We start from the raw sequence: 72,089 nt of genomic DNA on the forward strand, positions 1-72,089 counted from the left end.
TTTAAAGCCTCGTTCTGACACCACAAACGTGCAGCATCTTTCCAGAAAGAGTTTCAGGAGCACAAGATAATAATAATAAGAAGAAGAAAATGCCAAGCAAATGCTACTTATTCATCACATCATCAAATGTGATGTATTTTGCAATTACGCATAGACCACATTGGAATTGTGTACTGCATAACACTCTGGAAGTGGAAGTATTCAAATTTCACAACTTTTTATGCATTTCAGAAAACTTCAACCTGAGCCGCCCTCCACCTCATTTGCTAACTAACTAAAGTCATGTACAGGTGCTTGGCCACCGATATGTCAGAGCCTTGTTTCAACACCGTACGTACACAAAGTTCTTCCCAGAATTGACAGCCAGTTTCAGAAGTGACAAAAAATTTAATAAAAACTCTGAGTTTGTACTTACACATCGATTGTCCTCCAGTGACCATAAAGCTTGTGACGATTGGACGCACACTGCTTCACGGACTCTGTATGTTTGGATTTGAACTCTTCGAGCATTTTGTCTGTTTCTATCTTTCTTCATCTGTACATCTCTTTTCTTCTGACCTCCTGTTTGTCATCACTTACTTCTGCTCTTCTGAAACACGCTTTGGTCTCGTCCATGTCCTCAGATGTTGATTTGTTTTGTTGATGTGTCCCTCGGGCATCGAGACCCGATTCTGCCAATTCTGTTTTATGGCTGTCGTCTCCCATTTGTATCTTTCTCCAGATCTGATTTTCTGTACTCTTCCTTCACCATCATCATCAACATGTTGTTAATTATTCTGTCCAACTTTTCATCATCCTCATCTTGCCTCTCTGTCCTCTTTATCGCAGGCTGACTGTCCTTTTGGATTTTGGAGCCTGTTGCCATCGTTTCCGCCGATGTTTCTCCAAACTCCAGCTCCTGATTTTCCTCCTTCCTCTGCAAACTTTTAACATTTTGAACCGTTTCCACTTCTACATCTCCACCAGCATCTCTTCGCTCCTCCCTCTTGGTCTCAGCCGTCCATGGCTCCTCGTTGTCTCCGGCTTGGTCCAGCTCATCCTCGGTGGATGAGAACTGTGAGGCGCTGACCAGACTGGCCAGCTCTCGTACCTGAATGGCCTGGACTGTTTTCCTCCCGCTTGCAGTTTCCCAGCATTCATCATCGAGTCCCACTTTGTCCAACTCGTCTTCCGTGGACGTAGAACTGGGCAGCACTGATTTCATTTGCCAGTCTGCACACTTTGGCCGTCAGCTCTTCGGTCCTCCAGTCTTCATCCTCTCCGGTCTTCCTCTTTCCCTCAGCACTGGCACTCCTGTGCAGCTCGTCCTCTGTGGATGGGAACCGGTTCCACACCCTGATGGTTTTCTAGCCAATGGACCTCCATGGCTTCATCTCTGGTCTGTTCTCCATCACTCTGTCTCATGTTGTCTAACTCATCGTCAGTAGATGAGAAGTAGGAACGTCTGGACTGTTCAACCAGCCTGTAAAGTCTGCACTCCATCTCTTCATCATCTGTTTCATTCTCCTCCATCTCCTGCTCCATCTCAGATTCATCTCTTTCCTCACTTCGTTGTCTGCTTTCCTGCCTCTGTCCTTGATCCCTACCACAATCCCTCACTCCGTCACCTTCTGGAGTGGAGGAGTCGGAATTGCTTGTGTGGCGTGCTAACTGACATTTCACGTCCTGATCCTTCTGACTGGCTCTCCATCCGGCGATGTCACTCTCTACCTCAGAAGGTTCTGGGGTTGAATTGTCAGAGGTCACAGCATCAGAAGCATGAATGGATTTCTGGTCTTTTTTGTTGTAATTCTGTAAATAGAAGACAAAAATGGAGATTTAAACAAGTATTTTTATTTTATTTTACATGATTTACTTTTGCGTGGTGCATGAAATGTAATTTCTCTGGAAATACTTTAGTACATATCTAAGCAAGTTTTAATCAGTTTAATCAACGAGGCATTTACAAGGGGTGATTGAAACGTTTTGAGCCTGACCCAGCAAAAGTAGGGCGTGGTTCTCAATCTTTTGCATTCTGAGAAACCAACATTTTTCAAGAAAATGTGGAAGTTTTGACTCACTGGTGCAATGTTGAAAAATGTTAGTTTCACAGACCCTTCTTTTCTGGGCCAGGCTCAAAATGTTTCAGTTTCCCCTCATATTGCATCCAGGCACAGCACTCACACATGCAGCGGTATTATTTTGGTCCTGTGTGTCTGTCCTTGTGTGAACAAAATAACTCAAAGAGTTTGACCCAATTTGGATTAAATTTGGTAGAATGACTGAGAGTCAGTCAGGAACAAAAGGATTAATTTAGAGAGAAACTGGTTAAAAGGCAAAGTCACAGACCAAGGTCAAGCTTTTTGCTCATTATTCTGAGAAACTGGCTAAAGATACTTTAGTTTAGTTAATATTAAACACTTAAATTAAGTTATATATCAGCTTTCTATTGGTCATTTGACCTCTAACCTTCGGGACCTTGAAAGATCAAACTAGTTTTGAGAGGATATTTCAAGGAATTGTATAAAAATATTACCATGAATCATTCACATGCAGTCATACACCACATTTTTATGAGTCTCACGATCTTTTATTTTGGTGAACGTAAAAGGTGAAATTAATTTACAGTGGTTATTTTGAGAAACTTCTTAAAGCTGCAACTATAGTTATTTTGACAAACATGAACATCTTTGAAGGAGTTAGTCCTGCTGGACTAACTGTGGGACTCGTGTTTGTACATACAAAGACAGAAATGTGTGTGTACCTATTTTTATGCCAAAATGATAAAGCAAAAGAATGACAAAAGAGCAATAAAGTGTGTACGGATAGTAATAAGTCTCAATCATCAGGTCTGCTTCCTACTCCCATCTTTAGCCATGAAGGGATGTAGACAAACCCACCAAAGTGATCATTTGCATATAAAGCCTCTCTGCTTGCTGTTCCAAAGTCATCTCTGTTTAATCACAGAAGTCTTGGAGAACAACATGACAATGAAAAAACGTGCAAAGATGTGCAATTTCACCAAATTGCACATCTTTGCGCATTTTTTTGTGTTGCGTTAAGGAGTGTCATTTCTAGTGTCATAGAGTTTTCAGCTTTTCTATTCTTTTGTTATTGAGTGTAAAGCAAACTTTTGTTTATTATGTTATATCTTACCGGCAGAGAAGAAGCTGGATCATTTTGATTTCTTCTCTCTTTATGTGATCTCCCAAGTATCTCCATTTCTTCCTCTGCAGCCACACTGGTTCTTATCTGCCGAGCCTTCGGGGTTAAAGTTCACATCAATGATACTCGTCCGACGGGAACGACCGAAGGCCGCCTGATTTCAAGTCCCAATTACTCCTCAGTAGTGATTCTTGAGATGTATTATGGTACCAATACTCCTCTGGATCTGAAAGCAGATCTCCTCTGTCACCTTGATAACCCGTTAGCGGAGACAGCATCCCGGTTTGATGACTGCAGGTGTCGTCTGTGTCCTGGTGGTTGAAGTTAGCATCGGTCCACGTCCTTAAGACATCCCGCTGGATGGCACTCCACAAGCAATCAGGCTCGGCCTGTTTTCATTGTCAGAGCCCATGCCTTCATAAGGAGAGACAACTCCAGACTCGACCTCCAAAGCATTATAGACCAGACTCTTCCTTTTGGTCAACAGGTCCGGACGTGAAAGTGGGGTGCTCTGCAGAGCAATCCAGTTCCCATCTGAGCTCCTGAACACCGAGGAAGCACCTTCATGGGCAAACACAACAACACAGAAACTAGCAAATATGTTTCTGCTCTGGAACACACACAATAACCCGATTCATAAAAAAAACAATCCAGATTCATCATTTGATCCAGACCCTTTCATGTAGATTCAAAGGCGGCTCCAGAGTTTGTCATGATTCTTAGGGCTTGGTGATATATTTCATACTGGAGCAAAACAATTTACAGAGTTTGAAAGCCAAGCAGTGGTGACCTTGGAATGAAAGAAACTGGCAAACAAGCTCAGGTTGGGATGTGCGTCTCCACTCATTCTGAATACTGGACTGTCGTCCTCTCATTTCTTGTTTTTACCAGGTTCTGGTTCCTGGATGGAGTCTGTTTGGGGCAGTATGGTGGCTTTGTGGTTGGCACTGTTATCTCACAGGAAGAAGGTCCTGTGTTCACTTCCCACTTGGTCCTTTCTGTGTTACGTTTCTGTGTGGTGCATGCTGACTTCCATGCAGGTCAGGTGAAATGGTGACTCTAAATTGACCGTAGGTATGAGTCTAAATGTGTCTGTCTGTATGTGGTCCTGTGATAGACTGGTGTCCTGTCCAGAGTGTACCCCACCTCTCGCCCTATGACTGCTGGGACACACTCCTGTACCCCATGACCCTTAATTGGAATAAGCGGACATAGAAAATTAATGATAAACAATCCATTTATAATCATTTTAACAGAAAAACTAAAGAAATGAAGAAAACTAAATGCATTTTGCATTCACCTTCTTGTAGTGTATAAACAACAGATCATTGGTTATATGAGAATTAGGGGTTCTAGAGAACCGGATCAGTCAGGGTAGTAGTGGTGAGAAAGTGAGGCTGAACACATGATTTTGAAATGTAAATATCAGGTTTATGGTAGGGCTTAGGATTTTATTTTATTGTGTGTGTTGGAATTATAGCCCCAGACTAGAGCCGCCTATGTGCATTAGTGAGGAGACGTTCCCTGCTTTGTCTTACAGGATTAAAAAGCAGTAGTTAAAAAGAATTGTGGAATCCAGATTAGAGATGGGTATTGATAAGATTTATCGATATCGAAGCCATTATCGATCTGCTTACTGATCCGATTCCTTATCAATTCCCTTATCAATACCTCTTGTGAATTTTCTGTGTACTAAAAGTAGGCTTTACAGGTTTTCTATGTCAACAACATTTTATTGAGTCTTAAAGTAAATAAATATGATATTGGTCACTGGGTCCTTGATCTCTAGACATAAATAGAAATAAACAAAATCTGTAGTTTTTGTCAAAAGCATTTCAGACATTAATGGCATGAAAGTCTCTCCATACCTCTGAGCTGAGCTCAGCCAGCTGCTGCATGTCAGCGCAGGACATCTCATTTTGGGAGGGAAAAAACATTTTGATTGACTGCAGTTTATTGTTTGTATTATCCATCCATCCATCCATCCATCCATTTTCTTCCGCTTTATCCGGAGTCGGGTCACGGGGGCAGCAGCTCAAGCAAGGCCGCCCAGACCTCCCGATCCACACACACCTCCCCCAGCTCCTCTGGGGGAACCCCAAGGCGTTCCCAAGCCAGCCGAGAGATGTAGTCCCTCCAGCGTGTCCTGGGTCTTCCCCGGGGCCTCCTCCCAGTGGGACGTGCCAGGAACACCTCTCCAGCGAGGCGTCCAGGGGGCATCCGGAAAAGATGCCCGAGCCACCTTATAACGTTTGAAAAAAGGTGTAATTTGATTTAAACGGCCATTCGCTTTGAAGTTATCAATTCCGACCAGACTCTATCTTTCTAACTTGACTCGGCAGAGAGCCGCACAACGTTTGGAGCTGTGTGAACAGAACAGAGGACGAGTCTCGTTTCTTTCTCACAAGACAAGTGTCCCAGTTAGTGACTTTAATCCGCACAAAAGTGACTCACGATTGACATATTTTAATGGCTTTGAGAGGGGTTAAGAAGTGGAGTTGCTGCTTTGGAAAACCAACGAAGCAAAGAACCAACGAAGCAACGAGTCGGAGCACTGTTTCATTGCTTCAAGCTTCAAAGCAGAGCCACGCTGCAGAAATGGTAGAGAAATGATCATTTTCCTGACAAATACCCCCAAAAAACAACGGCCCCTCTGAAGGACCGATAAGGGAATCGTTAAGCAAAAAGGCTATTGATGTCGGTGGATCGAATCATTTCTTAACGATACCTGAAAATAACCAGTTCCCAATACCCAACCCTAATCCAGATTCAGCTCAAAACTTTAAGAACAAGAAAACATAGAAGAAATAATTAGGTTTTTTTCCTGTTGAGCGCCCCTCATGACTAAACTGATTGGGGCCTCATGTATCAATGTTGCGCACTTGTGGCGTAAATTTACGGCGTAAACTTGAAATACACCAAAGTCGCCGTGACATGTATCAAGCAGTGCGCACCTGCCCATTTCTGGCGTACGCCTGACGTGATCTTGATAAATGCGGCGGGTGGAAACGATCGTACTTATAATAAACACGGCCATAAATATTCAGACTCCGCTTCAGACACACCCTCATTTTACGACATGGAAGCCATGAAGACAGCAATGAAAAAGAACTCCACCAATCACGACGCGTGCCAATAGAGCATCGAAAGCGGCCGTCGTATCAATTGTTTTGTAGTATATAATCAATAAAGTGTTACAGTGGTCCCTCATTAATCGCTGGAGTTACATTCTAAAAAATAGCCCGAAATATGCGAAACCGCGACGTAGTCAGCGTTATTTTTTACAATTTTTATAGACGTTTCAAAGCTGTAAAACCCCTCACTACACAGTTTATACACTTTCTCAATCAGGCATGAACATTTTCTCACTTTTCTCTCGTGTGTAAACACTCTCAAAGTTCAAACCTTAGAAGGAAAATAATACCAAACTGTTTCAGGCCCAAACATTTGTTTGAGAAATAAAAATAGAATGTTTTCCTATAAATAATTATGATGGCATTTAGAACTAACGAATTAATTTTAACGATCAACGAACGAGGTCGGACACATAAGAAATTATTAATAGTGACTGACCAGTATTTCACAGATCGGGCCTCTGCGTCCTGACACTGCGCCTTTTCCCACTCACACCTCACAGCAGCAGGTGTTTGTTTCCGTGTGACAAACACAGTTATGAGTAGTTGTTGGCGCTCTTTTCTCTTCTGGGCAACAAGATTCTTATAAACAGATACGCAGAACACAGAACACTGTAAAAAAAAAGGCATGCAAAATTGGACTAAATACTCCGCGAGACTCCGAGGCCACGACAGGTGAACGGCGTTATAGCGAGGGACCACTGTATTCTCTTTTCACATGTCAATAATTCTTGACATGTGGATATTTGCTCGCTCAATTAATAAGACACGCCTAATCTGTCAGATTTCTTTATTTTTAAATGTATTTCTGTATTTCTTTTATTGTGACAACCGAATGGAGAAGACAAAAACCTGGTTGCAGCACAGGCGAATTAAGGGAATGACGAAACTACAGTTGTTATTATCAATTTCATTGTCTAAAACGATCACACCACATAAAGTTAAGCTCAGCGCTGCTCTGGCTCCAGGCTCGAAGTCTGGAGAAAAGGGCGTGTAGCGCTGTCTTTGCAGTCAGCACTGTAGCCACGGATCGTGCTCCATAACAATCCCGCAACAGCGGGATTTGTATTGATTATTATGTAGTATAATCAGGAAAGTGTTATGTAACATATGCACTGATTTGTATAATGGCACTGTTTATCATGTTGATCATCTTCATTTTTATGTGGATTCCAGCGCTGGTTCATTTTGGTGTATAATTTACGCCACCTCTCGACCTGGTGTATATTTTCAGCGCAGCGTACGCCAACGACCACATTGATAAATGCCAAGTAGCGCAGCCGTTTTGGCGTACATCCAATATACGCTCAAATATCGCCGTACGCAACGTTGATACATGAGGCCCATTGTGTGCATCCAAGATGGAGACAGACAGTGTCATCAAACAAGGAGTCACAAACCTTGTGGGGAATGGGCCCCCATAGGGACTTTGGGAATTTGGATTTGGATTATCCCTAAAATCCAATCACTTGCTCCTAAATTGTATCAAAACATACTGATACATCAAATTAAAAGTGTTAATGGTACTGTGTACTTACTGGGGTTGTCGAGCCACTCTAAACTTTTCCAAGTAGTCATTCCAGATCCAAGTCCTTCCTTCTTTGATGCCTCACGAGGGTGCTGGCTCAGAGGATGTTCTTCATTCAGCATGGAGAAGGCAGAGTGTGACCCCTTGCAAGATCCAAAAGACAAATGAAAAATTACTGAAATTTTTCATTTTAAAAACTCTGTTTATGTGTGTCAGACACCTCCTGAAATTATATCTTTGATCATCTGCAGGTTGCAGATTCAGCAGTTCAAAGGCTGGCCAGTAGAGGTCAGCACATGTCATTTTACAGATGAGAGAGCATTTATAGTACAGAAAATACTCTCACTAGCCACTTTATTAGGAACTCCTGTTTGACTGTAGAAACTTGGAGTCAGCTGAAATAGTATCAGAGTTTGGGGGAAAAAAGGGTGGGTGCTGTTGGTCTCTAGGGTCGACAGATAATGGTCTGAAAAAGAAGATACATCAAGTGAGCGGCACTTTCCTGGGAGAAAATATCCTCTTGATGGTCGACTTCAGAGAAGACAGGCCAGACTAGTTCAAGCTCTCAGAAAGGAACAAGTGACTAGAACATGTTAAACTCTGAAGCAGATCAGCCACAGCAGAAGAAAAAACTCACCGGGTGACACTCCTGTCAGTGAAGAACAGAGGCTACATTTCCATTTCCAGCAACTTGTTAACTATATCTCACTCAAAATTAAAGCAGTTTTGGTGGCAAAAATTCACCCTGGTGCTGGCACAGGTCAGGTCAGGTCAGGTCACATGCCATGTCACTGCATTCACCACACAACACAACTGCCTGGGGTCTTGGAGAGCATCCACGTATGCAAACATCTGATCCATCCCCATTTCTTGAAAGTAGCCATCTCTTTGCTGCAGCCTGGGCGCCCCTTGGTGTTCTCCATTTGCTCGAGTGCTCAACAGTAAGGCACATGCACGCTGGATCACTGCAATTGATGCAATTGATACATCTCACCTGTCTCCCTATGTAACCACTGGTTTCAAACAAAGTCACTCCAGAGGTACCCAAGGATCCTCCAAACAGACCTAGTATTAAAGACATCTAGTCATCTCCAAGATTATTGACACACAACCACAAAGTAAGACTGGAAGCTCCAGGACCGTGACAGACATGGTCCTTTGGCTTCCTGAAAAGATGTCAACATTGCTAACAACATAGTCGAGTGACCCAGATGTATCTCAATCTCAAAAGCTGAGGACCCACAGATGTGAATGTCACTGCCAAACAAGCACGTGTCCATGAGTTTGACACTTGCAACGCACACAGATACACTGGTGACGGCCAAGTCCAGGAAGTCATTAAAAGCATGGAGGTTATTCTGATGGGCATGGGCTCATCAAAACTGGTCAATGGAAGATTGGAAAACTGTTGCCTGGTCTAATTACCTTTGATTTCTACATTATGACTCGAACAGTGGTGTCGTGATGTGGTAACTACATGATGCTATCAGGTCAGTATGGACCAAAATCTCAGAGAACATCTCCCAGCACCTTGTTAATCTAACCCATTAAGAATTGAACTTCTGACCCAGTACTAGCAAAGTGCCCCTCATGAAGTAGCCAGTGAGTGTCTGTTCAGTACGTACACACATACTTAATTGGTTCTGGTGTGTTTTCTTACCACACAGTCCGTTTGGTGTTTAAAACTAGAGGTTTGGATGCAGACTGACTGAAGGTGTTCTTGGATCCAGTCCTGACTGTGATCCGGCTTCATCTCAGTCAAACTCTTCCTCCTGTTAACGATCTAAAATGAGACAGAGACAGACCGGATCAGGATCAGGATCCATCCTGTTTTCAGTCAAATCATTGTGTGCAGTTGTTAGGCACGTTGATCACGTACTGCTGTAGCCCCAACCCCCCCACCCACCCGACTGCATTTCAGTATTACCAAATAAATCCGCTTATTTACAGGCTACAAACATTAATTAACATCATTAATTACCAAACAGGTGTCGGGAGCTCAGACTGCAAAGTCCAGAATTGCAGCTTACTTTTTGCACAATGGTTTTGGCCACTGTTCAATAAGCTCTGCTCTGTGCTCCTGCAGGTACTGTGCTTCATCCAGCTGCTCCTGAAACAACAGCAGCAAACAGTAAAGCAGCTCCAAGGCTGTGATTGCTCCTCTAAAGACACTCTGACATCCTAAAGCCAAATCTGGAAGCACACGATCAGTGCATTATTATTTAACTTCTTCTTTCATATATTTTATGTCACTGACACTCATAAACTCATAGTTTTCCATCATCACAGTTAAGATTAAAAAAGTATAAAACCAGGTTAAAAATGAACACAAAAATAATTTTTTTAATGAAATAAATAAAATGAAGTGCAAAAAATGTACAAAATAGACAATATTCTATTGAAAACAGGTCACATCAGTTTCATCCCCAAAATGTAAAGAGCCATTTCAGTCAGCTCAGTACATGTCTTCTCAAAATATGAGTCAGGTCAAGCTCATAGGTCAAAGGTCAAGGACAAACCAGAGGTCACTGTCTGAAATAAATGCCAATTGTTTCAGAACACAAAGCACAATGTCCCACATTGGGCAGACTCAGTGGATGTTCCTCTCACAACATGGGTCATGTCAAATTCATAGGTCAAAGGTCAAGGGCAAATCAGATGTCAGATCAAAGGTCATTGTTTAAAATACATGGCGATATCTGAAAGCGCAAAGAGGAATTTCAATCAAACTTGATGGGTAAACTCAGTGGGTGGTCCTCTAACAATACAAGTTACCTCAGGTCAGAAGTGTTTATGATTTGACTTCCAAACTTTTGACCTTCAGGAAATATGTACTGTCATGCAACTGCTTAGGCTTCTTACACACGCCGTGCACATATCAGCTTAAACATCATGTCATGATAATATTAAACTGACTCGGTCCAATCAGTGTTCGTGTTTCATGTCACACTACATTGCTGCAGCAGCTGCCTGATTATAGGTGGTGACAGTGAGGCACTGCAGCCATCTAGTTATCTTGTTTGTCCAAAGAGAATGTTCCACACTGAAAACACTGTGCCACACACACTGAACTGTTCAGGTACTACTATTTGCAGAACAAGGTGACTGCAGTACACTCTTATGAATTATTAAGTAGTTTTTGTGACAAAAAGTACAAGGCGGTGTAGACAAATGGGGCGTCTATGAATAAATATTTTAAAGAGACTGTTGTTAATAACTGACCTGAGTGCCAACTTCAAAGTTGGCCTTGGAAATTGCCTCATCTATGGCCTCCTCTGCAACCCGCAAGGCCACACTGAACATCTCCTCCATGCTGTGCTCTAAACATAAGAGACACAATAAAACGCGTTATCCCAAAATCCGTACACCTTTCAGTCATGTTTGCAGTAACTGGGAAGATAAAGAGACATGAGGGCGGGGCAGAACAGCAAATGTATGCAATCGAACTGGCATCAGAGCTGAAAGATTACCACCAAGATGACTTCTCACATCCTAATCACTCTCCTCTGATTTATATCTCGGACATCTCTGAAGCAATGTGGACTTTTACCACAACCACGAGTATTATCACAGCTCCTGTATTTAGTTATTTAGGTGCATTTACTCAAACTGGATTTTCAAACAGACAATACAATCATAATGAAATAAACCTTTGTACCTTCACTTTGTCTGTAGAAGAACGAGTCACTGCCACAAATGCTGCCCTCATTGTAGACACTTTCCTCGTAGGTGCTGCCGTCTGCACACACAGACACACACACATACAGTAGACAGTGTGAGCTATAAAAACAAAAACAGCTCTGATCAAAAATATAGACTAAATAATAACTGTAAAAATATAGCACAATGCTAAAATACCCTCTGCTGTATGAGTATTGTTTACTTTATAATTTGCAGTTGTTTAATTTATATCCCATTGTAAAGTATGTACACACACACATATATATACAGTAGTGTTCAGAATAATAGTAGTGCTATGTGACTAAAAAGATTAATCCAGGTTTTGAGTATTTCTTATTGTTACATGGGAAACAAGGTACCAGTAGATTCAGTAGATTCTCACAAATCCAACAAGACCAAGCATTCATGATATGCACACTTAAGGCTATGAAATTGGTCTATTAGTAAAAAAAGTAGAAAAGGGGGTGTTCACAATAATAGTAGTGTGGCATTCAGTCAGTGAGTTAATTAATTTTGTGGAACAAACAGGTGTGAATCAGGTGTCCCCTCTTTAAGGATGAAGCCAGCACCTGTTGAACATGCTTTTCTCTTTGAAAGCCTGAGGAAAATGGAACGTTCAAGACATTGTTCAGAAGAACAGCGTAGTTTGATTAACAAGTTGATTGGAGAGTGGAAAACTTATACGCAGGTGCAAAAAATTATAGGCTGTTTATCTACAATGATCTCCAATGCTTTAAAATGGCCAAAAAAAAAAAAAAAAAAACAGACGCGTGGAAGAAAATGGAAAACAACCATCAAAATGGATAGAAGAATAACCAGAATGGCAAAGCTCACCCATTGATCAGCTCCAGGATGATCAAAGACAGTCTGGAGTTACCTGTAAGTGCTGTGACAGTTAGAAGACACCTGTGTGAAGCTAATTTATGTGCAAGAATCCCCCGTAAAGTCCCTCTGTTAAATAAAAGACGTGCAGAAGAGGTTACAATTTGCCAAAGAACACATCAACTGGCCTAAAGAGAAATGGAGGAACATTTTGTGGACTGATGAGAGTAAAACTGTTCTTTTTGGGTCCAAGGGCCGCAGACAGTTTGTGAGACGACCCCCAAATTCTGAATTCAAGCCACAGTTCACAGTGAAGACAGTGAAGCATGGTGGTGGAAGCATCATGATATGGGCATGTTTCTCCTACGATGGTGTTGGGCCTATATATCGCATACCAGGTATCATGGATCAGTTTGGATATGTCAAAATACTTGAAGAGGTCATGTTGCCTTATGCTGAAGAGGACATGCCCTTGAAATGGGTGTTTCAACAAGACGATGACCCCAAGCACACTAGTAAACGAGCAAAATCTTGGTTCCAAACCAACAAAATTAATGCCTCACAGATGTGAAGAAATCATGAAAAACTGTGGTTATACAACTAAATACTAGTTTAGTGATTCACTTGATTGCTAAAAAAGCAGTTTGAACATAATAGTTTTGAGTTTGTAGCATCAACAGCAGATGCTAGTATTATTGTGAACACCCCCTTTTCTACTTTTTTTTACTAATAACCCAATTTCATAGCCTTAAGAGTGTGCATATCATGAATGCTTGGTCTTGTTGGATTTGTGAGAATCTACTGAATGTACTGGTACCTTGTTTCCCATGTAACAATAAGAAATATACTCAAAACCTGGATTAATCTTTTTAGTCACATAGCAATTACAGCCTCAAGTCACATATACTTTAGTGATGCCAAAGGTGCATCACTAAAGTATTGAAGGATGTGAATACTTATGTACGTGTGGTTTCTTAATTTTTATTTTTAATAAATTTGCAAAAATTTAAAAAAAACTTATGTTGTCATGGGGTGTTGTGAGTAGACCTTTAAGGGGGGAAATGAATTTAATCCATTTTGGAATAAGGCTGTAACATAACAAAATGTGAAAAAGTGAAGTACAGTGAATACTTTCTGGATGCACTGTATATCTATCTATCTATCTATCTATAGAAAGATAGCTATAGATATATAGTGGAGTTCTCATATTTGTACAATAACTGCTTATAATTTACAAGAGCATAGACAAACAAATTCTATATCTGTGCACCAGACCTGCATGTAATTACTGAAAAGCTCTTGAGGTTCTGTCATTAACTGAACAGAATGAATTATATTAATTTAATATAAAATGACCTTTTTTCTATAGTTTTTATTAAATTAAACTATCACATCCAGAAACATTCATCAATTCCATATTACATTCCATAACTCAACATTAATTTAAAAAAATACAAACCTTTACCAAAATCACATACTGATAAAAACCAAAATTTTGTATGTCATTAAGATAGCATACTGTATGAATAGTAATGTATTTGTTATAAATAACAGTAGTTTCTTTCTCATGTGGCTGCTTTAAATATAATTTGGCATTTTTGTGTGTGTCTGAGGTTTATTCTGCAGATGGTCTGAGCCTTGAGCTCTTCTCCTGTCATGGAAATATTCACGCAACAATGCAGCTTTTTTGTGGTTATATAAGTGCATTAGAACAGCCTCGTGCGCGGTATTATGGAACAACACATATGCAGTGGAACAATGGGGTCCTTTCCAACCGTTTTAAATCCAGATGATTTGTAAATTATTTTTGACAATACAGAGATCCACTTTGATGATGACCCCACTGCTAAAACCCTCTCACACACACACACACACACACACACACACACACACACATACACACACACACACACACACGATGGGGCGTTCTTACATTCAGTGAGTCAGGAGAGATTTGTCTCTGTGGACAGGATAAAGAACATCCTGATCTACACAAACAGCTCACACAGTAGCTAAAGGTCATAGTGACACTAAAAGGCAGTGTGGGTGTGTGACCTGTAATGTGCAAAGGAAAATAATCCACATGGAATCCTAATGTGCAATCGTTTTGTGAATCTAAATATTTTCTGAGTTTGGAGTTTGTTTCTCCTCTCTGACTGTAAACTGAACATACTGTACATACGAGTATATATATATATATATATATATATATTATATATTACTTTCTGAAGCCAGATTTGACACCTCTGCATTGAGGATATCACCTGATGAAGCATTTCAGATGTTATTTTGTCCCATTCTTCCTGCAAAACATCTTCAAAGTGTGCAACAGTATGGGGCCATCAATGTTGTCATTTTTCTTTTTTTTAATTTTCCACACATTCTCTATTGGGTACAGGTCAGGACTACAGGCAGGCCATTCCCCTATCCATACCCTCTTCATCTGCAGCCATGCTTTTTCTATGTGTAGAATGTGATTTAGCATTGTCTTGTTGAAAAATGCATGGACAACCCTGGAAAAGATATCATCATGAAGGCAGCATATGCTGCTCTAACATCTCAATGCACTTTTCTGCATTATTGCTGCCATCACAGAAGTGTAAATTACCTTTACAAGGGGCACTGACACAACACCATACAACCACCCATGACTCTGGCTTTTGAATTTGTTGCTTGTACAGTCCAGATGATTCTTTTTATTCTTGGCCTGGAGTACCAAAGGGAATCTGGAGTACTGATTTGTTTGACCCCAGGACACATTTCTATTGTGTGACGGTCCAACCCAGATGGCTGTGAGCCCAGAGACATCTACGTCATTTCTGGACAAGGTTAATATGCAGTTGTTTTTTTTTTTGTTTGTTTGTTTTTTTTGTTTTTTTTTTGCACAATAAACATTTAAGTGGCTTTTGTGAATGCAATTCTGCACTGTATTGCCTGACAACGATTTCTCAAAGTAATCCATTGTTCATGTAGCTATATCAGCTATTGATGAGTTCTTGATGCAGTGCCATCTGATGGATCACAGATCATTAATGTGCAGCCTTGGCTTGTACTTTTTTGTACTTAAATTATTTAATAATATTATGCATTGTAAAGGGAAAAATATGTCAGTCCCTTTAAAACTTTCTTTGAAGAACACTGTTTTTAAACTTTTTAATAATTTTCTCCCACATGTGATAAATTGGATAGCCTCTGCCCATCGCTGTTCTTCAAAGTCTCCGCTTTTCAAGGATACTGCTTTTGTACTAAATCATGATTACAATCACCTGTTTGAAATAATGTAGTTATTTATTTATTTATTTATTTATTCATTCATTCATTTAACGTTTACCTCATTACTTGCCATAATTTGCCATCATCTCAGTTTTTTTTTTTTGGAATGTCTTCCTGGCTTGAAGTGCAGAAATGGATGTATATTAATAAATTTAATGAAGCTGATCACAAAAAAATTAAATATCTTGGGTTCATACTGTCTGCAAATAGATGTCAAAACAAATGTAAGAATCACTTTTGTTATTGTTGTTTAGTTTGTTTTATTTTCATTTTCCATAACATCCCAATTTTTTCTGATTTGGAGTTTTAAATGCACAAAAAATGCACATAATCATGCATGAGTTCAGGAGTATTTAGCAAAAACAGCAATACATTTGTCTCATCATATTGCAGCAAACATGCCCACATAATTATAAATTAATCTTGTTCTTTTCTATCAAACTGGATTAGCAGTTATTTTAATAAGTGCAAAAGCAGGCGTTTACCTGTCAATTCAGAAAGCGTGCTGTGCTCCACCAAGTGCTTCCTGTAAAACGTTTTCAGCACTTTGGCACTGCCGAACCTCTTAAAGCGCTTCTTCACATTATTGTAGAACCACTCCAACGACTGTGTCTTTAACAACCTGATGGACACACAGACACCTGCAATTTAACACCTACACATTTACACCTACTTCATATCCAAGCACATTGATTGGATTTAAATAACAGATTACAGTTGTTATTGAAGGATATTATATTATGATGCTGCAGGTTTGTACGGCTGTATCTGTATCAATCCACCTTTCCTTATTTTTTTTACTATAATAATAATGGGATATAAATGAAACAGGTGTGTCTAAATTTGGCCCGAGGGTGGTTAAGGTCTGCTATGAAGCATGTGGGGTGACTTCATCCTTTGAGGCATAAATATAGATGTGATGACATTATTATTTGTATGGATTTATTTATTTCAAAACATAACAAACCATGTTTTCCTCTTATATAAGCATGTTGTTTTACATGTATTATGTTCTAATAATTTTATCGTCCCAGTCTCATTGCTTAGAAAGTTTGTAATATTTGTGCCACAATGGTACACAACCTAAAAGTTCAACATATACACATAAGTATCTCATTGTATGATTTTAAATCTTTTATTGTATCATAAGATTAAGGCAAATGTCACCCACACAGTAAGGTTTGCAGTGTTAAATTGGCATGGTAGTGAGTGCATAAAGCTCCAAAGCAGTGTTAAATCAACGCTATCATAGTGTTAAAGTGCATGTGATCTCCTTTAGAACGGTGTTAATTCAGCTGCTGTGACTGTGTGATCACATCTCTTGTGGCTGGCTGCAGAGTGACAGGGTGAAGGCACTGCTGTGTTGACAGTTGGCGGTAGATAACTTAATTTTTCTGTCGTCTAAAATGGAAGAGAGCAAAAAAAAGATGCACTTTTGTGTCATTAAAAATCAAAAATGTCAGGATTACTCAAAAAGTTGTGTATGTGCTGAGGAATGTGTTTGGTTATATTAAATGTTATGCTGATAATATACTGTTCTCGTAACCAGTGTTTGTGATTATCAGGGCAGTTACCGTTCACTGGTGGTGCTGGTAATCGCCTCCTCAGGTGTCTAGATGAGTCCAGAGTGAATGGCTGCAAAATTAAATGTAACAAGTAAGGTTTTCTTTTATTTTGTCTGACCGTGTCACTGTTAGAGTATTAATAATGTACCATCACTGGTCTGATCCATCCTTTAGTCAAACGTGACTTTGGGTCCACGTTGAGCCCTGCACTCTTCAAAGCAGCGATTCTTGCAGAGATGTCACATATCTGAACAGCAGTAACAGAAAACTGTCTTTAAAGAAAAAAACATTATAAATGATGCAACAAAAATGATCTGCTTTAGTTTCAGCAAAAGTAGAGCCCCTGCAAAGTTTTTCTCTTTTTTAAAATACATTTAATCTATGTTTCTTTGTTGGGATAATCTGTCCATTATTTGTATGAGATCTAAATCAATTTCAGTTCATTATTATAATCACTAGTATTATTAGACGGTATTGCTTAAATTTTCATTGTTACGCAGATGATACCCAGCTTTATCTATCCATGAAGCCAGAGGACACACACCAATTAGCTAAACTGCAGGATTGTCTTACAGACATAAAGACATGGATGACCTCTAATTTCCTGCTTTTAAACTCAGATAAAACTGAAGTTATTGTACTTGGCCCCACAAATCTTAGAAACATGGTGTCTAACCAGATCCTTACTCTGGATGGCATTACCCTGACCTCTAGTAATACTGTGAGAAATCTTGGAGTTTTTGATCAGGATATGTCATTCAAAGCGCATATTAAACAAATATGTAGGACTGCTTTTTTGCATTTACGCAATATCTCTAAAATCAGAAAGGTCTTGTCTCAGAGTGATGCTGAAAAACTAATTCATGCATTTATTTCCTCTAGGCTGGACTATTGTAATTCATTATTATCAGGTTGTCCTAAAAGTTCCCTAAAAAGCCTTCAGTTAATTCAAAATGCTGCAGCTAGAGTACTGACGGGGACTAGAAGGAGAGAGCATATCACCCATATTGGCCTCTCTTCATTGGCTTCCTGTTAATTCTAGAATAGAATTTAAAATTCTTCTTCTTACTTATAAGGTTTTGAATAATCAGGTCCCGTCTTATCTTAGGGACCTCGTAGTACCATATCACCCCAATAGAGCGCTTCGCTCTCAGACTGCAGGCTTACTTGTAGTTCCTAGGGTTTGTAAGAGTAGAATGGGAGGCAGAGCCTTCAGCTTTCAGGCTCCTCTCCTGTGGAACCAGCTCCCAATTCAGATCAGGGAGACAGACACCCTCTCTACTTTTAAGATTAGGCTTAAAACTTTCCTTTTTGCTAAAGCTTATAGTTAGGGCTGGATCAGGTGACCCTGAACCATCCCTTAGTTATGCTGCTATAGACGTAGACTGCTGGGGGGTTCCCATGATGCACTGTTTCTTTCTCTTTTGCTCTGTATGCACCACTCTGCATTTAATCATTAGTGATTGATCTCTGCTCCCCTCCACAGCATGTTTTCTTGGTTCTCTCCCTCAGCCCCAACCAGTCCCAGCAGAAGACTGCCCCTCCCTGAGCCTGGTTCTGCTGGATGTTTCTTCCTGTTAAAAGGGAGTTTTTCCTTCCCACTGTAGCCAAGTGCTTGCTCACAGGGGGTCGTTTTGACCGTTGGGGATTTACATAATTATTGTATGGCCTTGCCTTACAAATAAAGCGCCTTGGGGCAACTGTTTGTTGTGATTTGGCGCTATATAAAAAAATTGATTGATTGATTGACTATTTCTGGATTATATTAGATTAGATAGAATTTAATTAATCCCTTGGGAAGACTCCCCCAGGGAAATTGAGGTTCCAGCAACATTGTATAGCAGCACACACGGTAAGAAGCACACAGAGTATCAAAAGCAGAAGTAAAAAACTATTTGCAAAATGTAAATACAAACATAAATACCAGAAATACTGCTCGCTACTGGTTTACTGGCTACTACTGTTCCTCTCCTTCCCGTCCCGTCTTCCTGTTACTCATCCTCCTTAACAACTCTTTTAAGACAACCAGTGGCATTTCTAAAATAATAAATAGATGGGTCACATTTATTTATTCAGTTTTTAGCAAAATTACACTAAACCTAATAAACCAATTTTAATGAAATTTTGTTGAAGGATGGGACACATACCAATGAATAATTCATTACATGTTGATGCAGATTCAGGTCAAGGAGCAGATCCTGACTTTGACCCTAATTGCTTTTATTTAAGATCAACAATCAGATCAAAGGTCAGGAACACAATGAAAGATGAGCAGCCAGGTTCAGGTTTGTGTTTAACTTGAAACCCAGGTGTCTGCAGGCCTTGGCAAAATATACACTCTAGTGAGTACTTTCTATTTATTAATCCAGCAGAGTACTTGTCCAAAATGTGAAGTCCTATCATTTGTCTGTTTATCCAAAGCCTGCGCTGTTATTGGCGATGTTAGTGAAATCATATTTGTTATTTACACTCCAGAGAATGTTTTCTATGACTTTTGATGACTGAATTTTATCTTGCACCAGCATCAGGTCAGTAATCTCTTCTGACCAACATCTTGGCCTCTGTACTTTAAGAGATGACATCTGGCATCAGAAACGTTTCCTATGGTGCCACCTATAGGCCAAAAATCCCCTTTCTGCACATGAAACATTCAAATTAGCTTTGCATCTTTATCTCTGCCCAATTCCAAATACAGTTAAATATTCAGCAAAATAAAAGCCAGCAGAGCTTCATCCCACCTGCAGCTCAGACTGCTGGACTTTTGCTGCTGCTGTTGCCACCTGTTCTTCCAGAAAATAAAGCTCCATGTCAGAAGTGTTGCTGCTGATTGCTCTGGCACACTCCTCCAGGTCACTCAGCTCCTCCTCCAGGCTGCACACTGTGCCAGCTGCAATATACACCTGCAGCACAATGGAGGAAATAACATGAGACACAAAAACAAGTCATCCCCTCCGAGGACACGCGTGTGCAGCGAAAAACACAGGAATTATCTAGAGTTCTGAGACTCTAACTACTGATCTAAGGACATAATGGTATCTCTGGTACTAGGTCACTGAGAATCCTTGGCTACTGCTGGAATGGGATTGTGTTAAAGGAATGGTTACTTAGGGAGACCCAAATGAGGACGATCGCTTGTATTGTGAAGTGAGGCAATGTAGCACACGTCCCTGACTGAGCAGGGTCCACGGTGCAGGTGCCTCAATTCTGATTACTGCAAGTGGAGAAGACCAAGGTGATGCCCGCCCATCACCTGGCCGTGGCACATAGATGGCTTCATTCAGAAGGTGGGACTAGACCACTCTACAGTGGGGTAAAAAAGTATTTACTCAGCCCTTGATTGTGCAAGTTCTCCTACTTAGAAAGATTAGAGAGGTCTAAATTTCAACATAGATACACTTCAATTGAGAGACAAAATGAGGGGAAAAAAAATCCAGGAAATCACACTGTAGGATTTTTAAAGAATTTCTTTGTAAATGATGGTGGAAAATAAGTATTTGGTCAATAACAAAAGTTCAACTCAATACTTTGTAACATAATCTTTTTTTGGCAATGACAGAGGTCAATCATTTCCTGTAAGTCTTCATCAGGTTTGCACACACTGTAGCTGCTATTTTGGCCCATTCCTCCATGCAGATCTCCTCTAGAGCAGTGATGTTTTGGGACTGTCGCTGGGCAACACGGACTTTCAACTCTGTTAACAAATTTTCTATGGGGTTGAGGTCTGGAGACTGGCTCGGCCACTCCAGGACCTTGAAATGCTTTTTACGGAGCCACTACTTCGTTGCCCGAGTGGTGTGTTTGGGATCATTGTCATGCTGGAAGACCCAGACACGTTGCATCTTCAATGCTCTCACTGAAGGAATGTTGGATTCAACTATTTCCAACAACAATAAATTGCCATTTGCACATGCTGACTGTATATATTCAAAATAAAATCACAATATACTCAACCCTTAACATCTTTTAATAGGCCTACATGCAGTAGTTTCAAAAGAGGAACACTTTCAAACATGCTGGTTGGAAACCATTAATACTAAATGTAATACACTTCACTCTAATTTGGCACATACACAAACAAAACATGATGAATACCATAAATAGCAAAGAAAATAAAATATGACAAAATGGAATTTGATATCAATATCATTTTAAATTGCCCAAATAGGTGCATTTTGATCCAAAAATTGTTTTTCAATAGGTCATTTTCAAGGATTCAAGGATTCAAAAGAAGTTTATTGTCATATGCACATAGGAACATGTTCCCTGCACAATGAAATGTTACTGCATTTTTACCCATCCTAATTGCCAGTTAGGAGCAGAGGTCGCCTTTTTTGGCGCCCGGGGACCCAGCTCCAGATGTATATCCCTGCCCTAGGTCACGAGCAGGGCTGAGCAAACCTTGACCGGCCTCATGACACACTTAACAAACAACAACACACATAAGCCGGTCCGGTACATGAACACATATAAAAGCACACACAAGGAAAGAATTGGGAAAAGAAAAACCTCCATTGCTGCTGCGTTGAACTCCCGCAGCACCACTGGAGAGCAAAAAAAACCCATAGCACAGAAAAACAGTCATAACAAAAACAAAAAAAACAATCACAACAGATGACAGACAACAGCCGAGACTTGGATGTGTCCAGTGTCCAGACAGACAGCCCGGAACGGCCGCCTTCCCAAGATGGTGGCCATCTTGGGAAATGGCCGCCATCTTGAATTTTCAAGGGGCCGATCCACCAGATATGCTAATTAATATCATGAGAATGACCATGCAAATGTGGTACTTGTAACACCAAATGCATGATTTTTACATAATCTGGTCCACTAATAGTGCTGTGGGTGGGGCAATATGCTTCCTATGCTTCCAAACTTTACCTTCTGCAAAACTGGTTTGGGCTCCATCATAATTCATTGAAGAAGAATACTAACTTAAGCCAAGGTCAAACTCAAGTAAAACCTAAATTACAGTCCAACAATACCCACTTTGCATGGTCTCTGTTGATATTTTCCTTTCTTTCAACCTAATCATTGAACTTTGATCCTGACTGAAAAGCTTTGAACCTGATCATACAACAACATAACGTTTCTTTGATTGTGTTTTCATTTATTAGCAGGATACCTCAAAAGATTACTGATCCTTTGATCCGCTCATCAACACTGTGATACTAAATCACGATCAAAGATCAAAGGCAAGATCACCCCAATGATCTGGATCAACACCAAAATTCTATTAACTCTGCCTTGACCCAAAGTACATCTCCTTTAAGTTTAATTGAAAGAGACGAGAAACAACAAAACATTACCTCCTTGATGGAAACAATAACAACCAAAATAAGTCAGTCATACATTTTCCTCGAGCCTGGAGAACGGCTGATCCAGCTTCCTGGGGTCAACGTTTGGTGGCAGAGAGATGGAGGGCAGTCTGGGTTCGTCTCCCGATTCTACAGCCTGCAGCATGTCTTCAGTGGCATTCAGCACTTTAAGCACCTCAGTGGTGATACTGCGCAAAGACTCAGCCGAGGACCTCTACAGTGCGCGCTCACACACACACACACACACACACAAACACACACACACACCATGATATCAAATCATATAATATTTTATACTGAATGTTTTGCAAATAATGTCTGATATTTGATTTTCTGCGACATAGTAATAAACAACTATTATTTGAACATTCAGCAGTACGAGAAACAAAGAAAAAAATAAATAAAGCAATGCTGAAATACCCTCAGCCGTATGAGCATGTACCTTTTAAAGGTTCTCTGCAGGATGGGCCGTGCTTGTGCACATACATGAGCTTTCTTTTGAAAAGACCAGAAATGACCTTTGACTGTGTATGATGTGTGTGCACGCTGACATCCACAAGATGTCCTACAATCACTCCAGAGGTATTATCAGGTTCCAAAAACAGCGCTTTCAGTTTTTAGAAGTGTTTATTTCTCATAATATATGAGAAACGTGTTATATTTACAGAGAAATGCAAGCCGTTTCGGGAATGAAGATGCGTTTTTAAAACTGCAAACTAACTATAGCTGCATTTTAAAGAAAAATCATGATCTCTTTTGGGGGCTTGGAATAATTTAATAACAAAATGAAAACTGAACATTCAGTGGTTCATAGGATGTGGCCTAATGCAGTCAGAACCCGCCCACTCACACGTGCACTAAGGTGCGTGGCACCTACATGATGATAAATGATAAATGCATATCTAAACTTCTCTGCATGGTGCCTCATTTACATGTTAATTATCTTCAGCACTTTCCACTAAACATGGTTTATTCTTTCATTGTGTGGCACAGAGAAGAAGAGAAAAAAATGAAAGAACGAGCATCGAGCAAAATACTCAGTCGTTCTGGTGAAGCGGTTGCTTCCACCACGGTGAACCGAACTCAGACTGGCTTAGAAACTGTGGCTCAGTGTTCAGCAACATCTTGTTAGTGTCTCACTTTGGCATGTGTCTGAGTTGTTCAAAGAATGTACACTGGCTTGCAAAAGTATTTAGCCCCTTGGTATTTCACACATTTTAATTTGTTTATGGCATTTCAAATACACTGAAAAAAGAGCATGTTTGAACCAACTTAAAAGTGTTACAATTTGTAAAAACCTGAATGAATTAAGTTGTTTGAACTTACGCTTGAAAGTTAAATCAACTCTAACTTACAAACTTAAGTTCAAACAGCTTAATTCATTCAGGTTTTTACAAATTGTAACACTTTTTAAGTTGGTTCAAACATGATCTTTTTTCAGTGTACAAAATGTAAATTAGGCTTCTCAATATAAAAATTCTAAATTATCTTCCTTAGACTCAAACTGAAAGTAAATCTCTACAATTTGATATAAATTAATTAAAAATGTAAAAGCCAAAATGATGGGTTGTATAAGTAATCAGCCCCTTTGGTATCATACCTGTAAATAATCAGTAAATAATCAGAGGAGGGTTTTCTTTCACCAAGACATTAAATCTAGGCTTGCATCTCAGATGTACCTTCTGGCAAATTGTAGCTGAACTTTCAGGTCTTCTTTTTAATAAAACCCTCCTCTGTACCACTTCATCATGAAGCTGTATAACTAGGGATACAAAATGCAAACGTGCTATGCACAATTTCTCCAGTCACAGCCACAGAAGCCTATAACTTCTTCTGGGTTGTCTGGGTGTCTTGGTGGCTTTCCTCATTCTTATCCTTCTTGCACAGTCACTCAGTTTTTGAGAACTGTCTACTCCACACAGATTTACCATAGAGTGCCACAGTGTTTTGTATTTCTTTAAACGTCATAGTGACTTGGAATGTATCCATTCATGTATCCATCCCCTGACTTGTCTGAAGAAAACTGGCAATTAATATTTATAGGTATTATACCAAAGGGGCTGATTACTTATGCAACCCATCATCTTGGCTTTAATATTTTTAATTAATTTATATAAGTTGTAGAGATTTACTTCAGTTTGAGCCTAAGGAAGATAATTTAGAAATTTATATTGAGAAGACTGATTTACTTTTTATATTTGAAAATGTCATACATAAATTAAAATGATGTGAAATACCAAGGGGTATGATACTTTTGCAAGCCATTGTATCATTGTGCAGTATGCAAATGTAAAATATTCCAGAAATTGACTTAATCCATATCAGGATGCTACTATTCAGGAAAATTCTGGAAGTGGAAGTAATTTCCAACCTTTTTTTGCATTTCAGAAAAATTAAACCCATTTGCAAGCTTGCTAAGCAACTGAGACATCAAATTTAGGGCTTCATTCTGACACCAGACGTGCGCAGCACGTAAATGTAAAATATTCTGTAATTACATATAGACCATATTGGAATTCTTGTACTGCTTAACAATTCTGGAAGAGGTCCAGAATTGGAAGTGTTGTTCAAATTTCAAACTTTTTATGCATTTCAGAAAAGTTAAAGACTAATCCTTACCATAACCCTCATTAAAGTAACTGGCAAAGTTCCGAGGCAGCAGAGACATCAATCAGATTTAAAGCCTCGTTCTGACACCACAAACGTGCAGCATCTTTCCAGAAAGAGTTTCAGGAGCACAAGATAATAATAATAAGAAGAAGAAAATGCCAAGCAAATGCTACTTATTCATCACATCATCAAATGTGATGTATTTTGCAATTACGCATAGACCACATTGGAATTGTGGTACTGCATAACACTTCTGGAAGTGGAAGTATTCAAATTTCACAACTTTTTATGCATTTCAGAAAACTTCAACCTGAGCCGCCCTCCACCTCATTGCTAACTAACTAAAGTCATGTACAAGGTTGCTTGGCCACCGATATGTCAGAGCCTTGTTTCAACACCGTACGTACACAAAGTTCTTCCAGAATTGACAGCCAGTTTCAGAAGTGACAAAAAATTAATAAAAACTCTGAGTTTGTACTTACACATCGATTGTCCTCCAGTGACCATAAAGCTTTGTGACGATTGGACGCACACTGCTTCACGGACTCTGTATGTTTGGATTTGAACTCTTCGAGCATTTTGTCTGTTTCTATCCTTTCTTCATCTGTACCATCTCTTTTTCTTCTGACCTCCTGTTTGTCATCACTTACTTCTGCTCTTCTGAAACACGCTTTGGTCTCGTCCATGTCCTCAGATGTTGATTTGTTTTGTTGATGTGTCCATCGGGCATCGAGACCCGATTCTGCCAATTCTGTTTTATGGCTTGTCGTCCCATTTGTATCTTTCTCCAGATCTGATTTTCTGTACTCTTCCTTCACCATCATCATCAACATGTTGTTAATTATTCTGTCCAACTTTTCATCATCCTCATCTTGCCTCTCTGTCCTCTTTATCGCAGGCTGACTGTCCTTTTGGATTTTGGAGCCTGTTGCCATCGTTTCCGCCGATGTTCTCCAAACTCCAGCTCCTGATTTTCCTCCTCCTCTGCAAACTTTTAACATTTTGAACCGTTTCCACTTCTACATCTCCACCAGCATCTCTTCGCTCCTCCCTCTTGGTCTCAGCCGTCCATGGCGCCTCGTTGTCTCCGGCTTGGTCCAGCTCATCCTCGGTGGATGAGAACTGTGAGGCGCTGACCAGGACTGGCCAGCTCTCGTACCTGAATGGCCTGGACTGTTTTCTCCCGCTGCAGTTTCCACAGCATATCATCATCGAGTCCCACTTTGTCCAACTCGTCTTCCGTGGACGAGAACTGGGCAGCACTGATTTCATTTGCCAGTCTGCACACTTTGGCCGTCAGCTCTTCGGTCCTCCAGTCTTCATCCTCTCCGGTCTTCCTCTTTCCCTCAGCACTGGCACTCCTGTGCAGCTCGTCCTCTGTGGATGGGAACCGGTTCACCCCTGCTGGTTTTTCTAGCCAATGGACCTCCATGGCTTCATCTCTGGTCTGTTCTCCATCACTCTGTCTCATGTTGTCTAACTCATCGTCAGTAGATGAGAAGTAGAACGTCTGGACTGTTCAACCAGCTGTAAAGTCTGCACTCCATCTCTTCATCATCTGTTCATTCTCCTCCATCTCCTGCTCCATCTCAGATTCATCTCTTTCCTCACTTCGTGTCTGCTTTCCTGCCTCTGTCCTTGATCCCTACCACAATCCCTCACTCCGTCACCTTCTGGAGTGGAGGAGTCGGAATTGCTTGTGTGGCGTGCTAACTGACATTTCACGTCCTGATCCTTCTGACTGGCTCTCCATCCGGCGATGTCACTCTCTACCTCAGAAGGTTCTGGGGTTGAATTGTCAGAGGTCACAGCATCAGAAGCATGAATGGATTTCTGGTCTTTTTTGTTGTAATTCTGTAAATAGAAGACAAAAATGGAGATTTAAACAAGTATTTTTATTTTATTTTACATGATTTACTTTTGCGTGGTGCATGAAATGTAATTTCTCTGGAAATACTTTAGTACATATCTAAGCAAGTTTTAATCAGTTTAATCAACGAGGCATTTACAAGGGTGATTGAAACGTTTGAGCCTGACCCAGCAAAAGTAGGGCGTGGTTCTCAATCTTTTGCATTCTGAGAAACCAACATTTTTCAAGAAAATGTGGAGGAGTTTTGACTCACTGTGCAATGTTGAAAAATGTTAGTTTCACAGGACCCTTCTTTTCTGGGCCAGGCTCAAAATGTTTCAGTTTCCCCTCATATTGCATCCAGGCACAGCACTCACCATGCAGCGGTATTATTTTTGGTCCTGGTGTGTCTGTCCTGTGTGAACAAAATAACTCAAAGAGTTTTGACCCCAATTTGGATTAAATTTGGTAGAATGACTGAGAGTCAGTCAGGAACAAAAGGATTTAATTTAGAGAGAAACTGGTTAAAAGGCAAGTCACAGACCAAGGTCAAGCTTTTTGCTCATTATTCTGAGAAACTGGCTAAAGATCTTTAGTTTAGTTAATATTTAAACACTTAATTAAGTTATATATCAGCTTTCTATTGGTCATTTGACCTCTAACCTTCGGGACCTTGAAAGATCAAACTAGTTTTGAGAGGATATTTCAAGGAATTGTATAAAAATATTACCATGAATCATTCACATGCAGTCATACACCACATTTTTATGAGTCTCACGATCTTTTATTTTGGGTGAACGTAAAAGTGTGAAATTAATTTACAGTGGTTATTTTGAGAAACTCTTAAAGCTGCAACTATAGTTATTTTGACAAACATGAACATCTTTGAAGGAGTTAGTCCTGCTGGACTAACTGTGGGACTCGTGTTTGTACATACAAAGACAGAAATGTGTGTGTACCTATTTTTATGCCAAAATGATAAAGCAAAAGAATGACAAAAGAGCAATAAAGTGTGTACGGATAGTAATAAGTCTCAATCATCAGGTCTGCTTCCTACTCCCATCTTTAGCCATGAAGGGATGTAGACAAACCCACCAAAGTGATCATTTGCATATAAAGCCTCTCTGCTTGCTGTTCCAAAGTCATCTCTGTTTAATCACAGAAGTCTTGGAGAACAACATGACAATGAAAAACGTGCAAAGATGTGCAATTTCACCAAATTGCACATCTTTGCGCATTTTTTGTGTTGCGTTAAGGAGTGTCATTTCTAGTGTCATAGAGTTTTCAGCTTTTCTATTCTTTTGTTATTGAGTGTAAAGCAAACTTTTGTTTATTATGTTATATCTTACCGGCAGAGAAGAAGCTGGATCATTTTGATTTCTTCTCTCTTTATGTGATCTCCCAAGTATCTCCATTTCTTCCTCTGCAGCCACACTGTTCTTATCTGCCGAGCCTTCGGGGTTAAAGTTCACATCAATGATACTCGTCCGACGGGACGACGAAGGCCGCCTGATTTCAAGTCCCAAATTACTCCTCAGTAGTGATTCTTGAGATGTATTATGGTACCAATACTCCTCTGGATCTGAAAGCAGATCTCCTCTGTCACCTTGATAACCCGTTAGCGGAGACAGCATCCCGGTTTGATGACTGCAGGTGTCGTCTGTGTCCTGTGGGTTGAAGTTAGCATCGGTCCACGTCCTTAAGACATCCCGCTGGATGGCACTCCACAAGCAATCAGGCTCGGCCTTGTTTTCATTGTCAGAGCCCATGCCTTCATAAGGAGAGACAACTCCAGACTCGACCTCCAAAGCATTATAGACCAGACTCTTCCTTTTGGTCAACAGGTCCGGACGTGAAAGTGGGGTGCTCTGCAGAGCAATCCAGTTCCCATCTGAGCTCCTGAACACCGAGGAAGCACCTTCATGGGCAAACACAACAACACAGAAACTAGCAAATATGTTTCTGCTCTGGAACACACACAATAACCCGATTCATAAAAAAACAATCCAGATTCATCATTGATCCAGACCCTTTCATGTAGATTCAAAGGCGGCTCCAGAGTTTGTCATGATTTCTTAGGGCTTGGTGATATATTTCATACTGGAGCAAAACAATTTACAGAGTTTGAAAGCCAAGCAGTGGTGACCTTGGAATGAAAGAAACTGGCAAACAAGCTCAGGTTGGATGTGCGTCTCCACTCATTCTGAATACTGGACTGTGTCCTCTCATTTCTTTTTTTACCAGGTTCTGGTTCCTGGATGGAGTCTGTTTGGGGCAGTATGGTGGCTTTGTGGTTGGCACTGTTATCTCACAGGAAGAAGGTCCTGTGTTCACTTCCCACTTGGTCCTTTCTGTGTTACGTTTCTGTGTGGTGCATGCTGACTTCCATGCAGGTCAGGTGAAATGGTGACTCTAAATTGACCGTAGGTATGAGTCCTAAATGTGTCTGTCTGTATGTGGTCCTGTGATAGACTGGTGTCCTGTCCAGAGTGTACCCCACCTCTCGCCCTATGACTGCTGGGACACACTCCTGTACCCCATGACCCTTAATTGGAATAAGCGGACATAGAAAATTAATGAATAAACAATCCATTTATAATCATTTTAACAGAAAACTAAAGAAATGAAGAAAACTAAATGCATTTTGCATTCACCTTCTTGTAGTGTATAAACAACAGATCATTGGTTATATGAGAATTAGGGGTTCTAGAGAACCGGATCAGTCAGGGTAGTAGTGGTGAGAAAGTGAGGCTGAACACATGATTTTGAAATGTAAATATCAGGTTTATGGTAGGGCTTAGGATTTTTATTTTATTGTGTGTGTTGGAATTATAGCCCCAGACTAGAGCCGCCTATGTGCATTAGTGAGGAGACGTTCCCTGCTTTGTCTTACAGGATTAAAAAGCAGGTAGTTTAAAAAAGAATTGTGGAATCCAGATTAGAGATGGGTATTGATAAGATTTTATCGATATCGAAGCCATTATCGATTCTGCTTACTGATCCGATTCCTTATCAATTCCCTTATCAATACCTCTTGTGAATTTTCTGTGTACTAAAAGTAGGCTTTACAGGTTTTCTATGTCAACAACATTTTATTGAGTCTTAAAGTAAATAAATATGATATTGGTCACTGGGTCCTTGATCTCTGACATAAATAGAATAAACAAAATCTGTAGTTTTTGTCAAAAGCATTTCAGACATTAATGGCATGAAAGTCTCTCCATACCTCTGAGCTGAGCTCAGCCAGCTGCTGCATGTCAGCGCAGGACATCTTCATTTGGGAGGGAAAAAACATTTTGATTGACTGCGTTTATTGTTTGTATTACCATCCATCCATCCATCCATCCATTTTTCTTCCGCTTTATCCGGAGTCGGGTCACGGGGGCAGCAGCTCAAGCAAGGCCGCCCAGACCTCCCGATCCACACACACCTCCCCCAGCTCCTCTGGGGGAACCCCAAGGCGTTCCCAAGCCAGCCGAGAGATGTAGTCCCTCCAGCGTGTCCTGGGTCTTCCCCGGGGCCTCCTCCCAGTGGGACGTGCCAGGAACACCTCTCCAGCGAGGCGTCCAGGGGCATCCGGAAAAGATGCCCGAGCCACCTTATAACGTTTGAAAAAAGGTGTAATTTGATTTAAACGGCCATTCGCTTTGAAGTTATCATTCCGACCAGACTCTATCTTTCTAACTTGACTCGGCCAGAGAGCGCACAACGTTGGAGCTGTGTGAACAGAACAGAGGACGAGTCTCGTTCTTTCTCACAAGACAAGTGTCCCAGTTAGGACTTTAATCCGCACAAAAGTGACCTCACGATTGACATATTTTAATGGCTTTGAGAGGGGTTAAGAGTGGAGTTGCTGCTTTGGAAAACCAACGAAGCAAAGAACCAACGAAGCAACGAGTCGGGAGCACTGTTTCATTGCTTCAAGCTTCAAAGCAGAGCCACGCTGCAGAAATGGTAGAGAAATGATCATTTTCCTGACAAATACCCCCAAAAACAACGGCCCCTCTGAAGGACCGATAAGGGAATCGTTAAGCAAAAAGGCTATTGATGTCGGTGGATCGAATCATTTCTTAACGATACCTGAAAATACCAGTTCCCAATACCAACCCTAATCCAGATTCAGCTCAAAACTTTAAGAACAAGAAAACATAGAAGAAATAATTAGGTTTTTTTCCTGTTGAGCGCCCCTCATGACTAAACTGATTGGGCCTCATGTATCAATGTTGCGCACTTGTGGCGTAAATTTACGGCGTAAACTTGAAATACACCAAAGTCGCCGTGACATGTATCAAGCAGTGCGCACCTGCCCATTTCTGGCGTACGCCTGACGTGATCTTGATAAATGCGGGCGGGTGGAAACGATCGTACTTATAATAAACACGGCCATAAATATTCAGACTCCGCTTCAGACACACCCTCATTTTACGACATGGAAGCCATGAAGACAGCAATGAAAAAGAACTCCACCAATCACGACGCGTGCCAATAGAGCATCGAAAGCGGCCGTCGTATCAATTGTTTTGTAGTATATAATCAATAAAGTGTTACAGTGGTCCCTCATTAATCGCTGGAGTTACATTCTAAAAATAGCCCGAAATATGCGAAACCGCGACGTAGTCAGCGTTATTTTTTACAATTTTTATAGACGTTCAAAGCTGTAAAACCCCTCACTACACAGTTATACACTTCTCAATCAGGCATGAACATTTTCTCACTTTTCTCTCGGTGTGTAAACACTCTCAAAGTTCAAACCTTAGAAGGAAAATAATACCAAACTGTTTCAGGCCCAAACATTTGTTTGAGAAATAAAATAGAATGTTTCCTATAAATAATTATGATGGCATTTAGAACTAACGAATTAATTTTAACGATCAACGAACGAGGTCGGACACATAAGAAATTATAATAGTGACTGACCAGTATTTCACAGATCGGGCCTCTGCGTCCTGACACTGCGCCTTTTCCCACTCACACCTCACAGCAGCAGGTGTTGGTTTCCGTGTGACAAACACAGTTATGAGTAGTTGTTGGCGCTCTTTTCTCTTCTGGGCAACAAGATTCTTATAAACAGATACGCAGAACACAGAACACTGTAAAAAAAAAAGGCATGCAAAATTGGACTAAATACTCCGCGAGACTCCGAGGCCACGACAGGTGAACGGCGTTATAGCGAGGGACCACTGTATTCTCTTTTCACATGTCAATAATTCTTGACATGTGGATATTTGCTCGCTCAATTAATAAGACACGCCTAATCTGTCAGATTTCTTTATTTTTTAAATGTATTTCTGTATTTCTTTTATTGTGACAACCGAATGGAGAAGACAAAACCTGGTTGCAGCACGGGCGAATTAAGGGAATGACGAAACTACAGTTGTTATTATCAATTTCATTGTCTAAAACGATCACACCACATAAAGTTAAGCTCAGCGCTGCTCTGGCTCCAGGCTCGAAGTCTGGAGAAAAGGGCGTGTAGCGCTGTCTTTGCAGTCAGCACTGTAGCCACGGATCGTGCTCCATAACAATCCCGCAACAGCGGGATTTGTATTGATTATTATGTAGTATAATCAGGAAAGTGTTATGTAACATATGCACTGATTTGTATAATGGCACTGTTTATCATGTTGATCATCTTCATTTTATGTGGATTCCAGCGCTGGTTCATTTTGGTGTATAATTTACGCCACCTCTCGACCTGGTGTATATTTTCAGCGCAGCGTACGCCAACGACCACATTGATAAATGCCAAGTAGCGCAGCCGTTTTGGCGTACATCCAATATACGCTCAAATATCGCCGTACGCAACGTTGATACATGAGGCCCATTGTGTGCATCCAAGATGGAGACAGACAGTGTCATCAAACAAGGAGTCACAAACTTGTGGGGAATGGGCCCCCATAGGGACTTTGGGAATTTGGATTTGGATTATCCCTAAAATCCAATCACTTGCTCCTAAATTGTATCAAAACATACTGATACATCAAATTAAAAGTGTTAATGGTACTGTGTACTTACTGGGGTTGTCGAGCCACTCTAAACTTTTCCAAGTAGGTCATTCCAGATCCAAGTCCTTCCTTCTTTGATGCCTCACGAGGGTGCTGGCTCAGAGGATGTTCTTCATTCAGCATGGAGAAGGCAGAGTGTGACCCCTTGCAAGATCCAAAAGACAAATGAAAAATTACTGAAATTTTTCATTTTAAAACTCTGTTTATGTGTGTCAGACACCTCCTGAAATTATATCTTTGATCATCTGCAGGTTGCAGATTCAGCAGTTCAAAGGCTGGCCAGTAGAGGTCAGCACATGTCATTTTACAGATGAGAGAGCATTTATAGTACAGAAAATACTCTCACTAGCCACTTTATTAGGAACTCCTGTTTGACTGTAGAAACTTGGAGTCAGCTGAAATAGTATCAGAGTTTGGGGGAAAAAAAGGGGTGGTGCTGTTGGTCTCTAGGGTCGACAGATAATGGTCTGAAAAAGAAGATACATCAAGTGAGCGGCACTTTCCTGGGAGAAAATATCCTCTTGATGGTCGACTTCAGAGAAGACAGGCCAGACTAGTTCAAGCTCTCAGAAAGGAACAAGTGACTAGAACATGTTAAACTCTGAAGCCAGATCAGCCACAGCAGAAGAAAAACTCACCGGGTGACACTCCTGTCAGTGAAGAACAGAGGCTACATTTCCATTTCCAGCAACTTGTTAACTATATCTCACTCAAAATTAAAGCAGTTTTGGTGGCAAAAATTCACCCTGGTGCTGGCACAGGTCAGGTCAGGTCAGGTCACATGCCATGTCACTGCATTCACCACACAACACAACTGCCTGGGGTCTTGGAGAGCATCCACGTATGCAAACATCTGATCCATCCCCATTTCTTGAAAGTAGCCATCTCTTTGCTGCAGCCTGGGCGCCCCTTGGTGTTCTCCATTTGCTCGAGTGCTCAACAGTAAGGCACATGCACGCTGGATCACTGCAATTGATGCAATTGATACATCTCACCTGTCTCCCTATGTAACCACTGGTTTCAAACAAAGTCACTCCAGAGGTACCCAAGGATCCTCCAAACAGACCTAGTATTAAAGACATCTAGTCATCTCCAAAGATTATTGACACACAACCACAAAGTAAGACTGGAAGCTCCAGGACCGTGAAGACATGGTCCTTTGGCTTCCTGAAAAGATGTCAACATTGATAAACACATATGTCGAGTGACCCAGATGTATCTCAATCTCAAAAGCTGAGGACCCACAGATGTGAATGTCACTGCCAAAACAAGCACGTGTCCATGAGTTTGACACTTGCACCGCACACAGATACACTGGTGACGGCCAAGTCCAGGAAGTCATTAAAAGCATGGATGTTATTCTTGATGGGCATGGGCTCATCAAAACTGGTCAATGGAAGATTGGAAAACTGTTGCCTGGTCTAATTACCTTTGATTTCTACATTATGACTCGAACAGTGGTGTCGTGATGTGGTAACTACATGATGCTATCAGGTCAGTATGGACCAAAATCTCAGAGGAACATCTCCAGCACCTTGTTAAATCTAACCCATTAAGAATTGACCTTCTGAACCCAGTACTAGCAAAGTGCCCCTCATGAAGTAGCCAGTGAGTGTCTGTTCAGTACGTACACACATACTTAATTGGTTCTGGTGTGTTTTTCTTACCACACAGTCCGTTTGGTGTTTAAAACTAGAGGTTTGGATGCAGACTGACTGAAGGTGTTCTTGGATCCAGTCCTGACTGTGATCCGGCTTCATCTCAGTCAAACTCTTCCTCCTGTTAACGATCTAAAATGAGACAGAGACAGACCGGATCAGGATCAGGATCCATCCTGTTTTCAGTCAAATCATTGTGTGCAGTTGTTAGGCACGTTGATCACGTACTGCTGTAGCCCCAACCCCCCACCCACCCGACTGCATTTCAGTATTACCAAATAAATCCGCTTATTTACAGGCTACAAAACATTAATTAACATCATTAATTACCAAACAGGTGTCGGGAGCTCAGACTGCAAAGTCCAGAATTGCAGCTTACTTTTTGCACAATGGTTTTGGCCACTTGTTCAATAAGCTCTGCTCTGTGCTCCTGCAGGTACTGTGCTTCATCCAGCTGCTCCTGAAACAACAGCAGCAAACAGTAAAGCAGCTCCAAGGCTGTGATTGCTCCTCTAAAGACACTCTGACATCCTAAAGCCAAATCTGGAAGCACACGATCAGTGCATTATTATTTAACTTTCTTCTTTTCATATATTTTATGTCACTGACACTCATAAACTCATAGTTTTCCATCATCACAGTTAAGATTAAAAAAAGTATAAAACCAGGTTAAAAATGAACACAAAAATAATTTTTTTAATGAAATAAATAAAATGAAGTGCAAAAAATGTACAAAATAGACAATATTCTATTGAAAACAGGTCACATCAGTTTCATCCCCAAAATGTAAAGAGCCATTTCAGTCAGCTCAGTACATGTCTTCTCAAAATATGAGTCAGGTCAAGCTCATAGGTCAAAGGTCAAGGACAAACCAGAGGTCACTGTCTGAAATAAATGCCAATTGTTTCAGAACACAAAGCACAATGTCCCACATTGGGCAGACTCAGTGGATGTTCCTCTCACAACATGGGTCATGTCAAATTCATAGGTCAAAGGTCAAGGGCAAATCAGATGTCAGATCAAAGGTCATTGTTTAAAATACATGGCGATATCTTGAAAGCGCAAAGAGGAATTTCAATCAAACTTGATGGGTAAACTCAGTGGGTGGTCCTCTAACAATACAAGTTACCTCAAGGTCAGAAGTGTTTATGATTTGACTTCCAAACTTTTGACCTTCAGGAAATATGTACTGTCATGCAACTGCTTAGGCTTCTTACACACGCCGTGCACATATCAGCTTAAACATCATGTCATGATAATATTAAACTGACTCGGTCCAATCAGTGTTCGTGTTTCATGTCACACTACATTGCTGCAGCAGCTGCCTGATTATAGGTGGTGACAGTGAGGCACTGCAGCCATCTAGTTATCTTGTTTGTCCAAAGAGAATGTTCCACACTGATAAACACTGTGCCACACACACTGAACTGTTCAGGTACTACTATTTGCAGAACAAGGTGACTGCAGTACACTCTTATGAATTATTAAGTAGTTTTTGTGACAAAAAGTACAAGGCGGTGTAGACAAATGGGGCGTCTATGAATAAATATTTTAAAGAGACTGTTGTTAATAACTGACCTGAGTGCCAACTTCAAAGTTGGCCTTGGAAATTGCCTCATCTATGGCCTCCTCTGCAACCCGCAAGGCCACACTGAACATCTCCTCCATGCTGTGCTCTAAACATAAGAGACACAATAAAACGCGTTATCCCAAAATCCGTACACCTTTCAGTCATGTTTGCAGTAACTGGGAAGATAAAGAGACATGAGGGCGGGGCAGAACAGCAAATGTATGCAATCGAACTGGCATCAGAGCTGAAAGATTACCACCAAGATGACTTCTCACATCCTAATCACTCTCCTCTGATTTATATCTCGGACATCTCTGAAGCAATGTGGACTTTTACCACAACCACGAGTATTATCACAGCTCCTGTATTTAGTTATTTAGGTGCATTTACTCAAACTGGATTTTCAAACAGACAATACAATCATAATGAAATAAACCTTTGTACCTTCACTTTGTCTGTAGAAGAACGAGTCACTGCCACAAATGCTGCCCTCATTGTAGACACTTTCCTCGTAGGTGCTGCCGTCTGCACACACAGACACACACACATACAGTAGACAGTGTGAGCTATAAAAACAAAAACAGCTCTGATCAAAAATATAGACTAAATAATAACTGTAAAAATATAGCACAATGCTAAAATACCCTCTGCTGTATGAGTATTGTTTACTTTATAATTTGCAGTTGTTTAATTTATATCCCATTGTAAAGTATGTACACACACACATATATATATACAGTAGTGTTCAGAATAATAGTAGTGCTATGTGACTAAAAAGATTAATCCAGGTTTTGAGTATATTTCTTATTGTTACATGGGAAACAAGGTACCAGTAGATTCAGTAGATTCTCACAAATCCAACAAGACCAAGCATTCATGATATGCACACTGTTAAGGCTATGAAATTGGTCTATTAGTAAAAAAAGTAGAAAAGGGGGTGTTCACAATAATAGTAGTGTGGCATTCAGTCAGTGAGTTAATTAATTTGTGGAACAAACAGGTGTGAATCAGGTGTCCCCTCTTTAAGGATGAAGCCAGCACCTGTTGAACATGCTTTTCTCTTTGAAAGCCTGAGGAAAATGGAACGTTCAAGACATTGTTCAGAAGAACAGCGTAGTTTGATTAACAAGTTGATTGGAGAGTGGAAAACTTATACGCAGGTGCAAAAAATTATAGGCTGTTTATCTACAATGATCTCCAATGCTTTAAAATGGCCAAAAAAAAAAAAAAAAAAAACAGACGCGTGGAAGAAAATGGAAAACAACCATCAAAATGGATAGAAGAATAACCAGAATGGCAAAGACTCACCCATTGATCAGCTCCAGGATGATCAAAGACAGTCTGGAGTTACCTGTAAGTGCTGTGACAGTTAGAAGACACCTGTGTGAAGCTAATTTATGTGCAAGAATCCCCCGTAAAGTCCCTCTGTTAAATAAAAGACGTGCAGAAGAGGTTACAATTTGCCAAAGAACACATCAACTGGCCTAAAGAGAAATGGAGGAACATTTTGTGGACTGATGAGAGTAAAACTGTTCTTTTTGGGTCCAAGGGCCGCAGACAGTTTGTGAGACGACCCCCAAATTCTGAATTCAAGCCACAGTTCACAGTGAAGACAGTGAAGCATGGTGGTGGAAGCATCATGATATGGGCAGTTTCTCCTACGATGGTGTTGGGCCTATATATCGCATACCAGGTATCATGGATCAGTTTGGATATGTCAAAATACTTGAAGAGGTCATGTTGCCTTATGCTGAAGAGGACATGCCCTTGAAATGGGTGTTTCAACAAGACGATGACCCCAAGCACACTAGTAAACGAGCAAAATCTTGGTTCCAAACCAACAAAATTAATGCCTCACAGATGTGAAGAAATCATGAAAACTGTGGTTATACAACTAAATACTAGTTTAGTGATTCACTTGATTGCTAAAAAGCAGTTTGAACATAATAGTTTTGAGTTTGTAGCATCAACAGCAGATGCTAGTATTATTGTGAACACCCCCTTTTCTACTTTTTTTTACTAATAACCCAATTTCATAGCCTTAAGAGTGTGCATATCATGAATGCTTGGTCTTGTTGGATTTGTGAGAATCTACTGAATGTACTGGTACCTTGTTTCCCATGTAACAATAAGAAATATACTCAAAACCTGGATTAATCTTTTTAGTCACATAGCAATTACAGCCTCAAGTCACATATATACTTTAGTGATGCCAAAGGTGCATCACTAAAGTATTGAAGGATGTGAATACTTATGTACGTGTGGTTTCTTAATTTTTATTTTTAATAAATTTGCAAAAATTTAAAAAAAACTTATGTTGTCATTATGGGGTGTTGTGAGTAGACCTTTAAGGGGGGAAATGAATTTAATCCATTTTGGAATAAGGCTGTAACATAACAAAATGTGAAAAAGTGAAGTACAGTGAATACTTTCTGGATGCACTGTATATCTATCTATCTATCTATCTATAGAAAGATAGCTATAGATATATAGTGGAGTTCTCTATATTTGTACAATAACTGCTTATAATTTACAAGAGCATAGACAAACAAATTCTATATCTGTGCACCAGACCTGCATGTAATTACTGAAAAGCTCTTGAGGTTCTGTCATTAACTGAACAGAATGAATTATATTAATTTAATATAAAATGACCTTTTTTTCTATAGTTTTTATTAAATTAAACTATCACATCCAGAAACATTCATCAATTCCATATTACATTCCATAACTCAACATTAATTTAAAAAAATACAAACCTTTACCAAAATCACATACTGATAAAAACCAAAATTTTGTATGTCATTAAGATAGCATACTGTATGAATAGTAATGTATTTGTTATAAATAACAGTAGTTTCTTTCTCATGTGGCTGCTTTAAATATAATTTGGCATTTTTTGTGTGTGTCTGAGGTTTATTCTGCAGATGGTCTGAGCCTTGAGCTCTTCTCCTGTCATGGAAATATTCACGCAACAATGCAGCTTTTTTGTGGTTATATAAGTGCATTAGAACAGCCTCGTGCGCGGTATTATGGAACAACACACATATGCAGTGGAACAATGGGGTCCTTTCCAACCGTTTTAAATCCAGATGATTTGTAAATTATTTTTGACAATACAGAGATCCACTTTGATGATGACCCCACTGCTAAAACCCTCTCACACACACACACACACACACACACACACACACACACACACACACACACACACACACATACACACACACACACACACACGATGGCGCGTTCTTACATTCAGTGAGTCAGGAGAGATTTGTCTCTGTGGACAGGATAAAGAACATCCTGATCTACACAAACAGCTCACACAGTAGCTAAAGGTCATAGTGACACTAAAAGGCAGTGTGGGTGTGTGACCTGTAATGTGCAAAGGAAAATAATCCACATGGAATCCTAATGTGCAATCGTTTTGTGAATCTAAATATTTTCTGAGTTTGGAGTTTGTTTCTCCTCTCTGACTGTAAACTGAACATACTGTACATACGAGTATATATATATATATATATATATATTATATATTACTTTCTGAAGCCAGATTTGACACCTCTGCATTGAGGATATCACCTGATGAAGCATTTCAGATGTTATTTTGTCCCATTCTTCCTGCAAACACATCTTCAAAGTGTGCAACAGTATGGGGCCATCATTGTTGTCATTTTTCTTTTTTTTAAATTTTCCACACATTCTCTATTGGGTACAGGTCAGGACTACAGGCAGGCCATTCCCCTATCCATACCCTCTTCATCTGCAGCCATGCTTTTTCTATGTGTAGAATGTGATTTAGCATTGTCTTGTTGAAAAATGCATGGACAACCCTGGAAAAGATATCATCATGAAGGCAGCATATGCTGCTCTAACATCTCAATGCACTTTTCTGCATTATTGCTGCCATCACAGAAGTGTAAATTACCTTTACAAGGGGCACTGACACAACACCATACAACCACCCATGACTCTGGCTTTTGAATTTGTTGCTTGTACAGTCCAGATGATTCTTTTTATTCTTGGCCTGGAGTACCAAAGGGAATCTGGAGTACTGATTTGTTTGACCCCAGGACACATTTCTATTGTGTGACGGTCCAACCCAGATGGCTGTGAGCCCAGAGACATCTACGTCATTTCTGGACAAGGTTAATATGCAGTTGTTTTTTTTTTTTTTTTTTTTGTTTTTTTTTTTTTTTTTTTTGCACAATAAACATTTAAGTGGCTTTTGTGAATGCAATTCTGCACTGTATTGCCTGACAACGATTTCTCAAAGTAATCCATTGTTCATGTAGCTATATCAGCTATTGATGAGTTCTTGATGCAGTGCCATCTGATGGATCACAGATCATTAATGTGCAGCCTTGGCTTGTACTTTTTTGTACTTAAATTATTTAATAATATTATGCATTGTAAAGGGAAAAATATGTCAGTCCCTTTAAAACTTTCTTTGAAGAACACTGTTTTTAAACTTTTTAATAATTTTCTCCCACATGTGATAAATTGGATAGCCTCTGCCCATCGCTGTTCTTCAAAGTCTCCGCTTTTCAAGGATACTGCTTTTGTACTAAATCATGATTACAATCACCTGTTTGAAATAATGTAGTTATTTATTTATTTATTTATTTATTCATTCATTCATTTAACGTTTACCTCATTACTTGCCATAATTTGCCATCATCTCAGTTTTTTTTTTTTTTGGAATGTCTTCCTGGCTTGAAGTGCAGAAATGGATGTATATTAATAAATTTAATGAAGCTGATCACAAAAAAATTAAATATCTTGGGTTCATACTGTCTGCAAATAGATGTCAAAACAAATGTAAGAATCACTTTTGTTATTGTTGTTTAGTTTGTTTTTATTTTCATTTTCCATAACATCCCAATTTTTTCTGATTTGGAGTTTTAAATGCACAAAAAATGCACATAATCATGCATGAGTTCAGGAGTTATTTAGCAAAAACAGCAATACATTTGTCTCATCATATTGCAGCAAACATGCCCACATAATTATAAATTAATCTTGTTCTTTTCTATCAAACTGGATTAGCAGTTATTTTAATAAGTGCAAAAGCAGGCGTTTACCTGTCAATTCAGAAAGCGTGCTGTGCTCCACCAAGTGCTTCCTGTAAAACGTTTTCAGCACTTTGGCACTGCCGAACCTCTTAAAGCGCTTCTTCACATTATTGTAGAACCACTCCAACGACTGTGTCTTTAACAACCTGATGGACACACAGACACCTGCAATTTAACACCTACACATTTACACCTACTTCATATCCAAGCACATTGATTGGATTTAAATAACAGATTACAGTTGTTATTGAAGGATATTATATTATGATGCTGCAGGTTTGTACGGCTGTATCTGTATCAATCCACCTTTCCTTATTTTTTTCTTACTATAATAATAATGGGATATAAATGAAACAGGTGTGTCTAAATTTTGGCCCGAGGGCTGGTTAAGGTCTGCTATGAAGCACTCCATGGCCCGCAGCATGCCACATCTTGTATTATTACATATGGCCTGCAGGATATCAAACTATAAGAACTGTGCACATCTGTGCAACACATGATAATTAAAAAAAAATACTTCCAGACAAATTCTCAGGGCCATTTCCAAACACGAAAGCAAAGCAGCTTATTGTGGATAATGTGATCCATCTAGTTTCTCATTAGTTGAAGGAGAATTTAAAAGGACCGAATGAATTCAAATGTTGAAAAAGAAAATTTTAATAGTGCTTTACATCAAAAAATAAAAGTTTGGATGCTAAAACATTTACTACTTATAAATGCTGTAGCATTTTTAAATGTTGTCTTTCCTTCTCACAACACTTAAAAGATGTTTTGACACTGAGGATGACCAGCAATGAAGTGTTCCAGGTGGTGTTTCATCCAATTCTTCCTCCAAATGCATCTTAAGGTCCAGCATCCATATGCTCTTCTTTGTTCTCAACCATGTCTTTGTAATGTGTGCAGAATGTGGTTTTGTATTGTGTTGTTGAAACATGTATGGACACCTCTGTTATCTTGAATATGACATACGTTGCTCTAAAATCTTAATGTGCTTTTCTGCAGTAATGCAGTGTAAAATACCTTTGCAAAGGGTACTAGCACAACCCTATGCAATGGGAGCCAGGCTTTTGGGTGTGTTGCTAACAATCTGGAAGGTTCTTTTCATCTTTGTTTAGGCACACACAGCATCCATTCCTTCCAAAAAATATCTTGAATACTGATTCCTCTGACCACAATACATGTTCCCACTGTGTGACAGTCCAACCTAGATACCTTTGAGCCAAGAAACGTTGACACTGCTTCTGAACAAGGTTAACATAAGGCTTCTTTTTTGTTTTAAGATTTGTTCAAACTTTTAAGTGCCATTTGTGAATGTAACTCTGTATTTTAGTGCTTGACAAAAGTTTTGCAAAGTAATCCCTGCCCATGTGGCTATATCAGCTATTGATGAATAGGAGTGGTTGGAGTGGTTCTTGAGTGGTTCTTGATGCAGTGTCGGCTGATGGATCGGAGATTATAGATGTTCACCCTTGCCTTTATGCACTGAAATTCCCCCAGATTCCTTGAATGGTTTAATGATATTATGAACTATGGAGGGAGAAATATCAAAATCCATTCCAGGTTTTCATTGAGTAACATTGTTTTGAAACATTTCAGTCATTTTCTTACACATTGGTTGATAAAGTGCAGATCCTTCGATTACCTTTGCTCCTCAAAGACTCATCCTTTCATGGATACTGCCTTACTGCCATTGATAACTGGCCTTCATTCTGGGGCCGCCGTGGCTTGCTGATACTGGATGGCCTCCACCCTACTGGGGAAGGAGTCACCATCTTGGCTGTGAACATAGAGCTCTACAGGGAGGGTAACATTAGGAATTTACAGCAGGCCGCGGAGCAGGTGATTAGAGACCCTGCAAGGCTTCTGACAAATGTGGTTGTGGAATCCATTAGCTTAGTGGGGAAATTAGTGCAGAAAATCCACTATGGTGACAGTGCAGTTTATCTGCCAGGGAGGGAAATTCAACAAGTTGAGACTGTGGTCTGCTTACATAGACGTGTCCATAAAAATCATAGAGGGATATGCTTTGCAAACTTAATACTCATTACTACATTGGATGATGGTGAAATTGAGGATGGCCCAGTGGTTGTTCCAGCAATATCAACGATTTTGTGTGTGCTACCTACAACTCACGTGGAATGTCTCAAACCTAAACCTACTTCTAGGCATCTTATATATGCTACTCTGGAACCACCACTAAACCCAAACAGTCCAACTGTCAACCCCACTGAGGTCCTTAGACTGGGTCTCATTAACATAAGATCACTATCCTCAAAATCATTGTTGATTAATGATCTAATTATTGATCATTACTTAGATATGATTGGGTTATGTGAAACCTGGCCCAAACCTACAGCTGTCCTCCCCTTAAATGAGGCCTGCCCACCAGCATATACAGTTAGTCATGTCCCTCATGATGCGAAGGGGTGTTGCTCTTATTTATAAATCTAGGTTTGGCTTATTAGCTGTTGGGGGTCACAAATATAACTTGCCTGAGCATCTGATTCTCCACTCTGCTCAGGATATTTCACATTGCCAAGGTCAGAAGAATAAAAATCCAAATCATGATCATAGTCACCTGTTTGACATGACATTATCTAAATTTTTTAACCTCATTACAAGCCCTAAATTTCCCCAGTCCCCTTTATATGGAATGTGTTGCAGGCCTTAAATGCAATAATGGATGTATATTAACAAATGAAATGAAGCTGACTACACAAAACATGAAATATATTTAGTTCATACGGTCTGCAATGAACTAAAAGTCAAAGTAAATGTATGGATCACAGTGGCGGGGAAGCACTTTCTGATTTGGAATTAGGAATCATCCAAAAGCTTCTTTGACTTCATCTGAGCACTGTCGCAGACTCAGATAAGCATATCCAGCTGCTGCAGGCAGAGGTGCATTTTAAAACCCTCCCATAATGCACACTGACAGGCGACCAGCTGACCTGCAGCACAGCTGATGCATGTGCTGCAGGTCATGTGCATGTGCATCTGTGTTCCACCCGGTGGCAGGCTATTACTGTGTAAGAAGTGCAAAAATCCATTTCTCCAGCAGTCAGTGTCTGCGTGTGTCACTGATCCATATGGTCATACATACAATCACGTTGTCAGGCAAAGCAAAAACATACTACATAGTGAATCTGAGCTCATGTTCCGAAGCCAGCACTGGCTCTGCTATAGTACATGAACACTCTGAATCACTCTCCATCTCCATACCTGCTCTTCTGGCAAGTGCAACAGATCCAGGCTTTGTCCTGCTTGCAGTACACTCGGCAGGCCTTGCACACATAGTAGCCACAGTCCCGGCACTGACGTCTGGGATTGAGCAGGAAGGTGAAGGAATTACAGCAGTGGATGCAGCAATGCTGGTTAAAGCAGCTCTGTTGTGACAGCAGGAGGCAGCGACTGCCCTCTTCAACCAGCTCCCGCTTCAGCTCACTGCATGGGGGGGTTGAAGAGAAGAAGGGATGGTTAGAGGGCAGAATGGACAATGAAAAGAAAGAGATTATGCATGTGTGACAGAGAGGAGAGTATTTAAGGGATGCAGATGATATATTAAAAACAGTTAGTCTACTCAGAATCAGGATAAAGCAAGAGTCACCATTTTACTGTCATTCAGTGACAACACAGAGCCAGAGGGCCCTATCTTGATTTGTGGCACACTGTCAAAAGCAAGTAGATTTAGAGTGGTCCAGTGCATAACATGAAATAAACTCCTGAGATAGTTGCTGGTGCACCAGATTAGGAAAGGTTCCTGTACACAAAACATCTAATCAAGAAGGTGGGTGCAGCAGTCATCCACCACAGCTCCCTGAGGTGAAGCATTTGAGCACCTCCATCATTGCATTTTCCTCGTCATCCTCATCTAACCATCTGATCTCCATATTCAACAAATAAATAAGCTTATTTAAAAGGAGAATGTAACCTGCTCCTAATTTTCATCATCCATCCAGCATCCAGCAGGTTGTAGTGTTCTGGGTGTGGAAAGCAGATATAGGGTATGTTACATCAGTAAGCACAATCTTACAGTACAAATACTCTATAGTTGGTTTGGAAATGTTCCTGTCAACTTATGCGCAAATTAAAAAGGCTCAGCACTGATTTATTGCTGCTTTTGGGGGAAAGTGCTTCAGCTGTAATCTTTTGAGTAACTTAGCACACGTCCAGTCTTCAATAATAATAAGATTAGTGCTTTGTAAATGCCCCGCTTGCCACAGTTGTTGAATGAAGAGAAAACAAAGGTCACCACTTAATCGTTTTGGGTAACACACTCAACAAGTAGCCCTCTGATTTTATGCAAATCCTGAGATTTCACAAACATTTTTCACTGCACCAGAAATAGCACTGGGCTTGAACAGCAAAAATGTAGATGAGTGAGTGAGTGAGTGAGTGAGTGAGTGAGTGAGTGAGTGAGTGAGTGAGTGAGTGAGTGAGTGAGTGAGTGAGTGAGTGAGTGAGTGAGTGAGTGAGTGAGTGAGTGAATTAGCCCATCCCAATCAACAACTCAAAACAATGAATGCTATCATCTAATTATTCACCAAATTAAAATTTGCCAATGTACAGTAATATGCCACCTGCTGGTTGGTAAGTGAATGCTGATTAGATAATCAAAAATCACGGACAGCTGTGCTTGTATTCACATGGAATTTGTCTGCCTCCTGGACACTGGGCACAGTTTGTGCTCATTGCTACACTCTGCCCAGCTAACACGATAGCAGTTGTGTGGAGAAACATCATGCACAGGATGTGAAAACCGAAATTAAACAATAGATAGAATGTGTGACTGGGGATAGTGCAGTAACTTCTTTTTTCCCGTCTATACGTTAATTAGTGATGCTAACTTGAAAAGCTGCTCCAGAATGTTTAGAATCCTGTTTCAAATATTGTTCCAGAGTCAGTAAAAACAGAAGCCATCACAAGCAGTGATACATGGGATCTCCAGTTGTACCAGTAGATTTATGCCCTCTGGTGTTAAAATATTTTAAAAGTCCATTGAATGAACAAGAAAGAAAGAACACTTTCAGTTTCATATTTCATATAATTCATACAATTCATATTAATTCATTTCTTCCCTCAAAATTCTACTCACAACACCCCATAATGATGATATGAAAAAGTTTTTTTTTTTTTTTTTTTTTTGCAAATTTATTAAAAATAAAAAAAGAAATCACATGTACATAAGTATTCATGGCCTTTGCCATGAAGCTCAAAATTGAGTTCAGGTGCATCCTTGAGATGTTTCTATAGCTTAAGTGGAGTACACCTGGCGTAAATTCATTTGACTGGACATGATTTGGAAAGGCTCACACCTGTCTATATATAAGGTCCCACAGTTGATAGTGTATGTCAGAGCACAAACCAAAGGAAGTCAAAGGAATGGTTTGTAGACCTCAGAGACAGAATTGTCTCAAGGCAGAAATCTGGGTACAGAAACATTTTTTGCTGCTTTGAGGGTCCCAATGAGCACAGTGGCCTCCATCATCCACAAATGGAAGAAGGTCAGCTCCACCAGGACTCTTCCTCGAGCTGGCTGCCTGGCTAAACTGAGCGATCGGGGGAGAAGGACCTTACTCAGAGAAATGACCAAGAACCCGATGGTCACAACTCTGTGAACGTTCCTGAGTGGCCCAGCCAGAGATCAGTCAAGTTGCCATTAATGGGTTTTGTCTTGTAAAGCTCCAGGAAATGTCATTTATCTGAGCTGCACAACTTTAAAAAATATTTTTGGAACCTGTAGTGAGGCATCAAGCCACGCCCACATTCTCAGGAAAATGATGTAACTGTTTTATTCTAAACCTAATAGCAGGCAAATCATTTCCGACTATTATTTGGTGTGTTCGTTTTCAGCGCAGACTCAGCCAGGAAGCTGGACAGGAAGAGGCGATCACTTCCCCGCAGTGTTTTGGTGATACAGTTTGGACAACAGAGGCAGGAAATTACATCTAAAAATGCCTCGAAAGCAATCTGAATAAATATGTCATGAAACTGAAACATTTTATTGCATTTTCCTCACTTTCAAATGTAATTAGTCTCAAAGGAAGAATAATGTATGTTTATTGTTTAACTCAGTTTTGAAACCTCAAGAAAACTGACTGAAACTGCTTCAAGAACAAATTCAGTATTTTGAAGCACTTGACGCAGTAAGTGAAGCACCTACTTTAAAAAGGTGTCAGGCTCAAAGCACTAAATCAAGCAAATGCTTCAGAAATGAATACAAGGCTAAATTAAGTGATTGCTTTACAAAATTAGCCATGGATTTGAAATGCTCAAAACATGACAAATGTTGACATCTAGTAGAAAGTTGGGTTTCCTTGGTACAGCCATGAACTGAAGCAATTGCATCAGCATATATTTCACTGTTTTGAAACATTTTGCAGTGCTAAGTAAAGCAGCTTCAAAACTCTAGAAAAGCTACATGAAATAACTGCTTCAGGAAATTATGCACTTCTTCTGAAGGCTCAAATTGCAAAATGACACTATTGCATCAAAAAAAAAAAACCATTGTTTCAAATACTCCAACATTACATGAACCAATCACATTAAAAACAAACAAAAAAAATCACAGTTTTGAAAAACTTACAAAACCTAAATAGAGTTGTACCACTGGGGAAAAAAACAAAACCCTTCTGAAATACTTGAATACCAAAGTGAAACTATTTCTTCATTCTTTATCCATTTTTAAATTTCTGACTATGCCCATTGGGTGTTCAACTCACTTTGCCTTTCCAGGACCATGGAGGTCACAACTCACCTGAGGCGCTCCTCCTCCTTCTTGCGCAGCCTCATATCCCGCTGCACCACCTGCATCACATGCTCCGCCTCCTCATCTGTCAATTGTGACAGATCAAGCTTCCTGCCCATTGCTGATACACTTTCAGCAATCACTGATAGACAAAAGCATAAATAAAAAAATATATTCAGTGCAATCAGCAAGGTATGCATGGGTATAATGGAGTCAGTCAGCGAGCCAGCGAGACAATTAGTCTATGGGCTGGGTGGACTCACCTTGCACCACCACCCCCCCACCCCCCACCCCAAAAAGTGATGAAAGTTGATGTAGGTTGTAGTATTAGATCTACTCGTGCTGTACATGGAGAAGGTGAATTCTTCAAGGGCAAGGAAGAGGTCATCAGTGACCTCTCAAGACTCTCCCAGGCATTTGAACACTTCCTGATATTTTGGTTTCTTCTGTAGCGTCTTCAGTGGTTTTACCTTGCCGATTTTTTTAAACGCACTTGTTGTATCGCATCTCGTAAAGGCATGGAGGCCGAGCAAAGCAGCACAGTACATCGGGGTGAATCCTTGTGACAGCTCTTCACCTGCTCCATGTACAGCATGAGTACAAAGACAAAGGAAGTCGATCGTCTTCGATATGAAATGCGCGAGTCGAAGTGTGGTGGAGCAGGCCAGTCTTTAGATTCTAAGAAGAACATCGACCTCTCATCCCTCCCACCCCCACAAGTGTGTCTCCAGGAGCATATCAAGCGGGTGAACTACCAAGTTGCCATCTGGAAGAGAGGCCACATCCCAAAGTCAGAAATCCCACATCCAGCGGAAGGTCATGGTTGGATGATGAGCGATGGGAGACTGGAACCAAGCTGGTTCAAAGGTACTGCCCTGCCAGCAAGTTTGGTAGACATACTTGAGAAGACCACGGAGGATGAAACAGCAGAGGATAGCAACAGCAGTGACGATGACTATGACAGTGACAGTGGCGACAATGAGAGTGACGACAGTGATTCTGACTAAGAACCTGTTACAAAACAAAGCATTAAAACAAGCAATATTTAAACTGGCCATTGACATGTCACACAGCACGATCAGGTAACTACATAATGCATCTTTTAGTAGTATTTTCATGTGTTTTGCATTTAAATCTAGATGTGTCAGTGTCAGTGACCCCATGCTGATGATGTAGAAAGACATACTTGCACAAGTAGGTAACATTCCGATTTGTGACACCTCAGTGAAAAACAAGCATATTGAATTGGCCTTTGGCAGATCACACAGCATGATCAGGTGACTGCATAATGCATCTTTATAAGTATTTTCTGGAGTGCAGCATTTATTTACATGTGCTGGTGGCCTCTACTGGTGGTTGGCTCTCACTGCGGTATTGTATCACTTCCTGTTCCGGAGCACAGCGGTGTTTTTCTGTATCTGTTAGCTGTTTAATCTGCGCAGTTAGATTGATCTAGTTAACTAGATAACAATTTGTTTCACAGTGTAATCTTCACGTGCCTTAACTAAAGCACTCCCTCTGCTGAATCACCTCTAAATTATTTACACATTATTCACTTTGTGTGTTTTTAGGAATCCACTAGCTTAGCGCAGCTACTAGCTCTTAGCCGGTTTAGCATGGCGGCTTCTCCTGTCTCTCCCGCACTTCTCTGCTCTGGGTGTGAAATGTTTAGTTATTCCTCGGCCTCCTTTAGCAGTAATGGTACTTGTAATAAGTGTAGCTTATTCGTAGCTTTGGAGGCCAGGCTGGGCGAATTGGAGACTCTGCTCCGCACCTTGAAAAATCCTACAGCTAGCCAGGCCCCTGTAGTTGGTGCGGACCAAGGTAGCTTAGCCGCCGTTAGTTCCCCTCCAGCGGAACCCGAGCAGCCGGGAAAGCAGGCCGACTGGGTGACTGTGAGGAGGAAGCGTAGTCCTAAACAAAAGCCCCGTGTACACCGCCAACCCGTTCACATCTCTAACCGTTTTTCCCCACTCGGCGACACACCCGCCGAGGAACAAACTCTGGTTATTGGCGACTCTGTTTTGAGAAATGTGAAGTTAGCGACACCAGCAACCATAGTCAATTGTCTTCCGGGGGCCAGAGAAGGCGACATCGAAGGAAATTTGAAACTGCTGGCTAAGGCTAAGCGTAAATTTGGTAAGACTGTAATTCACGTCGGCAGTAATGACACCCAGTTACGCCAATCGGAGGTCACTAAAATTAACATTGAATCGGTGTGTAACTTTGCAAAAACAATGTCGGACTCTGTAGTTTTCTCTGGGCCCCTCCCCAATCGGACCGGGAGTGACATGTTTAGCTGCATGTTCTCCTTGAATTGCTGGCTGTCTGAGTGGTGTCCAAAAAATGAGGTGGGCTTCACACATAATTGGCAAAGCTTCTGGGGAAAACCTGGTCTTGTTAGGAGAGACGGCATCCATCCCACTATGGATGGAGCAGCTCTCATTTCTAGAAATCTGGCCAATTTTCTTGAATCCTCCAAACCGTGACTATCCAGGGTTGGGACCAGGAAGCAGAGTTGTAATCTTACACACCTCTCTGCAGCTTCTCTCCCCCTGCCATCCCCTCATTACCCCATCCCTGTAGAGACGGTGCCTGCTCCCAGACCACCAATAACCAGCAAAAATCTATTTAAGCATAAAAATTCAAAAAGAAAAAAATAATATAGCACCTTCAACTGCACCACAGACTAAAACAGTTAAATGTGGTCTATTAAACATTAGATCTCTCTCTTCTAAGTCCCTGTTAGTAAATGATATAATAATTGACCAACATATTGATTTATTCTGCCTTACAGAAACCTGGTTACAGCAGGATGAATATGTTAGTTTAAATGAGTTAACACCCCCGAGTCACACTAACTGCCAGAACGCTCGTAGCACGGGCCGAGGCGGAGGATTAGCAGCAATCTTCCACTCCAGCTTACTAATTAATCAAAAACCCAGACAGAGCTTTAATTCATTTGAAAGCTTGACTCTTAGTCTTCTCCATCCAAATTGTAAGTCCTAAAAACCAGTTTTATTTGTTGTTATCTATCGTCCACCTGGTTGTTACTGTGAGTTTCTCTGTGAATTTTCGGACCTTTTGTCTGACTTAGTGCTTAGCTCAGATAAGATAATTATAGTGGGCGATTTTAACATCCACACAGATGCTGAGAATGACAGCCTCAACACTGCATTTAATCTATTGTTAGACTCGATTGGCTTTGCTCAAAATGTAAATGAGTCCACCCACCACTTTAATCATACCTTAGATCTTGTTCTGACTTATGGTATGGAAATTGAAGACTTAACAGTATTCCCTGAAAACTCCCTTCTGTCTGATCATTTCTTAATAACATTTACATTTACTCTGATGGACTACCCAGCAGTGGGGAATAAGTTTCATTACAGTAGAATTCTTTCAGAAAGCACTGTAACTAGGTTTAAGGATATGATTCCTTCTTTATGTTCTCCAATGCCATATACCAACACAGGGCAGAGTAGCTACCTAAACTCTGTGAGTGAGATAGATTATCTCGTCAATAGTTTTATATCCTCATTGAGGACAACTTTGGATGCTGTAGCTCCTCTGAAAAAGAGAGCCTTAAATCAGAAGTGCCTGACTCCGTGGTATAACTCACAAACTCGCATCTTAAAGCAGATAACCCGTAGGTTGGAGAGGAAATGACGTCTCACTAATTTAGAAGATCTTCACTTAGCCTGGAAAAAGAGTCTGTTGCTCTATAAAAAAGCCCTCCATAAAGCTAGGACATCTTACTACTCATCACTAATTGAAGAAAATAAGAACAACCCCAGGATTCTTTTCAGCACTGTAGCCAGGCTGACAAAGAATCAGAGCTCTACTGAGCCGAGTATTCCTTTAACTTTAACTAGTAATGACTTCATGACTTTCTTTGCTAATAAAATTTTAACTATTAGAGAAAAAATTACTCATACCCATCCCAAAGACATATCGTTCTCTTTGGCTGCTTTCAGTGATGCCGGTATTTGGTTAGACTCTTTCTCTCCGATTGTTCTGTCTGAGTTATTTTCATTAGTTACTTCCTCCAAACCATCAACATGTCTTTTAGACCCCATTCCTACCAGGCTGCTCAAGGAAGCCCTACCATTAATTAATGCTTCGATCTTAATATGATCAATCTATCTTTATTAGTTGGCTATGTACCACAGGCTTTTAAGGTGGGAGTAATTAAACCATTACTTAAAAAGCCATCACTTGACCCAGCTATCTTAGCTAATTATAGGCCAATCTCCAACCTTCCTTTTCTCTCAAAAATTCTTGAAAGGGTAGTTGTAAAACAGCTAACTGATCATCTGCAGAGGAATGGTCTATTTGAAGAGTTCAGTCAGGGTTTAGAATTCATCATAGTACAGAAACAGCATTAGTGAAGGTTACAAATGATCTTCTTATGGCCTCAGACAGTGGACTCATCTCTGTGCTTGTTCTGTTAGACCTCAGTGCTGCTTTTGATACTGTTGACCATAAAATTTTATTACAGAGATTAGAGCATGCCATAGGTATTAAAGGCACTGCGCTGCGGTGGTTTGAATCATATTTATCTAATAGATTACAATTTGTTCATGTAAATGGTGTTATGTGTCGGACGCAGCTCGGAGAACCGACCAGCGTTTGAAGGACCCAGTATGAAATAAGCAGAGCACGGTACAAAGGCTAACTGAATTTAATACATAACAGTGATAATACAAAAAGGTGCGGTCTGGCGTGGTGCGCTCCCAGCAGCGCTAACGGTCCGGAGCCAGAAGCTGTTTTCGGACCCAAGGACCCCGCCGACACCCCCCAGGGTGGCCGCAACAACCGAGTCTGTGAAAGAAGGAACCATTATGTGAGTCCACACTCTACACACAGAACACTTAAAGGTGTACAAACAGCAAACACTTCCTGGCTTGATTACTGATCAGCTTCCAACCTGCAGGCATGGAACATCCCGTTCACAAAACTCCACCGCAGTGGAAGCTGATACATGACTAACAAACAGCTCAATACAATAAGGTGTGAGGGACACCACATTTACTGACTGTATAAATGTTAGTCACAAAATCCAACGTACCTCAGGAAGTGTGCTGACGAGCGTGAGACCTCACCCCCTCCTCTTTCACAGACCGTGCATCAAACCTGGACGTTTCTCAGCATCCGCTGCTGATGAGATGGCTCCCAAGACGACGATCTCACCCGTCTGGTCACAAGGTCGAGTCTCTGGCAAATACACACTGTGCACTCCAGTCTTAAATGCCAACATGCTCCAATCCATCCAGATGCACCTCAGCTGTGAGTCCTGACGAGTCGCAGGTGATCAGGGTGAGGTCCTGACAGCCTCAGCAACACGGCCACTCAGTCCCAAATGCACGCCACCTGGGAGGAAACAAACAGACAAACAAACCGGCAGCCAGCCCCCCCCAGCCATATAACAAAATGGGGAATCTTCTTCACAGACTAAGGTTAATTATGGAGTTCCACAAGGTTCTGTGCTAGGACCAATTTTATTCACTTTATACATGCTTCCCTTAGGCATATTATTAGACAGCATTGCTTAAATTTTCATTGTTACGCAGAGGATACCCAGCTTTATCTATCCATGAAGCCAGAGGACACACACCAATTAGCTAAACTGCAGGATTGTCTTACAGACATAAAGACATGGATGACCTCTAATTTCCTGCTTTTAACTCAGATAAAACTGAAGTTATTGTACTTTGGCCCCACAAATCTTAGAAACATGGTGTCTAACCAGATCCTTACTCTGGATGGCATTACCCTGACCTCTAGTAATACTGTGAGAAATCTTGGAGTCATTTTTGATCAGGATATGTCATTCAATGCGCATATTAAACAAATATGTAGGACTGTTTTTTTGCATTTGCGCAATATCTCTAAAGTTAGAAAGGTCTTGTCTCAGAGTGATGCTGAAAAACTAATTCATGCATTTATTTCCTCTAGGCTGGACTACTGTAATTCATTATCATCAGGTTGTCCTAAAAGTTCCCTGAAAAGCCTTCAGTTAATTAAAATTGCTGCAGCTAGAGTACTGACGGGGACTAGAAGGAGAGAGCATATCTCACCCATATTGGCCTCTCTTCATTGGCTTCCTGTTAATTCTAGAATAGAATTTAAAATTCTTCTTCTTACTTATAAGGTTTTGAATAATCAGGTCCCATGTTATCTTAGGGACCTCATAGTACCATATCACCCCAATAGAGCGCTTCGGACTGAGAGTGCAGGCTTACTTGTAGTTCCTAGGGTTTGTAAGAGTAGAATGGGAGGCAGAGCCTTCAGCTTTCAGGCTCCTCTCCTCTGGAACCAGCTCCCAATTCGTATCAGGGAGACAGACACACTCTCTACTTTTAAGATTAGGCTTAAAACTTTCCTTTTTGCTAAAGCTTATAGTTAGGGCTGGATCAGGTGACCCTGAACCATCCCTTAGTTATGCTGCTATAGACTTAGACTGCTGGGGGGTTCCCATGATGCACTGAGTGTTTCTTTCTCTTTTTGCTCTGTATGCACCACTCTGCATTTAATCATTAGTGATTGAGCTCTGCTCCCCTCCACAGCATGTCTTTTTCCTGGTTCTCTCCCTCAGCCCCAACCAGTCCCAGCAGAAGACTGCCCCTCCCTGAGCCTGGTTCTGCTGGAGGTTTCTTCCTGTTAAAAGGGAGTTTTTCCTTCCCACTGTCGCCAAGTGCTTGTTCACAGGGGGTCATTTTGACCGTTGGGGTTTTTCCGTAATTATTGTATGGCTTTGCCTTACAATATAAAGCGCCTTGGGGCAACTGTTGTGATTTGGCGCTATATAAATAAAATTGATTTGATTTGATTTGATGTGTCAGTGTCATTGGCCCCATTCTGATGATGTAGAAAGATAGAAGCTACATGAAGATAACATTCCAATGACATGTTACATCCATGACTTGACCATCTGGAAGTCTTCTAATTGCATAATGAATAGATTCTTTTGGTGAACCACTTTAGTTGTTAATTGTTTAAGATGTCTAATAAAGCACTTATTGCATGGTGAATAAGTCTTGCTTTTGTTTTGGCAGAGCATACTTATAATCAACTACCACATGTCGAAATCTTTTTTTTTTTTTTTTTGCATTTTCGAAATTCACCAATTCTGTATAAAATACAGAGCCATTAGTCTTGAAAATGATTAAACATTGGTGGGTTAAAACATGTAAAGGGATGTGAGAAAGAGGTTTTATGGGGTCCTAGGTGAATACTTTCCTATTTGGGAACTTCAGGGAACATTTATAGGCCCAACTTCCAGATTTTAAGCATTCCCTAAATCTCTTGATCTTTGACCTCTGTTGACCTAAATATGGACATAATTTGCATATTGATGATTTCAAACATTAGAGTGGCCCAAGACAGACATTTTGATAGGTCATACACTTTTCTGTGACAACCCATTCAGAGATTATGTCAATTTAGATTTCCCCTACCCCAAAACTGACCGAAGGAAAATTTGGAGCCACGCCCACAAATAATACCCCAGGAGTACCATTGAGTCCCTATATTTTCGGTGGCAACATGGAAAATATGAAAATATAGATCTAATACTACAACCTACATCAACTTTCATCATTTGGGGGGGGGGGGGGGGGCAAGGGGAGCCCACCCAGCCCATGGATTAAATCCATGAAGTCTCCATTAGTAATGCTGTTAAACCCTCTGCATAGTCAGATGGAAATTTTGGATTCTGATGGTTACAAGTGAGGACCAGTGAACCACCAATTTTAGGACGTAAGCATCATTAAACATAATTTGCGTAGATTCTTTTTCGGTACCACTTAAGGTGACGAAACAACACTTAGAATGCATCCTCAGTGTACACTGACCTACACAAAAATGTATGATAACCATCCCTGGGTGGTAGCTGTAGCCAGATAGGGGTCAACGAAAAATTCCACAGAGGTCAAAATGTAAAAATGCTTCAGTCATGTTGAAAACTATACTACATTATTTGTCTTATCACAACAATTCCAAAAAGGTATAGTTTGGACTATCTATGACTGAAAATTCTGGAGTTATGGGGTAAAAACAACACAAATGGTGACAAAGGTCAGTTTCAGTTTGTACAGAGGTCAAAAATTAAAGTTGCTCCAATTTAAAAAAAAAAATGATGCAAATTATTGGTTGAGTTAATAGGGTTCTAAAAAGGAATAGTTTGTACCATCTGTCATACTTAGTCATCATGTTACAGGGTAACATATGTCACATGTCATAGAATTCAATGGATGTTGACCTTGCTTGACCTTTACTTTGGACACCAAACATTCAACACAGTCAAAATTATTCCATTTATTAATCTTTTTATTTCAACCAATAACTTGCATCATTTTTTGCTGTCCTTATATCCACAACTCTGTGTAACCATGGTTGCGCACTAATGGCAAATATACATAGCATGAAAGATTTGGAGGATTTAACATCAAATCTTAACATTAAAAGAGTTCATTTAATATCAACTCACCTACTTCTCAGATTGCTACATTCACTGGTCGTCTGAGCGTCCTGCCATCCGCACAACATATAAAAACACAGTTATGCAGAATCTGGAATCCTGGAAGCAAACCCAAAGTTAAGAATTGTTTGAAAACAGTTTCTGATGCATATCAGAAGCTGAACAGAACTTTGGCTTCAGTTTAGTGCAATCAGTCTGAGTTTCTGGGAGAAAATCAGGATAAAGGCTGAGCACTTCCTGGCAAGGCAGCAAGAGGCTGAAGCTTTAACTCTTTGTGCAGAGTTCCCTTCCCAGTGACACAACAAAGGAGCAAAGGTTTCACTTAAAACTGCAAACAAACCTTGATTTCATGTAATCTATGTCTGAATAGCCAAGTGGCCTCTGTGCGTGTGTGTATGGCTTCGTCCACAGAGAAACTGGGCAAAGCTGACGTTGGTATCCTTATGTATTTTGGGTTAAAGATGAACACTAAGAAAACAGAAATTGATAGGACTAATATTTTTGAGGAATTAGCGATTAGAGAAATCAGTGATAATAGGGAACAACGGTGAACAATGGATGCTGTGCTGCAATGCACCATGGGAGTTCATGGTTTTGGGGTTTTAAATGTTGTTATTGTGGTTCATGTTCATTTAAGTGTTGTTAGTGTTACTGATTTATTGTGTTTTTGTCGTTCAATTGGTTTAGTCAGTTTCGTTAAGTGTCATGTTGCCATTAACATGAGTGGGTAATGATGTTTTTTGCCACTGTCTTTGTAGGTGGGTGTGTAAAAATAAGAGCACCCGCTTGGGCTACAAGACAAAAATCTCTGACTCGGCCTTTGGCCTTCTGCACAAGTCGCCGCAATATATTAAAAGGGAAGTGGCCTGTGTGCATGTCCGTGTGTGTGCACCTTCGAACACGGACAAACTGGGGAGAGCTGACAATTGCCATTTGGCATGTATGAAGTCAAAGTCAAAGTCAACTTTATTGTCAAATACGCTATACATGCTCAACATACAGCACAGATGAAATTTCAGTCATCTCAGACCCACGGTGCAGAGTATAGAATTAAAAACTACTACTAAGCTAAGTAAAAAAAAAATACCTTAAGTACTACTGATTTACAAAATAAAAATAACAATATAAACAGTATAAACAGTGCAAGTTGTGTAAGTATAAAGGTATGATGCTGTAGTGCAAATGGCAGTGTACTAATGTAAACAGTATAACATTAAATACAATAGCGCAATGGCAGTATGTATATGTCAAAGCAGACTCTGCAATTTGGTAGAATTGGAGATTCTACCAGTAGAGACTGTGATCGGAGTCTCTACTAGTACTGTCTCCAATCGGAGAATCTACTGGCAGAATCCTAGTAGAGAATCTGATGAGAAACTCAGAGTTTCTGTTGATTACAAGTTCTTACTTTCTTACTGTGATCAATTCAGCATATTTTTCTAATTCTCACAGTAAGGTATTGCTGTCATTCTGTGTCTAGATATCATCTTGTCATGATAATGAATGGCTTGGTAGAATCAGATTCACTACTGGTAGAGTCTCCAATCAGATTGCTGGCCCTTTCAGTGTCTGACAGTTCAAAAGTTTCCTCTGCGGTGATCTCTCAGAGCGAACTGCACCTCGGTTTATGCAAACCAGGTGGCAGTTTACAGAAGCGTGAGCATCAAGTGTGGAAAGAGTTTCAGCAGCAGCAAACATTCACATGTGAACAGCTTTGAGCCACAGACATGTAACATATAAAAACAAAAAACCCAGTGTGATCACAAATGGCTGCATTCTTTTCTGAACAATGTTTTTGAGTCACTGTACGAGACAGACCTTTTGTATGCACGTGTGCATGCACTACAACACATCCAAATACCGAATGTATTCATCCAGAGTGAATCAGCCGGAGAGAAGGTGAAGCACGTGTATGTGTGGCTGATCCACGTATGCACGTGGATCAGCGCGTGCCTGTGTATGACTGACAGCATGATCACACAGATGCAGCGCCCGGTGATCAGAAACAGCAGGGTTGTGAAAAAAAAGGAGAGAGAGACAGCACTATCTCTCTCTTTCTCTCTCTCGCTCCGACCCCTCTGTCTCGCTCTCAATACTCAAACAAGAAATGCAATTTAAGTTTGCTTGTGAGTTTAAATGGCAATTTTTCTACTTTTTTGGGGGGGCGGGGGCACCAGGACTCTGAACTTTGCCATCTGATGTTCCCAGCCCTGAGAAGGAAGCAGTGTGTCCCGCTGTACATCTGGAAACGTGAGTGCCGTTTGATTTTTACCGTTTTGAGAATGGAGGGCATTTCTACAATGCAAAAAAAAAAAACTTAGTAGGCAGGAGTGCAGCAAGGGCTACATGTGACAGTTCACATACATTAAAAGCAAATATACACAGCTGCAAGCAAATCTACGAACACAACTCCACGCAATTATGCAGGAAAACGCAGAGTACGCGCGCATTTCGGGTGTACTCAACACAACGCCACAATACGCAACTCTATGATTGCGTCGGTGTGAAAGGGACTTAAGCTGATGTGCAGCATGTTGTCTCAGAGGATAGGGAAGGAAGCAGATCTATCAATGTGTGTGATACTGATAACAGATTCTTTATAAATTCATATTTCAGTGGTTTCAGCTGAAAACAATTTAATTCCTTGACCATGCACACCAAAAAATAAATAAATACACTAATAATAATAATATAATAATAATAAGTAGGTATAATAGAAAGAAAAAATGAATACTTTCCGCTAATAACTACTTTTTGTTTAATGTATTAAGTCAAATTTGTTGTGTCTTTTGCTGAAAGAACTCTAAAGTGAAGAAGTCAAACTAAACCCATTCACATAACTAAAAAGCACTCAGAGAGCGTATTCTTCTGCCAAGGCCACATATTGCTTTACTATAAGGAGGGATACGTGTGCGTGTGTGTGTGCGTGTGTGTGTGTTTTGTCATTATCAGCCAGTTGGCATAACAACGACATGCAGCTGTCAAACTCCTCACTCTTTCAGCCATGGACAGACGTGTGCTGCTGCTCCTGTTGTGTCTACAGCTTAGTCTGATCATCACGTCTGCAGATGGAATGCAGACAGAACATCGGCTATCTGATACGGTAACAATTCCTGCTGTTGTCTGAAATGAGTCTCTGGTCTGTTTAGGTTTAAACCTGATCTTAGTGGTCAATGCAAGACTGTTTTTTCTCTTAATTTTTTCATTGAAACAACATACCTGCTTTAATTCACTTTACTCGAGGCCATCGGGTATTGCGAAGGCTTTGAGTTTGTCTGTCCTTCTGTCTGTCTCTCTCTCTGTCTGTCTGTGCTCAGCATAAGTCCAGTCCTGTTACTGCCACAGCCTTCAAATTCACGGGGAACATTCTTGGGACACAGACCTTGGCCAAGTTTAAAGATGGATAACTTTAACTAATTTTAAGAGGTCAAAAGATCACATTCTGTTTCCTATTTTGGGAGGGGGGGGGCAAGTCGGAATAGAGAGGCACTGTGACATCACTGGCTGGTTTCGCTTGCTGTGAATTCCGCTGAGTTTCTGGGTAAATCTAACATGTTTCTCATATCTTATTAAGTAAGGTTAGACCTTACTTGTGTGAAGCGCCTTGGGGCAGTTTTGCTGTGATTTGGTGCTATATAAATTAAATAAAATTGAATAAATTGAAATTGAAATAAATAAGCAAATGAATAAATAAAATGACAAATAAATAAATGGTCATTTAACGAAAATGGACCAGAGTTACTTCCTCCTCTTGTTAGAGTTTAGGACTTGAACAAAAATAGGGATGAAAGAATTTTTGTGTCTTTGTTTAGAAACACGGGCAGCACGGTGGCTTAGTGGTTAGCACTGTTGCCTCTCAGCGAGAAGGTCGTGGGTTCAATTCCTGTGGCCTTTCTGTGTGGAGTTTGCATGTTCTCCCCGTGTTTGCGTGGGTTTCCTCCGGGTGCTCTGGTTTCCTGCTACATCCAAAGACATGCGGGTTAGGTGGATTGGAATCTTTAAAATTGTCCGTAGGTGTGTGTGTGGGTGTGTCTGTGTTTGCTTGTCTATTTGTGGCCCTGCAACAAAGTGGCGTCCTGTCCTGGGTGTACCCCACCTCGTGCTCTATGAGACGGTAAAAATATGTGTTCATGTTGTTGGGGTGAGGTGACACAAGACATCTAGCGGACGTTATTGTGGTGACGTCACAGGTTGCTAACTCCACTGCATTTCTGGGTACATCAAACATGTTTCTCATATATTATGTAAAACGGAGTTGGAGGAGATGATGAACCCCAGGAAGGATAAAGAAGTACGGTGGAACTCGCACTTCTCGCCCTTCACAAACAGCCGGTTCTCCAATAACCGCTGCAGAACCTGACGTACATGCTTAACATGGGTCTCAGGGTCCGGAGAGAAGATGAGGATATCGTCTAGATATACGAAGACAAATCGGTGCAGGAAATCCTGCAAGACGTCATTAACCAAGGCTTGGAATGTCGCGGGGGTGTTGGTGAGGCCGAATGGCATGACCAGGTACTCAAAGTGACCTAAGGGGGTGTTAAATGCCGTCTTCCATTCGTCTCCCTTCCAGATCCGAATCAGGTGATAAGCATTACGAAGGTCCAATTTGGTGAATATTTTGGCTCCACGCAGGGGCGTGAACACTGAATCTAATAGAGACAACGGGTATCGGTTGCGAACCGTGATCTCGTTCAGCCCTCTATAATCAATGCATGGACGGAGTCCGCCGTCCTTCTTGCCCACAAAAAAGAAACCTGCACCCAATGGGGAGGAAGAATTCCGGATTAGCCCGGCAGCTAAAGAGTCCCGGATGTAGGTCTCCATTGATTCGCGCTCAGGACGTGAGAGGTTGTACAGCCTGCTGGACGGATACTCAGCGCCCGGAACCAAATCAATGGCACAATCATACGGTCGGTGCGGGGGAAGCGTGAGTGCCAGATCTTTGCTGAAAACGTCAGCAAGATCATGATACTCAGCTGGCACCGCCGTGAGATTGGGGGGGACACGAACCTCCTCTTTAACAATCTCACCGGGGGGCACCGAGGATCTTCAACACTCCCCGTGGCAGGTTTCGCTCCACTGAGCCACAACTCCAGACGGCCAATCAATCCGGGGATTGTGCTTTATCATCCATGAACAACCCAAAATAACTCTGGAGGTAGAAGGTGTTACATAAAACACAATCTCCTCCCTGTGATTACCAGAGACAACCAAGGTTAAAGGCTGTGTCTGGTGTGTGATTACTGGGAGGAGAGTGCCATCTAGTGCCTGCACCTTCAATGGTGAAGGAACGGCCACCAGAGGGAGCCCTACCTCCTTAGCCCATCTACTGTCCAGTAGATTCCCTTCTGACCCCGTGTCAATAAGTGCTGGGGCATCAAGGGTTAAATCCCCACAGAGGATCGTGACTGGGAGTCATGCGCATTTGCGTGGGACACCCGTGTGGTTTGTATGACTCACTCTTAACACAGTCTCTAAGGTTGAGTCTTGTTGTTTGACCGCCTGGGGCCCCTGATCTTGCACATGCTTCATTCGAGCTGCAGTAACACACACTCTCCATGTGCCAGTCTCCTTGTCTCCTCTTTCTCAATCTGGCCCTGCTCGTTTCCATAGCAACATCAGCAGGGGGAGCTGGTGTCACGTGGAGAGCCCTGGCCTTGGAGCTGTGAGATGGCGGGGCTGCTTCGGACCCGGAAGGGGGAGGGACGGCGTGCACCCGGCCACGTCCTTCGTCTCGCTCCCGTCGATGTTCGGCTAATTGATTGTCTAATCGTTTAACCAGATCTATCAGCCCATCTAAATCCCGCGGTTGATCTTTCGCCACCAGGTGCTCCTTTAGGGCCAGAGACAGCCCCTTTACAAAGGCGGAGCGGAGCGCTACCAAATTCCAGCCAGCCCTTGCTGCCGCAACGCGGAAAGCGGACTGCATATTCGGTTTGCGCTACGGTTGCCCCTGTCGGATTGACAGTAGCACATTAGAAGCGGGAATTCGCCTCTGTAAAGGGTGATCAAACACCTGTCGAAACTCCCTGATAAACTCAGTGTACGTCGGACAGGAGGCGTGAGTTCTGCTCCCAGAGCACCGTAGCCCAGGCGCGTGCCTTGCCCCGAAGGAAATTAATCACATAAGCCACCCGGCTGTGGTCTGACGCATACATCACGGGGCGTTGTGAAAAAAACGAGCGCACACTGCATCAAGAAGTCCCGCGCACGTTTCGACACAACCCCCGTACAGTTCCGGGGGCTAATGTAAGCTCAGGCGACGGGGGGGGGAGACCTTGTTGAACTACCACTGGATCTTCATTATCGAGCGACAGGCCCGCAGGAGGAGTGGCTGCAGCCACGCCTGACGCGCGCGCCTCCACCAGAGCGGTGAGAGCCTCCATCCTACGGGTGAGGTGAATATCCTGCTCGGTTAACAGATCCAACCGAGCAATAAAGTTGGTGAGAATGTGCTGCAGCTCACCCAACTCACCTCCTAGTGGAGCCTGTGCACCTTGCATTTCCATTGGTGGTTCAACTGGTAGAAAACGCCCCTCGGAGTCCATGGGGTGGCCGAGTTATCCTGTGGGAAAGTGAAGTACACGGACCCACGCCAGGGGGCGTGAATGAACGGCCAATAGGAAGTCTGAATAAATAACAATTTATTCTGCAAATGTGCACAAACAACCAATTATGCTTTTAGTCTGTCAATCACAAAACTCAGCGTGGGCAGGCCCGAGGGTAGGAGACGCCTATCCAGAGAAGAGCCGGGACCCATGATGTTCCACCGCCAGCGGAGACCTGCAATACACCGGAGCCGCCAAGTCCTGAGTCCCCAGGTGGCCACCGCTTCCAGCTGTCAGATCCAGTATGCTGGCAGGAACAGACACAGGCGAAAAGGTGGGTGTGGTGAACACCCAGCAAACAATCAGCTACAATACAGTGAGGGAAAAACCTCCACCTCCAAAACACAGGAACACAGAGTACGTGCAGTGCCTTATGTATCACTTAATCAAGTTTGACGGGAGGATGGAGACGCCAACTCCTCCAACTTCCACAAACTCGGCTACAAGCTGCAAGTGTACAAAAGGTTAAACGACTGCAAAAAGCTCAGAAGCAAAAAACGTGTGCGTACGGCACAGAACGGCTGAGTTGGTTACCTTGAGGGTATACTGATAACTTGGCAGAGTTCTGATGTCTCTCCCAGGCTTTTATGGGTGGTGGTGATGAATGATGAATGACAGCTGTCAGCTCCGGGCTCCTGGTGGACTTCCTGCGGCAACTGCGCCCTCTGGTGCCTGAAACCGACAACAGGCAGGACGCCCTCTGGTGGTGAGCCAGCAGTACCTCCTCTTCGGGCGGCCCACACAACAGCAACCAGACTATGACGTCACGGTGCAGCTCTACTCTGATTGGCTGTCACCCCCACCACTCAAAAACTAAACTGAATAGATTGAAACAGAATGTGACCTTTAACCTCTTAAAATATGTAAAGATTCACCATATTTGAAGTTGTCCGAGTTCTGTGTTCCAAGAATGTTCCCTGTGAATTTGAACACTGTGGCAGTAATAAGACTGGATTTATGCTGAGCACAGACAAACAAACGGACGGATGCAAAGCCTTCGCAATACCTGATGTCCATATTTGATGGCCTCGGGTAAAAAAGGAAATTCACTTTGTACCTATCATTGTTGTTCAAAGCCTAATGCGCACTGCACATGCGTGTGGACGTTCATAGTCATATGCATGAAATACCACGCTAAACTGTTAGACATTGTACAAAACCCCTCATGGGAATATGTTGGTCAAGGTCACACGCCAAGGTCAAACTTTAACCACATGCTTACATTTACAGGATATTTATTTTAGTCTGCTTAAAGATACACACAAGGTTTAAATATGATGGAAGGTTCAACTTTGCACAGAAACGATCAAACAGAATCACATTTCACAGAGTGACTGAATGACAGGCAGGTTTTTAATTATTGTTTATGTTGCAGGTGACGAAAGATCGGGACAAACGTTCAGACGGATGTGGATTACGACCAGGAGACTGCTCAGTCATGGTAAAAGCAGATTGTTAGTTTGTGGCTTCCTGACACCTTAGTGAAATTATCACATGACAAAATAGATGGGCTTGATTGAATATGAACAAATTGTATATAAGACAATAGGATCTTAATGTAGATAACAAAAAACAAATATATACGAGGTCTCTTAGATAATAAACCGACCTTTTATTTTTTTTTTAACTATATGGATTTGAATGACATGCGATTACACCAATCATGCTTGAACCCTCGTGCGCATGCGTGAGTTTTTTCACGCGTGTCGGTGACGTCATTTCCCTGTGGGCAGGCCTTGAGTGAGATGTGGTCCCGCCCTCTTGGCTGAATTCCTTTGTTTCACACGCTGCTCGAGACGGCGCGCGTTGCTTTATCAAAAATTTTTCGGGACCTGTGAGGAATATCCGAGTGGACACTATTCGAGAAATTAAGCTGGTTTTCTGTGAAAAGTTTAACGGCTGATGAGAGATTATGGGGTGTTTCTGTCGGTGTAAGGACTTCCCACGGAGCGGGACGTCCTGCAGCGCTTCCAGGCGCTGTCGTCGGCCTGTTTCGAGCTGATAACATCCTAATTTAAGGCTTAATTCACCCAGGACATCGTGAGAGAACAGAGAAGATTCAGAAGAGGCCGGCATGAGGAATTTATGCGGACATTCCACTGTTTAAGGACATTTTTTTAATGAAAGACGTACGCGCGACAGGAAAAACACCTCCGTGTTGAAAACCATTTGTAGAATTCAGGCGGCTTTTAATGGCTTTCAACAAGTGAGTAACTGAGAAATTGTTTAACAGCTTGGGCATGTTCCAACTTGCCCGTTAAGATTTCCAACGGAGGTGTTTGTCCTGCCGCGACCCCCCGCAGTCGGGTCCAGCCCGACATGCGACTCTGCCCGCACGTTCTTTCATTACAAAATGACCGTTAACAATGGAATGTCCGAATAAACTCCTCATGCCGACTTCTTCTGAAAGTTCTCTGTTCTCTGACGACTTACTGCGTCAACAGAGCCTGAAATGTGAAAGTTTTCAACTTGAAACAGCGAGACGCTGCCGCCTCGAAGCGCAGATCGCCGTCAGGCGCCGTGGACCGTCCTTAAAGCGACACTACCAGACCAAAATCTCTCATCAGCCGTTAAAATTTTTACCGAAAACCAGCTGAAATTATTGAATGGTGTCCACTCAGTTGTGCCTTACAGTTTTGAAAAAATTTTTATCAAACAAAGCAACAGTCTCTGAGCCATTCCTAAACAATGAAAAAATCGACGAGCGGGTGGACGACTCCTCACTCAAAGACTGCCCACAGGCGAATGACGTAACCGACAGGCGTGAAAAAACTCTCGCATGCCACGAGGGTTCAAGCATGTCTGATGTAATCACACGTGATTCAAATCCATATGGTTTTTGAAAAAATAATAAGGTCGGATACTTTTCTAATAGACCTCGTATATATATATATATATATATATATATATATATATATATATATACTGTATGTATATACACACACAAATTATTATTATTCAAATTATTATTCATGCACACCAGATCAAATTCCTTGTATGTGAGTACTTACTTGGCAATAAATTTGATTCTGATCTGTTTTAGAATTATTGTTACACATTTGTCTACACGTTTGCATGAAGGTGAAGGTATCCTAAATCAGATCCTAATGTTGCCCAGATGATGAGGTGAGATGTGGAAATTGACATCATGGTCAATAGTTACTGCTGGATTTCACTAAAGGTTTGGAGTTGAAACCAGAGCCCCCGGGTGGTGCCCCTCAAGGCTACAGTCAACTCTTAACACTTTTCAGCACTTGATGCTCACTGGAAGTCCAGTGGAGTATTTCTTAAGAGTTCACTTCACTTCCAGTGAAGTTAAGGTAAATGTAATCATATCATAATTCATGTAAGTTCCAGAAAAGCCATAAATCCAATCCTCTTCATGGTCACAAATGGCTGGAGTGTCAAATTTCTGACAGAATCAACCTGTGCAAACACCCATGGGTGCATTGATGCATGGGGCTTGACAGTGCTGAAGGTCAGGGACCCCAAGTCACATGGGGGCGGCACAATTTTCTTCATAAAAATGTTATGGTGACTCACAGGAAGAAGAGGGGGGTCACTGAGGCACAACATGCTTCTCAAGAACAATAACATTGATATTTTGAAAAGAAGTACCACATAATAAAACACAAAATAAAAACTATCAACACTAGCAACCAACAATGCACACAAACAGTTGTTATTATAACACCAATGCATTGCATAATGGGATGTGAGGCACCTCAGGTTACGGTTTTAGGGTCCTTACAGAAATAATATTTCATGAACCCTCTGGGTGGAAATGAGAGTGGGGACTTTGAATGTTGGTAGTATGACTGGTAAAGGGAGAGAGCTGGCTGATATGATGGAGAAGAGAAAGGCAGACATATTGTGTGTGCAAGAGACCAAGTGGAAGGGACGTAAGAGCAGGAGCATCGGCGGTGGGTACAAGTTGTTGTACCATGGTGAGGACAGGAAGAGAAATGGTGTTGGGGTCATTTTAAAGGAAGAGTATGTTAAAAGTGTGTTGGAGGTTAAGCGAGTGTCTGACAGGGTGATGAGTGTAAAGTTGGAAATTGAAGGGGTGATGATGAATATCATCAGTGCATATGCCCCACAGGTAGGTTGTGAGATGAAGGAGCAAGAAGATTTCTGGAGTGTGTTAGATGAAGTGCTGGATAGTGTGCCCAAGCATGAAAGAGTGGTGATAGGAGCGGACTTCAATGGGCATGTTGGTGAAGGGAACAGAGGTGATGAGGAAGTAATGGGTAGATATGGGATCAAGGATAGGAATGGGGAAGGACAGATGGTAGTTGATTTTGCAAAAAGGATGGAAATGGCTGTGGTGAATACCTACTTTAAGAAAAGGGAGGAGCACAGGGTAACATATAAGAGTGGAGGAAGGTGCACACAGGTGGACTACATTCTTTATAGGAGATGCAAGCTAAAAGAAATCAGAGACTGTAAGGTGGTGGCAGGAGAGAGTGTCGTTAAACAGCATAGGATGGTTGTTTGTAGGATGACTTTAGAGGTAAAGAAGAAGAAGAGAGTGAGAGCTCAACAAAGGATCAGATGGTGGAAGCTGAAGGAGGAAGACTGTTGTGTAAAATTTAGCGAGCAGGCGAGAGAAGCACTGGTTGGAGGGGAAGCAATTTTGGACAACTGGAAAAGTACTGCAGATGTGGTGAGGGAGACAGCTAGGACAGTACTGGGTATGACATCAGGACAGTGGAAAGAAGACAAGGAGACTTGGTGGTGGAATGAAGAGGTCCAGGAAAGCATAAGGAGAAAGAGGTGGGCGGAAACATTTTGGGATAGTCGGAGAGATGAAGAAAGTAGACAGGAGTACAAGGAGATGCGGCGTAAGGCGAAAAGAGAAGTGGCAAAAGCGAAGGAAAAGGCATATTGCGAGCTCTACAAGAAGTTGAATAGTAAGGAAGGAGAAAAGGACTTGTACCAATTGGCCAGACAAAGGGACAAAGCTGGAAAGGATGTGCAGCAGGTTAGGGTGGTAAAAGACGCACATGGTAATGTGCTGACAAGTGAGGAGTGTGTGCTGAGAAGGTGGAGGGAATATTTTAAAGAGCTGATGAATAAAGAAAATGAGCGAGAGAAAAGGCTGGATGATGTGGTGAGAGTAAATCAGGAAGTACAAGAGATTAGCAAGGAAGAAGTGAGGGCAGCTATGAAGAGGATGAAGAGTGGAAAGGCAGTTGGGTCCAGATTGACATTCCAGTGGAGGCATGGAAATGTCTAGGAGAGATGGCAGTAGAGTTTCTAACCAGATTGTTTAATAAAATCTTGGAAAGTGAGAGGATGCCTGAGGAGTGGAGACAAAGTGTGCTGGTTCCTATTTTCAAGAACAAGGGTGATGTGCAGAGCTGCAGTAACTACAGAGGCATAAAGCTGATCAGCCACAGCATGAAGTTATGGGAAAGAGTAGTAGAAGCTAGGCTTAGAAAACAGGTGAAGATCTGTGAGCAGCAATATGGTTTCATGCCAAGAGAGAGCACTACAGATGCAATGTTTGCTCTGAGAATACTGTTGGAGAAGTACAGAGAAGGACAGAAAGAGTTATATTGTGTGTTTGTGGACTTAGAAAAAGCTTATGATAGGGTGCCAAGAAAGAGCTGTGGTATTGTATGAGGAAGTCTGGAGTGGCAGAGAAGTATGTTAGGGCAGTGTAGGACATGTACAAGAATAGTGTGACAGTGGTGAGATGCGCAGTCGGAATGACAGACTCATTCAAGGTGGAGGTGGGATTACACCAAGGATCAGCTCTGAGTCCTTTCTTGTTTGCAGTGGTATAGACAGGTTGACAGATGAGATCAGACAGGAGTCCCCATAGACTATCATGTTTGCAGATGACATTGTGATCTGTAGTGAGAGTAGAGAGCAAGTTGAGTCTAGTCTGGAGAGGTGGAGATATGCTTTGGAGAGAAGGGGAATGAAAGTCAGTAGAAGCCAGACTGAGTACATGTGTGTGAATGGGAGGGAGCCCAGTGGAATAGTGCAGTTACAAGGAGTAGAAGTGGTGAAAGTACAGTAGTGTTCAGAATAATAGTAGTGCTATGTGACTAAAAAGATTAATCCATGTTTTGAGTATATTTCTTATTGTTACATGGGAAACAAGGTACCAGTACATTCAGTAGATTCTCACAATCCAACAAGACAAGCATTCATGATATGCACACTCTTAATGCTATGAAATTGAGCTATTAGTAAAAAAAAAAAGTAAGAAAAGGGGGTGTTCACAATAATAGTAGCATCTGCTGTTGACGCTACAAACTCAAAACTATTATGTTCAAACTGCTTTTTTAGCAATCCTGTGAATCACTAAACTAGTATTTAGTTGTATAACCACAGTTTTCCATGATTTCTTCACATCTGTGAGGCATGGAGTCAACCAACTTGTGGCACCTTTCAGCTGTTATTCCACTCCAAGATTCTTTAACAACATTCCACAATTCATTCACATTTCTTGGTTTTGCTTCAGAAACAGCTTTTTTGATGTCACCCCACAAGTCCTCAATTGGATTTAGGTCCGGGGATTGGGCAGGCCACTCCAAAACATTAATTTTGTTGGTTTGGAACCAAGATTTTGCTTGTTTACTAGTGTGCTTGGGGTCATTGTCTTGTTGAAACACCCATTTCAAGGGCATGTCCTCTTCAGCATAAGGCAAAATGACCTCTTCAAGTATTATGACATATCCAAACTGATCCATGATACCTGATATGCAATATATAGGCCCAACACCATAGTAGGAGAAACATGCCCATATCATGATGCTTGCACCACCATGCTTCACTGTCTTCACTGTGAACTGTGGCTTGAATTCAGAATTTGGGGGTCGTCTTACAAACGGTCTGCGGCCCTTGGACCCAAAAAGAACAATTTTACTCTCATCAGTCCACAAAATGTTCCTCCATTTGTCTTTAGGCCAGTTGATGTGTTCTTTGGCAAACTGTAACCTCTTCTGCATGTCTTTTATTTAACAGAGGGACTTTGCGGGGGATTCTTGCACATAAATTAGCTTCACACAGGCGTCTTCTAACTGTCACAGCACTTACAGGTAACTCCAGACTGTCTTTGATCATCCTGGAGCTGATCAATGGGCGCGCCTTTGCCATTCTAGTTATTCTTCTATCCATTTTGATGGTTGTTTTCCGTTTTCTTCCACGCGTCTGTTTTTTTTTTTTTTTTTTTTTTTTGTCCATTTTAAAGCATTGGAGATCATAGTAGATGAACAGCCTATAATTTTTTGCACCTGCGTATAAGTTTTCCACTCTCCAATCAACTTTTTAATCAAACTACCCTGTTCTTCTGAACAATGTCTTGAACGTTCCATTTTCCTCAGGCTTTCAAAGAGAAAAGCATGTTCAACAGGTGCTGGCTTCATCCTTAAATGGGGGACACCTGATTCACACCTGTTTGTTCCACAAAATTGACGAACTCACTGACTGAATGCCACACTACTATTATTGTGAACACCCCCTTTTCTACTAATAGACCAATTTCATAGCATTAAGAGTGTGCATATCATGAATGCTTGGTCATGTTGGATTTGTGAGAATCTACTGAATCTACTGGTACTTTGTTTCCCATGTAATAATAAGAAATTTACTCAAAACCTGGATTAATCTTTTTAGTCAGCACTACTATTATTCTGAACAATACTGTAGATGAGTTTGAATATTTGGGGTCAACTGTTCAAAGTAATGGAGAGTGTGGTAAAAGGTGAAGAAGAAAGTGCAGGCAGGGTGGAGTGGGTGGAGAAAGGTGGCAGGAGTGATTTGTGACCGAAGAATATCAGCAAGAGTGAAGGGGAAAGATTACAAGACAGTAGTGAGACCAGCTATGTTGTACGGTTTAGAGACGATGGCACTAACAAAAAGACAGGAGGCAGAGCTGGAGGTGTTGAGATTCTCTTTGGGAGTGACAAGAATGGACAAGATTAGGAATGAACATATCAGAGGGATAGCTCAGGTGGGACGGTTTGGAGACAAAGTCAGAGAGGCGAGATTGAGATGGTTTGGACAAGTGCAGAGGAGGGACCCATGGTATATAGGGAGAAGGATGCTGAGGATGGAGCCACCAGGCAGGAGGAGAAGAGGGAGGCCAAAGAGGCGGTTCATGGTTGTGCTGAGGGAGGACATGAGGTGGCTGGTGTGACAGAGGAAGATACAGAGGACAGGGTGAGATGGAAACGATTGATCTGCTGTGGCGACCCCTAACGGGAACAGCCAAAAGACAAAGAATTTTATTATGTCCTCGGCAGACGTAATAAATAAATATTTTAAATTTTGCGTAGTCTTTTGTATTTTTCATCCAAATTCCCACATGTCCCATGTTTTCCTCAGCCGGCACACAGTGATGGCATCACTGACAACAACAGGGCAGATCATCTGACCCGAAAAAACTTTAAAAAGGACATTCACTTTGTACCCATCATTGTTATTCAAAGCCTAATGTGCACTGCACATGCGTGTGGAAGGTCATAGTCATATGCATGAAATACCACGCTAAACTGTTAGACATCGTACAAAACCCCTCATGGGAATATGTTGGTCAAGGTCACACACCAAGGTCAAACTTTAACTACATGTTTACATTTAGAGGATATTTATTTTAGTTAGTTGGAGGAACTGCTTCAAGATACAGCCAAGGTTTAAATATGATGGAACATTCACCTTTGCAAATGACCAAACAGAATCACATCTCACAGTGTGACTGAATGACAGGCAGGCTTTTAATTATTGTTTCTGTTGCAGGTGAATCATCGCACAAAACAACAGTTGAATTCAATGAGGAGAGTGCTCATGCCTGTTTAAAACAAGACATCAAGGCTCCAGTTCCTCCATCCCCTACGCCAGATGACATCAGATCACAAAAAAAAGGGAGCTCTGAAAATGATTATGTTTGTGTTAGCTCAGTGATTCTGTGGCTTGTTTTTCTGCAGATCATGGGACAATGTAAAATAATCAGCATATGTAAAAAATAAAAAATTTAAAAATCATGACATTATGGATATTT

At 41.2% G+C, this 72,089-nt stretch overlaps 2 protein-coding genes and 1 long non-coding RNA gene across 5 annotated transcripts; all 3 read right to left on the reverse strand.

Annotated features, from left to right (window-relative positions):
- Positions 1-3,487: 3,487 nt before the first annotated feature.
- On the reverse strand, positions 3,488-9,649 carry LOC117521296 (rab effector MyRIP-like). Its single transcript, XM_034182616.1, has 3 exons — positions 9,467-9,649; positions 7,817-7,949; positions 3,488-3,705 (listed from the first exon to the last, which is right to left on the reverse strand). Exons 1-3 carry the CDS (start codon positions 9,557-9,559, stop codon positions 3,488-3,490), a joined length of 444 nt encoding a protein of 147 aa, XP_034038507.1. The 5' UTR covers positions 9,560-9,649.
- A 187-nt stretch (positions 9,650-9,836) lies between these two features.
- Positions 9,837-16,279, reverse strand: LOC117521765. 3 transcript variants are annotated; one of them, XR_004564051.1, is made up of 4 exons: positions 16,068-16,278; positions 11,465-11,545; positions 11,029-11,126; positions 9,837-9,916 (listed from the first exon to the last, which is right to left on the reverse strand). It is a non-coding gene; the product is annotated as an uncharacterized LOC117521765 (long non-coding RNA). The 3 variants fall into 3 exon arrangements; XR_004564052.1 differs by having other exon boundaries at positions 9,839-9,916; positions 11,041-11,126; positions 16,068-16,279; XR_004564050.1 differs by lacking the exon at positions 9,837-9,916 and having other exon boundaries at positions 10,954-11,126; positions 16,068-16,230.
- A 317-nt stretch (positions 16,280-16,596) lies between these two features.
- Positions 16,597-48,116, reverse strand: LOC117521297 (rab effector MyRIP-like). Its single transcript, XM_034182617.1, has 17 exons — positions 47,990-48,116; positions 44,455-44,676; positions 41,242-41,378; positions 36,599-36,679; positions 36,163-36,260; positions 34,964-35,044; positions 34,594-34,716; positions 32,937-33,070; positions 28,271-28,820; positions 26,684-26,926; positions 26,232-26,582; positions 25,555-26,091; positions 22,497-22,676; positions 19,886-20,047; positions 17,296-17,394; positions 17,157-17,217; positions 16,597-16,983 (listed from the first exon to the last, which is right to left on the reverse strand). Exons 1-17 carry the CDS (start codon positions 48,097-48,099, stop codon positions 16,895-16,897), a joined length of 3,258 nt encoding a protein of 1,085 aa, XP_034038508.1. The 5' UTR covers positions 48,100-48,116; the 3' UTR covers positions 16,597-16,894.
- Positions 48,117-72,089: the final 23,973 nt, after the last annotated feature.

Source organism: Thalassophryne amazonica, chromosome 12 (genome assembly GCF_902500255.1).
Source record: "Thalassophryne amazonica chromosome 12, fThaAma1.1, whole genome shotgun sequence".
Classification (NCBI taxonomy): domain Eukaryota; kingdom Metazoa; phylum Chordata; class Actinopteri; order Batrachoidiformes; family Batrachoididae; genus Thalassophryne; species Thalassophryne amazonica.

Bases quoted from the DNA above. Each gene is read 5' to 3' on its own strand.
- LOC117521297 (XM_034182617.1), bottom strand. From the start codon at position 48,099: ATGGGCAGGAAGCTTGATCTGTCACAATTGACAGATGAGGAGGCGGAG. The intron at 44,677-47,989 runs GTGAGTTGTGAC...CCCCCCATGCAG, and splicing joins AAGGAGGAGGAGCGCCTCAG to TGAGCTGAAGCGGGAGCTGG. The intron at 16,984-17,156 runs GTAACTGCCCTG...CTTCCATTTTAG, and splicing joins ACCAGCACCACCAGTGAACG to ACGACAGAAAAATTAAGTTA.
- LOC117521296 (XM_034182616.1), bottom strand. From the start codon at position 9,559: ATGAAGCCGGATCACAGTCAGGACTGGATCCAAGAACACCTTCAGTCA. The intron at 7,950-9,466 runs GTAAGAAAACAC...GGATCTTGCAAG, and splicing joins AACACCAAACGGACTGTGTG to GGGTCACACTCTGCCTTCTC. The intron at 3,706-7,816 runs GTAAGTACACAG...TTGCCCATGAAG, and splicing joins AGAGTGGCTCGACAACCCCA to GTGCTTCCTCGGTGTTCAGG.